Source organism: Netta rufina (genome assembly GCF_964035555.1).
Source record: "Netta rufina genome assembly, chromosome: 2".
Lineage (NCBI taxonomy): Eukaryota > Metazoa > Chordata > Aves > Anseriformes > Anatidae > Netta > Netta rufina.
The window spans coordinates 23,746,395-23,818,483 of record NC_140124.1 but is presented as its reverse complement, the minus strand read 5'-3'; the positions used below and the strand labels follow the sequence as shown (position 1 = coordinate 23,818,483).

At 40.1% G+C, this 72,089-nt stretch overlaps 1 protein-coding gene across 2 annotated transcripts; it reads right to left on the bottom strand.

Moving 5' to 3' along the window:
* Nucleotides 1-34,702: 34,702 nt before the first annotated feature.
* Nucleotides 34,703-63,192, bottom strand: LOC311206193 (pituitary tumor-transforming gene 1 protein-interacting protein-like). 2 transcript variants are annotated; one of them, XM_084281433.1, is made up of 7 exons: nt 62,930-63,192; nt 60,392-60,444; nt 57,093-57,201; nt 53,014-53,122; nt 49,330-49,395; nt 42,671-42,717; nt 34,703-36,345 (listed from the first exon to the last, which is right to left on the bottom strand). In XM_084281433.1, the coding sequence occupies exons 1-7, from the start codon at nt 63,027-63,029 to the stop codon at nt 36,296-36,298; spliced, it is 534 nt and encodes a 177-aa protein (XP_084137559.1). In that variant the 5' UTR covers nt 63,030-63,192; the 3' UTR covers nt 34,703-36,295. The 2 variants fall into 2 exon arrangements, with proteins under 2 accessions (XP_084137559.1, XP_084137558.1); XM_084281432.1 differs by having other exon boundaries at nt 49,330-49,398; nt 62,930-63,188.
* Between the last annotated feature and the right edge of the window lie 8,897 nt (nt 63,193-72,089).

Below are 72,089 nucleotides of genomic sequence, written 5' to 3'. Positions count from 1 at the left end.
AAACTTTGCTGGAAGAGGAAAGAGATAAACAAACACTAGAATAAATAGAGAAAGAGGCGTAGGGCAATGACAATTTCTTTAGGCCTTAATATCATCATCGAAATGGCATTGCATCTTGCACATAAAATATATTTTGCTTAAATAAACAAGCATAACCTGCAATCTCCCTTCTTCTTTCTTCCACATAAATAAGCAAGAGATGTCAACTGACTCACAACCTTCATTACTGTGGATGGGATCCTGCAAATACGCAGTTATCGATGACACTGTAACACATCAGATGAGGCATCATACACACAGAATTTCTTAGGAAAGAAAAAAAAGACAGAAGCCATTTATTTTCATTTAGATTCTTTCAAGAGAAGAACATTTAAATATAGTCATGTTTGCTAGTACTGTGGCTTGAAGAAATAATAAAAAAGCAATAAAGTCTAAGTACAAGGAAAGTAGGAAAGAGAACCATCAAGAAGGACACACAATTATTCCTTCTTTTGCAACTCAGACTACCCAGCAAGGTCAAGAACAAGAAGCTACTGATCCCATATGTAATGTACTCTGTTTGGTAGATAAAACAAAGCAGAGTAACAAATAAATTACTATATCCCATCTATCCAAAGAAAATAAACTGCAGGATTTACACATAAGTGCACTTCACCAAAATTTTAGCAGCTTACATTCAGACTCCACATCTCTCGAATGCATATACCCACTTGTCTGATTCACAGAAACATCCCCCACACAAATACATGTGCCCAAGTGAGAGAAGTAGACCTGGAAACTCATCTCATTTTATAATGTTTCTGATATCTAAAACATTTCCAAACTGGCCAGAACATAGGTTAAAATTCTTATATGCCAGCATTTTGGCCAGATCCTCACAGGTCACTGCCATAGGCATGGATTCAGATCACGTTCTGATCTTTTGCCTCGTCTTTTTCCAAAGAAGAATTAAGCAAAAGACACATACACATTAACTGTTGACATGAACACTTCTTCCATCCGATACCCATAGGAGAAGGGAAAGCAGAGAAGGGGAGTAAGCAGTTTCATGGTTGACTTAGCCTTCTTTTTTTTTTTTTTTTTTAAACAAAATGTAAATAACGTACACTTTCTGAAAGGCAACTGGATGTGCTGTCAACAAACACGCCAGGCAGAAGAATGCACAATTCAACATGTGGCTTGCCAATCAACAGGTTTAGTGTTGCTCCCGGATGAAAATCCTCCCCTGAACACAACAGAAAAGTTCTCAAATTTTGACTTCTTCAAACTCAGGTTTCCCACCAAGGTCAACTCCTGTTCTAAGTAAAAAGTCACCATGAAGTAAAACTGTAAACCTTCCAAACAGTCTCGGATTTTGCTTCAAAGTCTTGAAACTGAATGCAAGGGAGCAGCCATGCTCCAGTCAGTTTTACTCAGCTGCTTCTCTGCCATCTGCCAATTACTTATTAGTTTGCACTGTGGTTACGTAGGCCTGCTTCTGAGGCATCTCATGTTTTCCAGAACCCTCCTTTCTTCCACATGCAACACAGCACAGGGAAGTGACAGGAATCTCAAATAGTCATATAGAACAAGGAGTTTTGGTAGTTCTCTGAGAAGTTATGTGAGGCTTTCCAAAGTTTGCTTGTTTGTTTGTTTTTTAAGCCATGGGAAGTTTCACAAACAAGCATTTTTATAAATGATGAAAGGGACATCTCTCACAGCCAATTGAGTAAGAAGCTGCCATACTCCAGTAGAAAGTTTGCTGTCTTACATCTATTCTCTTCATCCTCAGGCTCACCTGAAGCACATTTGTTAAATTATATTATCAGCATATGGCAACAACAATGAGAAAATCTGCAGGGCAAGCTGCTCTTCGAGCCCTCTCTCTCTAGAGAGCCACTGAACCAACACCAGGTCATCAGCAGTGTACACAAACAGTACTGAAGGTAAGAAGTTGAGCTATGAGAGGTAAGAACACAAACCCAACCAAATCACTTCCCAGGAAATCTCCTTTGTAAAGGAAAGGCCCTGGAGACATCATCCCCACCCATTCTCTCTCGCAAAGGTGGCAGACTGGAAAAATCTCTATCAACAACACAAAGACCTTGTTGTGAATCCAAGCATTACATAAACGAAGACAGGCCTCCTGCAGGAACCATCAGATTGTTGAGCTTTTACCTCCCTCTTCCCCCAAAAAAATTTTTGTCTATGTTATGTCCCAAGTGATAATTCAATCCTGGAAGTTACTGCTAGTGAATCTTCTGCCTGGAATTATATTTCCTCTCATTTACTTTGTGACGTATGTCTGAGCAGACATCTCTCAGGATGTTTCAATCAACTCCGTACATCTTTGGCAAGCTAATGTGAACCACCAGACAAAGATTTCTGACCCAGCTCCCTAGTTATTATTTAGAAACTGCTTCGACACCTATACTTCCATTTGCTTTTCAGATTTGTTTATATAGTTGTTTCTTTTTCCTAGCACTTCTTTCCAAATCTCTTTTCCCTCAGCCTTCATTCACATATCGTAACTGTTATCCATATTATTACCTGCTTGCCTCTGCTCCATGCAGACGTGAGCTGCCACCGGGAGTCATCATACACCCTATGCCAAACCTCAGCTCTCAGTGCTGATAACGCCCTCCCTCCACCCTCCCCAAAGATCTGCAGGCTAATCTTAAACATTATGCACAAAACACTTCTTTTAACCGCTCCTCTAGAACTTTCCACTACACAAATCAGTTCAGTAGTCACCAGTCCACTGATTCTTAAGTGTGAACAGTCACCAAGAAGCAGACAACCAGGCCATGGCTGTAATGATTTTGCAGTACCTTGAGCAATAAAGAACTACCCCACCCAAGACAGAGGAATAACAAGCAGCTTTCCAGAATCCTTTGTATCACATGCTCTTCCCTATGGCTGTCACACACCAACCTCACACTTTTAAGTCTCCCAGGTGTGAAACTATTAATGCTTATTCCAAGATACCACAAAAAGTAACATTAAGTCTCAAGAAGGCTAAATTTCTTTTTCCTCCACTTCTGTTGAAGACTCCCTGCTGCAGGAGGAGAAGGCAAAGGTATCATTCCATATCTATACTTTCCAATATCCACTGCTTTCTCAAGCTACTTACTATAAAGAAAACATTGAAAAAATGGCACAAATATTAGGTATTGTATTATGTTACGTATTGTATTATGTGCTTCCTGCATTACTGCATTCATATTCCTCTTGTTTATTCTTTACAGACCTCTACTTTTTTTCCTACTTACTTTTCTACTTTTTTTTTTCCTGCTGTATCCTTCCTTTTAAATCTTTTAATTCAAAAAGTTCTCTACACAAGATTTCTGGTTCAAGCATAGATGTCTTTTAAACTAAGACTCTCAATGGCAACATCACACAGAAGGAATAGCCTTTTTGTTTTTGTTTTATTGAAAGAGAGGTTGCAAGAGCAAACGTATTGCAGAACCAAGAAGCAATTTGGCAAAACTCCTTCCCCTTTCACAGACTTCCACTTCAAAAACACAGAAGTTGTTCCATGAATGAAACAATTAAATAAATGAAGTTCAGTTTCCTCATGCCTGGAGACTACAAATGAAGTAAGGAGTGGAGGAGTATTAAGGATTTTACTGAGGTCCAAGTATTCATAACCCTTCCACACAGATTCTCTTATATTTACATGACCTTGCATTCCAGCCTTTCATTCAGAGGAGATTCTTATCTCTGTCCCTCAGCCAACTCACATGCTTTTTCGTCAAGTATCTGGAAGGCCACTGCTGGCCAACTTCAAAATTACTGGGAGGAGTCAGAAAGGATTATGTATGTGGCAGGCACAATCACAGTATTTCATAAGAGACCCTACAGTTACTTTTCTGATATGCTCTTGAAACTGAACAAGATATAGCTAAACAACAGCAATACAACTCAATACATAAAAAAATAATCCCATAAATGATTCTGAGATTTTAGATTATTTCACTTTGATTTCATTATGACATTGATGTTAAATCAGCCAGTGTGCATACATATGACTAAAGGTCTTAAATTACAATTTAAGGGCTCAGAGAAACTCCTAACAAACAGAAGAACAAGAATGAACAGCTCAAGACTAACAATAATTTAGAAATAAATCATAAATGCAAGTAGCTAAGCAAAGGAACAGGTTACGAGCGTTGTGATGGGCTTAGTCACAATATCAACACTGGGTGTCACTCCAACAAATATGCTGCAATTCAGCTACACGCAATTGGCCTCAATCACATTCAAGTGAAAAAGAAAGTAGTTGCACCTTTATAAGACACAGTGGCCAAACTCCACAGTTCTTGTTATACTAAAAGTCCACAAGCATCAAAATAATCCTGCAGAGTTGGAAGTTATTACTTGTAACAGAGAAAACTACTGGAACACACACAAAAAAGGTTCACTCAAAGGCCAAACATTTGTTTATAGACGGCTCTTTACATGTAGCACTACACCTTGTAGGTGTTTACCTCATATCTTCCTATCCAGAGTAGATAATGAGGCAGCGCATTGCACATAATCCCATCTCAATGTTTTGCCTGAAAGAATGAAACAGATGCTTTCTGTACCAAAATCTACACTCAGAGAGAAGGGAAGATCCTTGGATTTAGGTTAGGTTGCTCCAAGAAATAGGACAACTATCTTTTGCACTTGGCCTTCTTCAGAGAGCAGGTAACAGTATTTCAGAACACAAGAAGATGGAAAAACTCTGCTTACTTCCTGTTGTTCAAAGTAACCCTGAAAACAGGCAAGAACGTGCCGCACACCCCACCCCCAAATTGTGATATTTCATTCTGCAAGAATCTGATCCATAAACAACTGAAAACAATGAGAACTTCTCACTGACTTCAGTAGGTATTGGATCAAGCCTATGTTCCAGTTGTCAAAAGGTGATTAGTAAGCACTGGTATGATAAAAAGGAAAAGTCAAACTTTAAAGACAACATAAAAAGTGGCCTGTATCTCACTCATTTATTCACAGGAGTCTCTGGAAGATGCCATAAATTCTTATGAAGGCAAATAGGATATAAATGGATTTGAAGTTCCATATCAATTAAACCGTTTACACAGACTGAAGTAAAGGCTAGCAGTATATATATTCTTTTTTCTTATCATTTGAAATTTAATCAAAGCAACATAAAAGCAGGTACAAAAGAGTGACAAATCCTACACTACTCCTTTGTGCTACTGCTGTGCTCTAAGCTTATGGGCAGGACTAAATGCACTGAAAAGATCACTATAACACTTCAGGAACAACTAAAATTATATCCTGGCATGCATCTTACTCATAGGCTTTGTTGTTCTTGATGATTCTTTTGGTCCTAATTTGCTAGACAGATTAATTTCATAACGCACAGAAAGCAATTATGTGACACACTTACCTGCCATGTTTGATATCTCAATTCTTAGTAGTTTCTCTTCAAAATAAAGACTTCCTGCAGCGTTGTACATTTCTGAACTACTGCATGCAAGTGTAAAGTAGGTATAAAAAGATCCTCTAAACAAGCTCTTTTTTTCCTCCACATATCCCAAAGGATAAACAAGTAAGAGCCTGATGCAACACATAAAACATGCAGAATAATCTGACAACTGACTTACCAGCAAACCCAGACCTTGCAACTCCAGAAAGGTCTTCTTTATGCCATTTTCCCTCTCCCCTCAGAGATTTCAGGTCCCTTATAGTCTGCTTTTGCTACTGGTGCTTTGGTCACAGTTTGAATGGCTAAAACCATGAATTCTCCTTCTCCATTGAGATTGATTGGCCATACCATTTTTCACAATAAAGCCTAAAAAGTTGAGACAAAACACTACCAAAATAACTACTTCCTCTCTCCCCTTTTCATCTGATATTCCCATTTCGTGTCATCATAACTCTGTTCATAACTGCATTCCTGGCAATACCAATACTAGGTATACTAGCCAGAAGACTAGAATTCTTTCCTTTTATATCATGCCATGGTCTGAATAGTGTTTTTCAGGAGAGCCTTCTGAGACCAACAAATGTGCTCACTTCTCTGCTTGTTAAGTGCCCTCTCCCTTAGAAGTATGTAACTACAATCAAGTACACTACGGTCACTAAAGACTGTTTTATTTTCTGATTTGAAGGATGTTTGAAAAGAAAGGAATTAAGTGATACATGGTACAGTCCATTGGATTCGTACTTAAGGCTAGATGATTGCCAAGAACTGCTTCATTTAATTTGAAGAGATTAATGAGGACAATATAAAAACTATGCCCAGGTTTCTTCCTTCCAATAAGTGTCACCTAAAACTATGGAACTGACTGATACTAACATCACACCAAACTCTTCCATACTTACAGGAGATGGAAGAAAATTCTTTTGTGCATTTTTCCCACTAGCATTCTCTTGCAACCACTGCAGTAAGTCACATGAACAATACATCTGATTCCATTAAAAACATATCTGACATTTTTTCCCCCACACACACACCCCTAAATTTAAATAGAAAGCACATTCAAGTTGTCTCCTGTTCAAACAGAAAGCCAAGTTTAAAAAAAAACAAAAACATATACAACCTGTAGATAAACAATCCTGTGGAAGGGGAAGAGACAGAAGAATTGCCATCTTTGTAAAACAGCATTTTTAAATTTTTATAGATCCTTTCAAATTCTGTATCAAATATAATACAAGGTACTTATTGGGTAGGTTATAGCACAGATATAACACTGAAGCATTCAGAATAAAGAAAGCACTGAACAAAAATAGACCAGATTTGTGAAAGAAGGATTCAGAGCCTATCAACCACTTATCAAAACAGTCATAACTTTAAAAAGGCATCAAGTTCTAACAGTGCTGTAGCAGAACTGCAATAGTCAGGACCACTGACATACAAGGGTTTCGGACACGGTCCAACTCCAGGGTCTTCGCTCTAGACATAAGAGGGGCTGAGCTGTATTCAAACTCTGCAACATGCCAGAAAAGTTTAAAACATTTGTATTGCTATTAGTGAATTTCAGTATAAAATTTCAAGTGATCTGTTCAGAAAGAGATGAAGTCTGATTTGATCCAGAATCAAGGGCATTACATCACCATTTATTTCAGAATCTGGCATTACTCACCAGCTATCTCACTGTAATCAGCCAAGATTTAAGCTTACTGCATCCAACAAGGAGGACATGGAATGGCCAGAAGTATAACATCAACACTTGAAAATATTACTGTTTGTTTCCAGCTAAGGTGGTGGAGCGCAGTAGCAGTACAGGGCAAGCACTGACTTCAATACTGACAACTCATCACACTAAGACCTATACCTGTTCCTGCATAAACTCATGTTGCAGGACAACTAACACTAACCTGAACCTCTCAAAGCCTGTCATAAATAAATCGAGCACAAATTGTGTGCAGCATATTTTAAAAATTAACACGTATCATATTGCAGATAGGACAGACCTCAAACACAACTGCAGTGAATAATCAAGTATCAGTTTTACCACTACAGCTAGCTGTTGGTTGTGTGTGTGTGTGTGTGTTTCAATTTCACAAGTAGCACCTATTTCAATTGAGATATTCAATATGAAGACAGTGCAGCAGCGCTTTATATGGCATTCTCTCAAGAATTACATTTTTATGTTGTCTGCATACCTACAAGAACTCCTGTACATAAAGTCCAATAAAGTATTTGCTTGGCATGCACCATTTCTCTGTATGTAACTTTTTTTACATGAACACTATTCATATGACTTTTCAGTTTTATTATATTCAAGGAAACAAGCATTCCATTCAGAGCCCTCAACCAACAAACTCTTCTGGTAGTTATTTGGGAAATGAAAACATGTTCAAGCAATATGCATGTATTAACACATATGCATGTAGTAACACTACTGTCTGTGGGTCTCCAAGCACTAGTGAGAAATAATAAGGCAGATTTGGACTATGTGAGGTACACAGATATTTAACCTACCTCATCAAAGCTGCTATCTTCTTTCTTCAAGGCTTTAAAAATAAAAGGAAAAAAAAGAAATAGTTATCTGTACTGCATTTCAATGAGCACAAAACAACTAACTCCAGGAAAGAGAAAAACAGAGCAACATTTTCCTGTCATACTATGAAAGAACATGCTGGCGTGAATAACAATTTTATACTCAAAATATGAAACTAAATGGAATGTAGGACTGCACAGCATGTTTCCAAGAAACTAAATTTACATATTTATGAAAAATATTATCCTTCCAGGTTATGGAAAGTAAAAGTCCACAAGTTTCTTTAATTCTTACTGAGCATTTTATGGAGAGCCTGACTGAACTTCATAAAGCAAAAGCATAATAAACACCTAAACGCCTATTCAGCTTGTCAAGTACTAAATCTTTATATTGAAGTATGAATTGTAGCAGGCTTTTGGTGTTTTTCTTTAAACCACATGACTTTTGATGAAATATCATCAAAACAGATGATATTTCTGTCTTTCTTACACTATTAACTAGTACAAAATCAACAAAAAAGGAAGCATGAAAACCGTACCAAAATCACATGAACTGGTGAAGCGAGACAGACATGAATAGTTCTAAAGTTGTAGCAAGCATTAATCTGATGAAACTTTTTCTTTTCCTTCAGCATACTGGATATCTTTACTGAAGCGAGAACACAATTTAACTTCTCCAAATCTCCACTGGAACCATATCACTCAGATGGCAGAAGACCTTTCTTTGCTCTGCACACCACAGGGATTGGGCACTGCACCCTTAAATTGCTCTTCGTTGACTTTTCTTGAAGAGTTAAAATATGACAAACCACTGAGCTGATGATTGCACTACTTCTTTTCCATTTATTAATGAATGTCTGCAACTCGACAGAGGTAACCTGAATGACCATAGACCCAGACAGCTGCTAACCATGTAAGCAATATAAAGTTTCTTACACCTAAATTTCACTGATTCCAGCAGTGCCCAGCACCTTTAAGGATCTAGACTTCGGTAGTTTTCCTTTTTCAGGTGCTCCTTCTCCCTTCAAATCACTTGAGTTTCTAATCCACTATCTCTTCCAAACCCTGTCTTCAGAAACAAAAGCTTAAAATAAAATAAAACCCCCAAACCGTAGCAGCTGTACCACAGGGATAACTGAGACAGGTGAGCTCTGCATTGTCACAGGACAGCACTGCAGGAAAGTGTTGCAGCTCTGCAACCTCTGCCCCAGGCAGCAAGCTACAAATCACAGTTTTCCTTGCACAGGAAAGCACAGATGTTCCAGCCTTTGTTTGCTTTCATATTGGCATTTCTTTGGGACATGACAAATGTATTCCTCCATCTCTGAAAAAATCTCTGAAAATTACTGTTTTACAATTACTCATCTAGATTCCAGATTTCATGTTCAGAAACAAAAAATCTTAAAAAAAAAAAAAAATTAAAAAAAATTTGCTGAGAAGATTGAGGTGCACACACTGTATATTTCTATCATGAAATGCATTTTTACAGTCTTAAAGGCCTGACAAAACATCTTCAGACTGTCAGTCCCAAGTACCCAAAAATTATATGAGTTGGGACATAAAGAAAAGAGGAAAAAAAAAAATGAACCAGTTTTTAAGAACACATTTTTAATCTTTTTATTTACTTCTCAGGTCACAAGGACATACAAGCTATAAATATGGAATATGATACACCTGGGTCATGCTGACAAGCTTTTGTCCCTCACGAAAACTCCCGATTTTCACAAGGCCAAAACATTCCAGGAATAACCAAACAACAGATAACCAACATAATTCACAACATAACAGAACAAGAAATGGGAATCTGTGATCCACTGCATATTTCTGGCTTGTCTGTACTTTCACTTCTAACTTTGACTAAAACAGCTTTTCTAAATGAACCTTCAAAAATAAGAAAATGAGAGTCCTAGCCCCTCATTTAATCAGATTCTGCTTAACAGCACAATTATTAAATTCACATAGCATCTTAAAAAAAAAAAAAAAAAAATCAAGCCAGCATATTTTACACTCCTAACAACTAATGACATTATGAGCATGTTTTCTCATTAATGCAATCCTTTTTTGTAAGTTAAAAAAGCCTCTCAATTAAAAAAAATAAACTGTTTAGAAATGCACTTCTCATTATCTCAGGTATGCCAGCTATGCAAGTGTACATTAGGGGAGATTAGTGGAGATAACCTTTGTATCAGTGAGGAGCTAGTAACAGCACATAGATGCTCAGAGCTGCCACAGAATACTTTTAGTGCACTGTGAACAACCTTCAGCAATGCTTCCTTTTTCTCAACCCTGGTGTTAGTTTTTGACTAAACAGATTGCATAAGAAAAAAAAAATAACAACAAAACAAACAAACAAAAAGGTTAAATGCCACGAACTGAAAAAATCTCAAAATATGATTTTGGTACTATATTAACTTCTACAAATGCATAGCTACGAACTCTTTACATAACTAGCTACAAGATGATGATAATTTTATAAAATTACTCATTATTGATTTTCATTCCATAATTATCAAAGAGTAAAACTAAGAACCAAACCTAATAAAGGTTTAAATGCTAAAAGAAACAGGGAGTCAAATGAATCTCAGAAAGTTGGTTGACGTTTAGTATAATATGTTTGTGTACACATACAACAGTGTGTAAGCAAGGAAAGTAGAATTTATAAAGTAATTTGGCTGTTTGTGTTAGGGAAACGTATCAATAAAAAGAATTCTGTACATTTTTGGATTCTTAGCACTGCAAGTTCTTCATGACGTGCTGAATTTTAAGAGATAACTCCTTGTAACACCAGAAAACTTCTGCCAGCAGAAATGGTGCATTAGCTGCAAAGAAGGTTAATTCTTCTGGAACTGTCAGCATGTAATTTCTGCAATAAAAGGCTATCCTGTCTATTTTAGAATATAGACTTCAGTTTAGCACCACAGGCCACATGCATTTTTTCCAACTCACCACGGTGTCATATTGTGCTTTACCAGACTTGCAAATAGGACTGACAAGGCAATTGTCTAACTTTGAGCCTTGGGATGAAGGCTCAAAGGTAGACAATTTCACACATCACATTTTTTTAGCTCATAAACAGCAAAATGAACAGTCTTCATGCTAGGAACTCTGACAGCTATGGTCTGGATCAGTCAGCCTGCGTCATTGTGCAGGATGAGGATATACAATACAGACAAATTCATGACCCTCTGCCAGTTTCTGGATGCAGTGACTGAACTGTATCAGATCACAGTTAGGAAAACGGGCCAAGTCTGCTTGAGGCTACAGTTGGTACAAAATAATGGCTCCTTTCTGTGCCCCAGGGATAACTAAGCTGGTTTTAAATCTGCCTCCTCTTTTATCTAGAGATGCTGGGGGAAATACCCAGAACATCCATACCACATTTCATTTTTTTCTTCTTTTGGGAAATAGCTTCAAACGTTACTTAACTTACATACCATTGCACACTGGGAAAAGAAAAAAAAAAAATCAAGTTTTGAATTCCTTGCTGATACAGCCTCTCAAATAGAGTACTTTGAGTACTTTCTGAGGAGAAAGTGGTCTTGAAAGTAGTTCAGTGAGTATTAACTTACAAGCCCTTGCAAAAACACACTGCAAATGACATCTTGGATGCATTTCCACTCCTCTTATCAAAGAAGCTAACAGTAACATCAGGATCAAAATTAAGGGGTCTTGTAGCAGTAGAGGAATTGTATTTGGCAGTTCAGACACTGCTAACACTGGGGGATGCCTGGTGCTGCTGCACTAGGGGAAGGTCCAGCTCACAATTTGACTTGAATACCATGTTACTCTGGTATCACTTACGTGACTGTGTTCATAATGCTATTGTGTACTTGAACCTATGAAAAGATATCAATTGCAGCAGAAAGGGAAAAGTTTAAAGATCATCATAGATTCAAAATTGATTGTAACTGAACAGAAGACTGACAAGACTCAAGATTAAACACAGTAACTTGCTGATCTCACCAGGGAACACCTTATTGCCAAAAAGAGGTGTAAAATTAGAGCAACAAAAAGCCAGAAGACCTTTCCTAATGAGGCTTTGGTTTTCTCTCCTTCATTTCAAAACACAAGTGGAGCATGTGTTTTACCTGAGCATTTCCTGATACGCAAGTTAAGAGTGTTTTAAACAAAGTCTGGCTTTGCTTGGGCTTATCTGTGGCTGTGGGTATCAGGGAGTGGACTAGGTCCAAACCTCACACTGATAAATTAGAGTTTTTGCTCACAATGCAATCCCTGGTGTGATGGCCCAGCTATTAGAGCATCTGAGGATGGAGCAGTCATGCTGGTAGCAGCTGAGTTTAATGACAAAACAGCCACAACAAACAAACAAGGCAGCCTCCCCTGCTCCTGTGCTGCACAAAGAGCCAGGGTAAAGGGAAGATGTAACAGCATGTGTACCTCCAGCAGGCCAAAGCTCCCAAGGAAACTAAAATGTTTCATTTGTGAAAATGACAAGAGAGACAATGACCCAACAAAGCCACTAAAATGTGCAGAAACTAACACACAGAGAGGTTTTGATGCTAAGAAGGCATTAAGGGGACTGTCACTGCTATGATAAAGTAGCACTCAAAATCCTTCCTTTGTTAATGACTTCCCCTGGCTAAAACCTGCCCACAGCCCTGTACAGGAGTGTCTGTGTGTGCGTACAGGCACACGAGCATGTGAGAGACCAAACACCCGACTCCTCTCTTTTAAATCAAACTTGCAAAATGTGTTTAAATGACATAAGATTGATTAGAGGTGAAAGCTATTTTCATATGGGCACAGAGAGATACGGAACTGCAACTTAATATTCACTTCAGAATTGAAACTTGACATTTACCCTTGAAATTCTTTTTTTACAAACATGAACTTTCAGTCATTACCATCTTTCAATCAGACAGAAAAAGACAGATAGCTGATTTCAAATGCTCCTCTACACTCCAGGTGTGCAGTCCCTAAAAGTTAGAGGCTGAGCAGCACACACACAACATGTGCCAAGCTGCAGTGCCCACATACTTTAACGAACCTCCTCGATGAGGCTGTTGAGGGAGGACTGAATGCCACAGCTCTGGGCACATCCTTCTCTCTCTCTGGGACAACGCAGCTCTGAAAGTAGAGCCATGCCCGACAGCCTGACCGACTGCAAGAGAAGGTGCCCTGATGGGACAGCCAAGGGGTGAGGGCTGCAGACAGCCCCTCTTCTGGTGGGACTACAAGGACAGCGGCTGCTGCATCCCCTCATCTGTTTTGGCCCCTGCCCTGCCTCCCAGCACAGCTCTCCCGCTACCTCAGCCCACAGCCCCCTCACACCTCACCCAGGTTACCCTCTCTCCCTGCCCAGCTGCACGGTGATGCTGGCGGCCGGTGTTAATGCTTTGAATGCTGAATGAAGCCCAGCATCATGCTGGGAACGAAGAGAAACACCGGCCCAAGCCCACCAGAGCAACTCTTTGGCATTGTTCTCAGGAACAGACCCTGGAGCAAAACGACCTGCTGTCAAAGCCAAGCGTGAGGCGGTGACACTGGGAGGTACCACGCTCGGCAGCGGCGCTCAGATAACGCTACCTCACGATGCTTTGCGCCGGCAAAAGCGCGACGAGATTCAGCACCAGCCGACAGACAGACTTCTTTTGTCTGGCCTCCCAAATCCCTGCTCCAGCATTATCTGCCTCAGCATCTCATGCCTCAACTTAAAAGAATGCGCAGCCTGAACCAAAAATAAATGACCAGACCTGCAACAACACCACAAAAACAACTCCCTTTCCCACGTTTTTTCTCAAGGTTTCCCTTTGGCAACGGAGCCTACCCTCTGCCGGGCCAACTCAGCTCCAGCTCCACACTGTCCAGGGACCGTCCGGTGTTCCCCGGGCCTTACTTGTAGGAAACGTTTCCTGGGGGGGCTGTGACGGCCCTAAAGCCCCCCACTCCACACTGAGCCCCCCGCGGGTGGAGTGGTGTGCACGGGGGAGCCCCTCAGCACCGTGGGCACCCCAGGACCTCCCCCAACACCCCAACATCACCCCACCACCATCCCACCACCACCACCACCCCATCACCCCATCCTCCCACCACCACCCCACACCCATCCCACCACCACCACCACCACCCCCCGTTCCCCCGCCCGGCCCCGGTCCCTCTCCCCCCTCCGGGCCCTCACCTATGCGGCTGAAGCTCTCCGACAAAGTTCTCCGCAACTTTTTCATCCTGCCGAGCTTCTCGGCGGACTGCGAGCCGATCATGGCACGCACGGCGGGCACCCCCCTCCTCGCCAACCCCCGTCCCGGCTCCGGCACAGCCGGCACGACCCCTGCCCACTCTCCCCCCGGGAGCCCCCTAGCCCGGGGAGCTCCCTACCCGGTCCCGGTCCCCCCGGGGACGGAGCCCTAGGGAGCAGCAGCAGCGGCCGCGGGGCTCATAGCGCGGTGCCGGCCCCGCTCCCCGGGCTGCCCCGGCACGGCTCGAGGGGGGAGCCGGGGGCAGGCGGAGTGAGCGGAGGGGAGCGGGGAGCGGGGAGTGCGGCCGGGTGCGGGCACGGAGGGAGGCAGCAGGGAGGGAGGGGTGCGCCGGGAGAGAAAGGAGGAGGAGGAGGAGGAGGTGGAGGAGGAGGAGGAGGAGGAGGAGAAAGGCGGAGCCTGGCGGGGCAGGGGCGCCCCGCTCCGGGGCCGGGAGGAGGCGGCCGAGCCGGGCTGCAGCCAGCCCCGCCGGGATGAGCCGGGCTGCGGGGCGGTGTCCTCGGGCCGGGCTGGCCGGGAGGGGAAGCGGGAGCTGAAAGGGGAGAGACGGGGAGACAGCGGGCCGGCCCCGGGCCCCGTCCATCCCTCCAGCCATCCCCAACCCTCCCTCTATCCATCCATCCGATCCCTCCATCCATCCCCATCCCTCCCTCTCTCCCTCCCTCCTTCCGTCTATCCATCCATCTCCATCCATCCCTCCATCCATCCCCATCCCCATCCATCCCTCCCTCCCTCCACCAACAGCCCCGAGGCTCTGGCCCGAGGCATCGCCCTGAGCCACTGCAGCAGGGGGACAAGGGTGCCTTGCCCCCCCAGGACGCACCCCAGCTCTCAAGTGGAAAGCTAGGCTTCTCCCCACGTGCGCCCCAAAACACAGCTGGCCAACACGCCTGCATATGCGTTAGCCTGCAGCTTAATGAGCGTTGAGAGCGTTTGATCTTGTTAACTCCACTGAACCAACGTTGCTGAAAAATAAATCAGTTTAACCCATCAAGATGGATGGCCGTGTCTAGTCCAAAACAGAAAGAAGGTACTTCTGGAGAACACCACAGGCTAGGTAACACGTTTTAAACCTAGGTTTACCTGTTTCAAATTGTATTTTGATCCGTGTTATCTGGTTAAAATGAACTTGGGTTTTAATGAGGCTAGCTAACGCAATTTACTGGGATTAGACGCTGTCCAAGCTAAGAGCTGTTAACTCAATTTTAAAAGCACATTTGTCTAGACAAGTGTTTAGGTGAGTTGGGTTCAAGCCATCTGCAATTCTGAGCTCTTTGGGATCGGACCTGTCTATTTCAATGCAGCAGGGATGGCAAATATGGAGCCTCTCGAGGTGGAAATCTGCTCTCCGCTTATGTGTGTGGCTCTTGTGAGGTACCAGATTATGGGAATTGTCCTGCTATATAGCAGTACAGTAACACTGGCAAAATGTCCTGTGCGTAACCCCTGAATGTACAGCCTGTTTGATAAAAAAGCTTTCAGGGGTGTGAATCCTAATGACCCTGGTAGCGTCTTTGAAATAGGAGCTAAAATGCCACATTAATGTCAGATATGTCATATTACGGAAAGCACTGGAGACAGGGTGGAAACTGAAACCTTACAGATGGGCACAGGAAAAAAAAATAAATAAATAAAAGAAGAAGAAACAGACAAGGAGGCTGGAAGAAGAAAAAAAGGAGGACACAAGCACTTCAGCATATTTTACTCAGTTCAAAAAATGACATTTAAGTCCTTAATAATAGTTAAATGGTTTGATCTTTGTTTACATCTGATGCTAATATTTGTGAATGCTCCTACTCCAAGTGAAGAGGAAAACGCCATCAACATAAATAATATTTTCTGGTCCAGAAGCAAAAGCTGAGCATTTGAGCCCTTTTCACTTTCTGTGCATACCATTCACGCCAGGCAGCCTCGCTGCCTGGCTGAGACTTGTACGAACACTGCTGTAATTCAGTCTGTGGCTTTCTCTTGGCACTTAGGGATATAGTTTCTGAGGAACCTGTAATTAACCATGCTTAACTGATGCTGTCTTACTAATGTAAACCAATGTTTCTAGCACCTAGAGAATTTGGAACAACATTCCCATTTTTGCCCCTATTTTCTAGGTAAACTCTAACTTTATCAGGCGTGGAGGACAAGCCTCTGCCAGATGACTGCAGTGTGTTCTGCTTTCTGTGACGGTACAGGCAACTTCAAATTTTTGACAAGTGTCTGGCTTTGCAGCTGCTTGGGAGCAATCTACAGGCACATGTCAGGCTCTTTTAAATCAAGGAAAATTTTGCCTAAATTAGACGGCAGTGTGGTGCCAGTGAGAGAAACACATCCCTTGTCTCCTGAAAATTGTACAATCTCAGTCTGCAGAGATGTTACACAGACATGCTTCACCAGAGGAAGGAAGAGGTTGAAGCTGTGCAGAAACCTTCAAACTGCGTGTTGCAGGTTTTGTTATTCTTCCCTGTGTGGTTTTCTCTTGACAGAAACATGTATGTTAAAGTCCTTCTTTGTTCTCTCCCCCACCCAACCCTTTTCTGTTTCCAGGGGCATGAGCGTTGAAAACTCATTGAATTCAGGAATGTGAAATCACTTTTGTAGCTTTGATCAAGTTCATAAGTTGGTGGTTATTTTTCTTCTTCTGTATTTCCACCACCCATCTCAGGAAACCAGTAAGGCAGAAATACACAATTTGCAAACCACAGAGATAGCAGCTATTATAATGATGACATTTTGCTTCCTTGTAGGGGCAAGCTTTTGGCTCTGCTTTTTATGTTTTAGTCTTGCAATTTGTGGCATAAGAAAATTAACATGAACAAAATGCTAAAGAATATTGCTGTTTGCTGCCTTCTTCCACAAGCGTCTTACAGAGTTAAAGCTCGTTTGCATTTAATGGGACAGCTGCATTATAAAAAGCCAGGCACTTTATTTAAAACATCCTTTTTCACATCAACTCCCCAAAGATACACCCTACATAAAAAGCAGCTTGCAGTTACTTTATGACTCCTGCATCTCCTTGCCTGGCTTTGGTAAGAATTCATTACAAATCTTGACCTCTGCCACAGCCACTGAGTCAAGCTGAATCAGCCTGCAAATGTAAGGATTATCAAGTCCAATAAAAATATTTGCCAAGATATCAATTGCAAGTTGGACAACAGGAAACATTTGCCTCCATGCATCACACAGACCAGTGAGCCTAATCATGTAAATGTTTTGCACTGAGGTACGGGGTTGGGTTTGTTATTTCTGGAGGAGAGGAGACAGCAGGGTTGGCAGTTGTTTATTATTGTGTAAACTGACATATTGTTTAAAGCTGTAAACAGTGCAGTAATGGGCCTGGAGCACTCGGTATGGCAGAAATCTCCTTTCTGTAGATAGAACGGCCACAGTTGCCCTGTTTGTTGCTTGCAGGGTAAGATGAGATAACAAAAACCAAATCTGTGATGTGTGACACAGGTGGTGGCTCACAGAGTAATACAGAGTTGTGCATTTTCCAGATCTCAGGGCGTTCTCTTTTTGGATTCACACAGTAACTTCATGTGGTCTGAGCTCTCCCATCACCCCCAACCCCCAGCATTTTTCCTTAGGGACACCACAAAGGCTGCATGCTTGAGTTACATTCCTGCTCTATTTGAACTCGTGTGAGGCCAAGGTTTTGAATTTCCAAAACCCTAAGAGCACATAGCCAGGCAGCGTGTGTGTGTGGAAGAGGCAGCTAATGCCACGGCTTTGGGGTGCTGGGCAAGCCAGCCCTCACCTCAAGTGTCTTCCCTCCCTCAGGAGTGAAATAGAGAGCAAGGTTTTCAGCTGTAATTCCTGCGGGAGGGCACAGCCCCATCAGGCCTTCACTGCCAATGTAAAGCAGATCTTCATAAATCTCCCCAGCCGAAGACATCCTCCATTAGCCCAGTCTGCTCACCTTGAAAAGCTCTCTCCCTGCTGCGTGGCCTGTGGGACTGAGTGCTCAGAGCTGGGTTACTTGTTAACACAGCAATTCCTTAGTGACCCTCTTTTGATGAAGATGGATGTAAAGTCACAAAACACCCCTCCACTCTCTTCCCCCCACCCCTGCAGTCTCACTTTCACTTGTCCTCTAGTAATACTCAATCCATGATGACTGTTATCCAAAGAGAATGGCAGGCTCTGCTAACACAAACGGTGCCATATCCTTAGGGATGTGACCTTTAAGCTCTGCTAGCAAAATGCATTAGCGAAAAAAATTAAACTTCAGCAGTAACGGAAGAACAGTACCTGTGTAATCTGCGTCCACATCATAAGCTGTTCCCCCAAAAGCTCTCAGAGTTGACATGTCGTGTTTTGCCTTTTTGGTGATTGTTATTAAATCCCATTTTTTTATGAACCTGTGGAAATTTACCTTGTTTGTATTTGGTGCCTTCCTGAAGATAAATTGGGAGCAAACAGGCTCAGATGTTACATCTCAGGCCTGACTACTGCTGTCAGATCCCACTCCCTGGGTTAGGAAGTGATGAGTTACAGCTCACATAGCTCCAAAGACACAGTGTAAAGGGTTTGGTTTTCCTTGCACCTGATGGTCGGCTGCTGGTTAGGAATGACCCTTTGAACCACCCGTGATTTACCTCTCAAGTACCCTCTAGTGGTCAATTTATTTCATGTACTGATATGTGGGGTCACTTTCTATTTTCTTCTTACCTTACACTCACCTTAGTGGTGAAATGGCTGTAGGTGTAACACAGCATCTTCAGCTTTGATGCTTACAGTTCCTGTACCTGCTAGGCAACTCCCTCCTGGCATAAGCAAGTACACTTTAATTCATTGGTAAGTGTGAGCTTTTTCTAGTTTGCCTAAGGCAGAGTGTTGTAGGTTAACCCCAGTAGGCAGCCAAGCACCACACAGCTGCTCATCCTCTTCACCACCACCACCTGCAGTGGGAAAAGGAAGAGCAAAAGCAAGACAAGTCCTGAGTCCAGACAAAATAGTTTTATATGCAAAGAAAGTGGAAAATGAAAGAAGGAAGGAAGGAAGGAAGGAAGGAAGGAAGGAAGGAAGGAAGGAAGGAAGGAAGGAAGGAAGGAAGGAAGGAAGGAAGGAAGGAAGGAAGGAAGGAAGGAAGGAAGGAAGGAAGGAAGGAAGGAAGGAAGGAAGGAAGGAAGGAAGGAAGGAAGGATATAGCAGGTGATGTAAGGACAATCACTCGCTACTTCCCACAGGTAGACTGATACCCAGCCAATTCCCAATCAAAATGTGTCTCATCCCAACCTTTTGCCCAACCACAATCTATTCACTGGCAGGGGGAGAAGGGGAGTCAGAAACAGAGAAGGCCTTGACACTGTGCAATCACTGCTCAGCAATAGCTAAAACATTGGTGTGCTATCAGTGTTATTTTGGTCACAGATCTAAATTACTGCACCATAGGAGCTGCTGGGAAGAAGATTAACCCCATCCCAACCAGTCCCAGTACACACAGATGGAGGGAAATCACACTGGGGATGTAGAGTAGAGAGGAAAAAATCATGAATGACTATGCATCACAAACCTACATGCTTCACACTAATAAAGAAATGTAAGTACCAAATATAAACATAAAGCTTTTACAATTCAAGCTGCTGTAAAAATTGTGCAATCTCAGAGATAGTGCTAAGCAGGCATGTGTACAGTAGATATGCAGAGATTTGTATGCTGAGATGCTTTTCAGTTTAAGTTCACCTGGCTACCTAGCAACATAGCATTAAAGCTGAATGTTGTTCCTGTGAAATAAGTAGAACAAAACTTTTAATGAGCTCATTTTCTTGTGACATCTTGATAAAGGTCTTTCTTTCTAGAAAATGGGATTTCAAATGTAATGGCCTCAGCCATTGTGAGATCAGATCCCAAAGCTTTGAAGTCACTGAAGTGTTCAACAAACACTTTCATAATGAAGATGATGCAAAATGAAACAGCAGGAGGACTGAGGATGATCCGTTTAGATGCACTCAAAAAGCATGTGTGAATCATGTCATTTTATCGCAAATATTGGGTGAAGGGTGTTTACTGTAACATCACTACTTTTCATTGCAGCAAAGTCCCTGGCTATCAGAGCTATAGCTCTGTTTGTACAACTTGAAGATCATGCCTGTATGCATACAAAACCCAGGTGACTGGCTGGGAAAATAGAATACACAGGCAGAGAACATTTCTCATGGGCAAGGATCTGCTCATAAGTAATCCCTGTTTTTGAGAAGGCACACAAACCTAATTGATCCTGGATGTGAATATTTAAGCATTACATGTGAAATTAGAAACACATATATCTCCTGATAACTTGGACAAACAAGTTTAAAAGGTAAACCCTACTTTATTTATAAGATCTATTCAACTTCTTGTTGGTTTGCTTTTGTATTTTTCCCCGTTTCTGATATATTTTAGTCATTTGCAATGGCTATCATTTAGACCAGATGTGCTAAAGAAGCAGCATATTGGATAGAGTCTGTTTATTCAATGATCTCTGCCTTTTTGGACTGCTCAGATCTTTAGGAGAGACCATAATGGGAATATCAACTCCCCTTGGGGAGATAACCTCCTACCCAGCCCCCCTCCCCAATAATGCAAAACATTTGCAAGGGTTATACATGAAAGGCTGCTGTGTCAAATGGAAATCTGCCTTCTTAACATTAAAATGTAGGTGGATTTCAGGCATGTATTCAAACATCATTTGTTCTTTCCTCAGGTTTGCTGCTTACACTCAGCCCTATCCCAAAATCAGCACCTTAACCACTGAAAAACAGTTCAGCCCACATGCCACTCTCTTCTCAGGAAAGGTTTTGGAAACTATCTCACAGTTTTATTTAGTTCCTATCACTGTGGTAACAAAGCAGCACACACCATTAAGTACTGAGTACAAAATAAGTGCTGTCCTTCACTGCTAGCTTGCAATGTATTTTGGTCTTCGTAGAGGCAGCACAAAGCAGTGCTCCAAGATCTCTCAGCCCCAGTCTTTCTTACATTGCAGCAGCAGTTTGAGGCTCCTGTTGCTGTTTAGTGACCTTTGTGGACTAAGTGATGTCCATGCAAGTAATGCAGATACGGACTGTGTCGCAAAAACACTGCAGTTGAAATTTACAATGGAAGGCAGCCAGTAGATGTGATAGATGGAGAATGGTAGTACACATCATCTGCAAAATGAGTCAGAAGCACAAGGCACAGCAAATTGGCCACTATGGAATATATTTCCCAGTAAAAAATGAGGTTTGAGAAAGATTAAAGAGAGGCTTTGTGCTTGTTTTTTAAAAGACCTACTTCCAGGATTTAGAGATAGCATAAAGACATTCTAAGGAAAATTCAACTGAAGAGGAGCTGGCGACACTAATTAGAGGTAGGGGTTGGGGCAAGAAGAGAATTACATGGAATTAAGTAATAAAAAGTTTTAGAAGGGAAAAAAAAAAAAAAGAAAAAAAAAGAAAAAAAGAAAAAAAAAAAAGAGGGTGTGTGTAATGAAGCAAGAGATGCAGCAGAAAAAGATGGAAGATATACTCTGGACCATAAGCTGGAAATATGGTCTTTAAAACAGGTTTTGGGGGCCTTATAAAGAACCCTTGTCAAAAGTGAAGAGTAGGAACTTGTGGTAGCCAGCCTGTGAGAAGCAGAAGACTTTAGCTGCATGGAGAAAGAGGAAAAGCTGTGCTAAAAAAAAAAAAAAAAAAAAAAAAAAAGTGCTGCCAGATTTAGGGAGTCTGGATGGCTGTGAATATAAGACAATTTCCTTGGTCTTTTGTTAAAATTAAAAAAAAAAAAAAAAAAGAAAGCAACACACTGAGTAAATGCTAAGACATGAGACCTTCTGCAAAATTAGGAGGGAGAAAAGTCCAGGTTATTTTATTAAATTTGTGATGAACTCCAGGCATACCAACTAATTACAGGACTTGTGACAGCCTTGTCAGTACAGTGCTGTGAAACCTCAAGTTAGCTGACCTATAAGTCAGGTGACAACACAAGTTATTTTAATGAATTTCAAAACAAACTAGCAAGAAACAAATTGCAGCAGAGAAAATCTGCATTAGAATTAATGGTATCTTAGTTCATTTCACTCCTGGCAGCCTGTGTTGCCTGGAGTCCATTTTATCCATTACCTGAACACCCTGGCTCACCAATCCTGCACTGCAATGGTCTCAGCTGGGATCCTGCTGCCTCTTGGAAGAATCATTTAAAGTGTACAGCCATGCATGGGTGATGGAAATGATCGGATCCTTAAAGAATTTCGTGGGGAGATGTTGGGTGAAGGGAATGCTTTCAAACAGGAGAGGCTGACCAGCATGTTCAAAACAGTTTTGAGGTACCACAGCTGGAGGCAAGGAGGCAAACTGGAGAGAGGTGGGTGAGATGATGACAAACAAGAGAAAAGCAGTGGGGTGGAACCATTAGGCTAGAATTAACAGAGAAGCAGGTTGAGATCTAAGTAGGTGGAAGTCAGTCTGATAGAAAGAAAGTCATCCCTGTAAAGCTGCTAGCCAGAGCTGCATGGCAACTCCAGAGCTTAATACAGAGGTCTTAGTACTTCAGTGAGCAAATCCATTAGTGTTGTTGGTCTATATGTAAACAAGGATTACAAGATATGTCTGCTTACATCATATGAACTGATCCCAAAACACCTGTGCTATTGCAACTAAATCTAACCTTATTCAAAGTTTACAACTTTTCATTATTTATTTTACCAAGATTGTAATGATTATATTTCAAAACAAATTTCAAGCCTAGTATACATTCATGTCAACCAACCTCAAGCTTTAAATTAAGTACCCAAACTCTCTACCTAGGATCAGAAGAAGTATGAAATTCAGGACTAATTAGCATTTTTATTACTGAGTTCATATAAGAAAAGTTTGCCAATCACAAAGTACTCTAACAGGGCTCTATTTATTTCTATATAATTTTCCAGATTTCATATTATGTTTCTCATTTATAAGTAGCCATCTCTAAAATTTAATAAAATGAACAGGACTTTCACAGTGATTCAGTTAGTATAGTAAGAGTTTAGACAGTAAGTAGTCCCAAATTACTTGCTGAAGTATTTAAAATATTTCTGAAATTCCCCTGGCACTCACAATCATCCAGGATGGACATAGCTCTAAGATTTATAAAAAGTGATACACAACATAAATAAATGCACACATCCACAGAAAGATATCCTTGGGGAGTGATTCCCAAGACAAATTCCATATATATATATATATATATGTATATATATATATATATATATATATATATATCTTCTTTTTGGTGAAAGCTTTCCTTGACAGAGTGCTGCTAAGAAAAATGTCTTTCAGAAAAAATGTCTGTGGGTTATACAGTTCTACGGAAAGCCCCTGATAATTTCATCTCCCAGAGTTAACAAAACAAGGCCCTTATAATTGCATGTCGTGCTCCAAGGATCCCAAAGGAGGTGAACTTAAGCCCTCATTACTCCATCCTAGTCAAATGATACAAAATCTCTATTGCCTTCAACCCACCTTTTCACCTAGTTCCTCCAGTTCATAGATAGCTATTTTGCCATGGAAGAACCTTGCACTGTATGAAACTTTAATGCTTTGTTTCTCATTTTTTACTGAGAACAAGGGGAAACACTGAAAACCAGTAAATCAGAATAACCCATGTCCTCAGAAAGAGTTCCTTGGTACTATAGCAACAGCAGAGAAAAAGACTCAAGCAGAAGAGAAGGGAGTATATACAGGACGTTCTTCAGGAGAAAACAGATTGGAGGTAAAGGAAACAGTCCATTGAGGAACAGAAAGATGTCCTCAGCTTGTCTTTGTCAGTGAAAAAATAAACTCCCCAGCAGTGGCTCTTGGATAGCATCTCGCCATTTACTTACTGAATAATAAGGCTGGGAACAGACAGAAATACTCCTGGTACTGGTTCTACAGACTGTTGGGTGTATCAGACTCTCAAAGCAGCAGTGTTGTAGTGTCCAATCACAGTTTCCCCAGCATGCTCCATCGCACAGCAGCCCCACTCTAAAAGAGTTCATCAGATTCTGCAATTCTGGGTATGATACATGGGTGGACATTTTCTTCCTCTAACTGAAGTTTTGTCATTCTGTTTAGTGTATAAATGTGCTGGGTTTTTGCTGTTTATTAATAAAAGCATTGGTAGTGCAGCATCACTGTATGTTTTTTAATTTCTATACTGAGGATTAGAGGTTGGCCTTAGAAGGTTACAGTCAGTGACCTCGCAGGGCTTCGGTGGTGCATTGTTGTCCAAAGATCATCTGTCTTTTCAGACACAGAACTCAGATGTTGTAATACATGGTCTGTGTTTGATGTCAGCAAGAACATTGGTCTCAGTAACGACAAACAGCTCAGTCTGCATCTATCCTTCCATCCATCTGAGCAGCTTTCACATTAAGTAAATGAGCAGTTTTGTTTCATAGTTCTTCCCAGGATAACTTGAAGAGGTTTGCTTTACTGTGTTCAAAACTAATTAAACAAATGCTCGGTTTTGTTCCTTGTTGCAAGTCCCAATTCAAGATATGCTTCAATGTACTCCAATAAGTATAGTTTTGTCTTTCTTAATTTGACTGATGTCATGTATCTGTATTTTAAAATGGGAGTTCATCATGTGATGCAACTAGAAGATACAAAGGAAAAAAAAATATTTTTTTTAATCTATGTGATGTACTGAAAAGAATGTCAGGAAGGAAAATTGCAACAAAGGACACAGATTTTATGTCTCCTTTTTTTGCTTCACATCCTAATCTAATTATGTATTCCTTCAAATGACAGTTCCCTTGTGATACTCATTTAAGAAAAGTAATAACCAGTGCAATGATTAAAACCAACATCGTAGAACTACTCCATCATATCCAAGATCCAAATCCATCATAGAATTGTCTGATCAGATTTGGTGGTGCCTAGCCCCAGGGCATTAAATACCTTCCCCGGCTGATATAATTCTGTATAGTTGCAGAATTTAAGTATTTGTATTAAAAAAAAAAAAATAGTTTTTATTTGAAAAAAAAAATATTTCAACACAAATTAAAATTAAACCAGCATAATGCTTTTCTTCAAATGGCATTGCTCCACAGCTATTTGTGCCAAGCCACTTGCAGGCAGCTGCAACTCCCTGCTCCATGGCTGCATGCTCCAGTCCCCTCCCTGTGAACTGGCGCTGACGCTTGGATGGCTGCTCAATGAGCCAGTTCAGGGACCTGATTCAGCTGAAAATGAACACCCTCCATAGGCCCCCCCCTCCAAAAGTGATTAATTTTCAGCCAGATGAAGTCTCTACACTAACACACCACATTGCCTTCCCCAGTTCTGCTGCTGACATTGGAAACAGAGGCATATTTATAATAAGCATGGTAATAAAGTTGGAAGACTTTAAGACAAAACAAAATAGAAAGTGGCAAAAAGAGAATGCTGTCTCAAGGTAGAACACTGTCTCATGGTCTCAATGCTGTCTCATGGTAGAACTTTCCTTGCTGTGTAGGTAAGTGAAAGGAGTCTAAAGCTTTCCTTTGTTTACACCCTCCTCCCTCAAATAGTTTTCAAACTCATTATTTATTCTCTGAGGAAGAAAAATTTAGCATTTAAATTGCCAAATCCAGGCATATATGCCTGAAAACATTACTGAATTCATGTATCCTTTCAAATGAAAGCAAAGAGACTCCTATCTCCGATCTAAATCTGATTGTAACACAACTTAACAAAGGATCTGCAAGTATTTTGAATGTCATGCCAACATGCCTAAATTCTTGTAATTCTTAGTGTTCTTTTTAATTCTAATCTGAGAATTAGACTGATAACATACTGTACAGATAACATTTTAAATTTACTCATTATATTCTGATAATTTTGTCATAAAAGTAATTACGTTAATGAAGTTTGTATCGTCCTTTGAAGTTATTTTAGAAAGTACCATGTTATCAGCATGTAATAAACCTCATGTATCTATCCTTCCTCTTTACTATCATGTCTGGTGACTACTATTAAAAAGGTTTTTTTTAATACTCCTTTGCTCAGTTAATTTTTATTTTTTTTTTTACAATATCATTACACATTCTAATTGGGTGATTAGTTTGTATGCCATTTATAGAAATACAGGGTGAATAACTGGAACTATTGCAAGTTGCATAACAAAAAATGAGCTAAAAGAACAATAACATTTTAAAGGATCACACAGAGTGGTGAAACCCAGGGTTAAGAATTAAGCACAGTTGGCAGAGTGCATTGCGAAGCGGAGCTGGTCTCAGGAGCTGCTCTCAGGAAATCAACCCACTGAAAAGAGGATTCTCCAAAGCCCATCTAGAAAACAGGTTTTATACCATGCCTTGCACTCTTCTTCTCAATTTTGAGCAGGAAAAAAAATCTTTCTACTAGAGGATTTTTTGCACGCAGCAATTTTATTGTCAATTTTGAAATAACATCAGACTTGGTAGCTTTGTCCAGCCATCATATGCTATTTTTGTTGAGAAGACTAACTCAGCACCAAGATGGCCTTGAATACCCTACTTTCACAGTTTCATGGCCTTAATGTTTCACAGTTTCATGGCCTTTTGAGCCTTAAATGCTCTTAATATGACAAGGATGCCAATTTGTATGGATGAGAAGCTGTAGGGGACAATTTTTTAACATATTTGCACAACACCAAGCGTGTTACTGTCTGATGAAGTTGGTGTTTCTGATACTCCTAGAATGTGGGTCTTTGATAAAGACAACAGTGGCCATGTCTGAGGAGTTCCCATATGTTGATAGATTTGATTTTATAAGCATGTTTTGTTTTTTCTTTTTTAATATGATTTTCCTTACAGACGGGAATGGCAGTTACAAACCAGTTCTAATAAAAAGGAAAATTGGAAATGACCTTAGCATAATTTGCGTGTATGGATGGCATCTCCTCCCCTAGAGGCCTAGTCCACCTGATCCCACTGCCTCAAAAGACATTCATGATATCAGCCTGCCTCGAGTTCTGGTCTCTTGTGGATTTACAGTACAGGGCTGAGCACTAAAATGAAGTGTGTGTTTCAGCAGAAGCAGAAACTGATCAGAGCATGCAGCTAGTCATGACATTTGCACCCCGGAATAGATGTTTAATGTCTTTAAAAATATCTCCCTAAATGTTTTTATTCTGTGTTATTCACACTTCACCTACCAAATGTATAACAGCACACCAAGACGTAAGAAATTATTCCTGATAAGGAACTTCTGAAAGTTTTTATAATGCTGTTAATGAATAAAGAGGAAAAAGTACAAAGTGAAACCGAAATCTCCAAAAATAGTGAGATATTTTATTTTGGCTAAAACCTCTGCTAAAACTCTTTGTTCCCATCCTGGGAGAGCTCCTCACATGCATTTTCTCTTTTGGCACTGGTCTCCACCGGTTCATCTCCTACGAGCTCAGGGATTTCCAGCATTGCCTGCAGCTGGCCTCACCACTGAGCTTCCTGCTCCCACGCGCTGTGCTTTTTAAGCGTCCCCAGAAGCAGGACCTCAAATGTCAAACCAACAGAGCACGTGGGAGCAGCACTGACTCCCAGTAATTTAAAAGCAATGTCAGCCTCTTTACATGCTTTAGAGAAATGTAGTAGCAGCAGAGTTTACTGGATGTTAAACCCAACCACTCTTTGCTTCAGGTAGCTCTAAACTAGATCTCTGTACAGTGCTCTGCCTCTTTTCTCCCCATCTGTACATCAAATCACTTGATGAAATCAAACATATCCATACAATTTACACTGTCTAGATAGAGTACTATGAATCTCAAGACCATAAATGATATAGAGGGGCAGGAAAAAAAAAGTAAGCTGCATGCTTTGTTATATAGAGTGCTGAAATATGCATGAGTAAATGTGGCTTAGTTTTAAAAGAGGGCTCACATCACAGACATTCAGTTATGAAACATCATGCAAAACGCTGAGATGGAAGACCACAGCTTGTAGAAATTAATGGCATATGTATAAAGAGATTAAATTCTTGAACATACATGGCAGAAAATTCAAGTTCAGCACAACTGAAAGGATTACTTATGTCTTAAAATGTAAAAGCTGTAAAGATATCATGGTGCACCATGGCAGGGCAGATTGCTGAAGATCTGAAGCAGACTTTGAGAATAAATGGAAGCGATCCTTGCAGCAGCAGGAAGGACTTCCAGGCTCTTAATGTTAGATAAACAAGCAAATAAATAGATGCAGCAACAGCCAAACAGGGAATGGAAAAGATGATGTAGGAAAAAAAGTAGAAGCTCCAGCAGATTATGAAGTGGTTTATGTTTTGCAGAATGCTTCCTGCTCCCAGGCACTGACTTCTGCTCCCTGACTTTGAAGACTTCTCACCAGTTAGTGTTATCCTAATGTGTAGGCTAAGATTAACTCTGGATGTCTGCACACTGCAAGGGATCATCTCCAACTCTTAACACAAATAGCTTCAGACACGAGGAGTGGGATGTAGCCTTGAAAATAAAAGAAATTCTCTCGTATCAGACCAATGGTGCCTTTAGCCACCATTCTCCTGCCTGTTAAGGAGGCTGACTGCCGTGCTGACATCTGGATCTTTGCAAAAACTCCAGAAGACAATGACCCATGAGGTAAAGTCCAGTGACATAATTAAGACTGTGAAGTCTAAAATCAAAGTTACCCCTCCTAACCCACAGCAACCGATCTCTGCTGCTGAGTATGGAAGGATGGGAATACTTCTTCAGCTCCATCAGGAGCATGCTCTGCTCTTGGTACCGTGTCTGTGTGGAGGCATGAATGAGCCTTCTCTCCACCAGCTTGTCCCAAAATGCAGCCATGACAACATGATGCCATGCAAATGCTTACCTGCTTCTTGCTTGTAACTGCAAGGAAAGTAGCATAGCTGTACCAGCAACCGGCATGCACAAAATGAGCTGAGGCAGAGAGAAAGAAGTCTTTGTTATTCTGGCTCTCGCTGTGAGCTGGTCAAATAAAGCATCAAAGCACTTCACTAGTCTGTTGCAACAGTGTCAGTCCTGCCACAAAACTTTTTGTTTTGTTTTGTTTGTTTGCTTGCTTGCTTGTTTAATTCATATCTTGCAAATAAAAATAATAAGGAAAGAGTCACAAATAGAATTGCTGTTTAAGAGACCACAGACTATAGACCATTCCCCTCATACTGTCCCTTATTCACACTTTCATTAACAAAGTCATAGGGTCTATCTACCTTTTAGGATTCCCATCACTAAAGAAGACTAGCTGTCCATGAGTTTGCATTTTTGAACCTGCTGATACTGTCTGTCTCCACCGCCCCATGACAGCTTGCTCCAGAAGTACTTGGTCTGTGTTAAATTGATCTCCCGCTTGTTTCACCATGGGTGTCCTGGTTCTGGTGATGTGAAATTGCAGTTCAGATCTCACCTTATCCACAGCCTTGATTACTCTAAACCTCAATCACATCACTCTCTTCTGTTTTTTTCCCTCTGGTCTGAAGAGGTCCAGCTTTTTGGTCTCTCCTCATAAAGCAGAAAATTCCATGTAACAAAATGACACCCCATTGCCCCCTTCCTGATGCTCAGTAATCCAGTAGCTGCTATATGATTTCATAGCGATTTGAAATTCTGCAATTAGCGATTTTTTTTTTTTTGGCTGCTATATGATTTCAGAGAATTGTCAGTAACGACTCATATCTTTCTCTGGAGCTGCAGATGCCAATTGCAATTTCGGCATTGTGTAGGCTTAGTCTTTTTCCTCAGTTGCATTACTTCACTTTTTTCTGCACTAAAGCCCATGTGCCCACATACTCACTTTTGTGAGGTCTTTCCATGAACAGCTTCACCAATAGTCCAGCATTATTGTCAGCAAACTTGGAGATTTGACTGCACACCCCCTTCTCTAGTTCACCAGGATGCTGAGTCCTAGCATCTATCCCTGTGGCTCACTCTTCTCCATTCTTAAAAATTATTTCCATCTTCGTTTTGACATGCTTTCAGTTTGTGAAAGAACCTTTCCTCCAATTCTGAGTCAAGTTCATTTTTTCAGTAACCTCTGGTTAAAAGTTTTTTGTAATTCCAGCTGTGTCATAGTCACTAGATTGATGTTATCTGTGCACTCACTGACACGTTCCTAGAACTCCAGCAGGTGAGAGAGGCAGGATTTCTCATTGTAAATGACATGCTGAATCTTTTCCATGCTGATCTAATCTATCCAGCACTTCACTGCTCTGAATTTACTCTGTAGATTAGTGGAACTTCAAGAACAAGCAGGAAGAAGACTGTAGCACTAAAGAAAACTTTGGTACATTTGAAATATGTAAAATTGTCACCTTGCAGATTCCCACAACACCCTGAAAAGGTGTAAGCCCTGTTTTGCCAGGGCTGAGGACTTAAGAGGTCATTGGGTTATAAGAAATTAAGTGCCATATGGATAAAAAGGAAAAGTAAGGAAAAAAAGTAATAGGAGCCTTGAGCAACCTGGTCTAGTGAAACACGTCCCTGCCCATGGCAGGAGGGTTGGAACTGGATGATCCTGAAGGGTCCTTTCCAACCAAAACCATTCCATGATTCGATGTAGGCTTGATGGCCTTTTTTCTTGAGGTCAAGTGTTGTGTATGTACCATACCTGAACTGCTGCTTGGGAAATCAGTAACTAGGGCTGGTCTGAGAACACCAAGTGCCTGACTCCATTTCAAGCCAGGTGACAGCCAGGGTGCAGAAAAGGTTGCCCTTGAGATGCAGGTCAGAGATACAGTTAGCTCAGGAACTGTGACAGAAACAGTGCTATGAAAATCCACCTAAACTTGAGATAATTAAACATTTCCTAATCATTTTAGTTGTATTTCCAGTTGAAGCTCCTTGCACAGACTGGGCTGAAGGTCAAAATTTAAAAAAAGGAAAAATATGTCTCTGGACAGGCTGCAAATAACTTTATCTTCATCCTGCATCTTACTTTATCATGTTAATACACACAGAGATTCAAGCTTACATGGTTCTCAAAGTGACTTTGCTTACTCCTACTCATTTGTCTGCCAAGCAAGCATTTGACTCAAAGTGACAGCTCAAAAACTCTGCCCTCTATTACTTTTTCATGTTGAGAAACAATTGCTTTGTCAGCAAGAGAAAAGCCACTCCAACATTTGATTTACAGTATATACCAATGGTCAAGCTACCCGGTCAGAAGACTGATAAACTTGTTAAACTGCTGAAACCCATTGGCAGTTTTCTCTAGGTCTAGACTTAGTTTCTGCCCCTCCTGCTTTGTGGAAGCTCACATAAGACACCACCAAAGAGTTGCTTTGTAAACTGTTAAGATAGGTCAGGAAAGTTTGGCATTTTCAGCCACCCTTTCTATACACAGTAAGCCTGGTTGTTGATACAGCAAATAAATTGATGTGAAAGTGCTTGATAAGGCAACTCAATGGAGCTGAGTATTTTGATACATAAGACCACCACTCTACCATTTTCCCACTTAGTGCTGTGATTTCCATTTTGCCCCCCCTTCACAGCCTTTCCCTTTCACGGAGAGTTTGGTCCATCCGCTGCTTGCATATTGCCCAGCCTTCACCACATCACTTTAACTTAAAGAAGCATGAAGAACCAGAGAGGAACAAAGACTTTTGTTCTCATTCTGGCATTTAATACCTGTTGTAAGGAACTCAGCATCAGAAGATAAAGCAGTAACTTTTTTTTTCTTTAATTATTAAAATGTGTTGGTGAGGACAAATGCACTTGAACTCGCACACGCAGTGATACATGGCAAGAAGACCTAGACATGAAGATACCATGAAGCTGAAAAAAAGGAGTGTGCTGGGTTTGGGAGCCAGCACACATTTCTAAGTGTTCAGTCATATGATCCTCTCATGCTGCATCCAAACCATTAATGATGCCACAAGAAAGACTGAATGCATTTCCCCAGCCAGAGCATAAACCACATGAAGACATTAAATAAATAAAGGTTCTATAGGTTTGGGATTTTGTTTGAAGGTATCACAAGCATAACCCTTCCTTTCAAGTTTTGGACAAAGCAGTATTTGGGGAGTGGTCTCAGCCGGTTCCGTGAAGTGTTACAGTGCCAGCACGAACCTGGCTTCAGGAATATTCTGGAGCGAACCATACTTCAGTCTGGGAAATACTTTGACAAGTATTCCCTCCTCTCTCTCCTTCAAGTGGCTGTTATAGAATGAGGCCAACTCAACACATAAATCAGTCAATTGGCAACAAGTCTGGCACTGCTGTCTTTTGGAGAGACGAGAGCACGTATGTGCCTTCAACAGCCTCCACCCACACAGCCTCTGAGTCATGATTTGCAGCACAGGGCAGTCAGGGCTGCTTGCAGCCCCAAACCCAGAGCTGACCAAGCTCAGAGACAGGCAGGAAGAGTGTGCAACCACTGCCAACATCACTGTCTCTCAGCTACTGACTTCCCCACTCTCCCCAGTCATCTCCTCCAAAAGCTTCTTTTTTTCCTTTATTATTTTCCTGTTTGGTTCCTGGCAGAAAGAAGAGGGGAAGAAAAGCATGCTAGCTAATTCCTGCACTCCTTCCAGGACAAACTGAAAATCTTGAGCACTGCATGTTCAGCAGCCCTTTTGTAGGCACCCTATAACCATAGGACGTGTCAACTCCTTGGATGCTTACTTGGTATATTACTTGGTATAGTAAGAAATAGCAATTTGACACACATTATTTGAAAGGATAGGCAGCAATAACTATGTATGGAAGTCCAACACAATGAAGATACCATAATAAATAAATATCAGACAATTGACCATTTTTCAAAATGAGTTTCATATGCCTGTTTCATAATCAAATAAATAAATAGGACATGGTGCAGAAAATAATTGGACTCATCATCAAGCCCAAGGTTTCAGAAGCAGCAAAAACTATCCTCCTGCACTAACAACAACAACAAAAAAAAAGCTAAAATAGCAGACTTCAATCTACCAAAACTCTCTTTACATAAACAAATTACATCCGTCAACATTAAATTTAACTGAACCTATTTGAGTTTTCAGGACGGGAAGTTCCATTCTGTTGAAAGATAAACGTATATTTAGACTTCTCAGTTTCTTAGTTGCCCTTCTTTTCAGACAGTAACACCTTCACTACTAAAACTAATGAGCAATAACCACTGAAAAAGTCTACAGAGGACAGAGAGAATAGAGCTTGAAGGAAAGGGAGGGAAGCCTGACAAAACCAGGTGATTAGCAGAGGTATTACAGCTTAGGCCATGCTTTTTCCTTACGTAGCTTCACTCTGTTTATACGTTGCATCCCTTCTAATTCTTTTGTTGAAGCATGAAGAAGGGGGAGCTCATTACTGAAAATGATAAATGCCTTTGTTCACCCACCTGGGAACAAAAGATACGTTGTTACTTCTTTTTACTGTATTTTTCCCAATTTCCTGTGGCTGCACTACAATACATAGACTAGCAACCTTGCTACTGATAAGCCAAACCCACTATTTCTGGAAAAGTAAGAAACGTTGATATACAAGAAAGCCCAGAGAAGGCTGCAATTAATATACTGAAATGAGGATATGTTCCATCCAATTAACTCCTCCAATGAACACGCAAATATAGGTTAAATAATCTGAAGTCTGGGAATTGTTTGGGGATTTCTGCACTTTCTGAGCTGTAAGGCTGCTGCCAACAACGGTCTCACTAAATTGAACTTGAGTTGGTCTTGAACTGCATAAGCAAGATCATACATTGCTGGATGTCCAGCTTGACTTGTATAAATTATAGCCTACACTGTCAAGTTAGAATATAACAACAGACAGGTTAAAATAAATTTGACCAATTCTTACTTTTTTAATTCCCACAACCACCAGGTTCACATATTTGTAATTACATTCACTCAACCTTCTCTTTAAATGTAAAAGGCAACTATTCTCCACCCAGTCCATATCCCCGAAGTATTTTGAGTCTTTTCTTAAGAAAGGTTTGCCCTCCTCCCCCTTTTGTTAGGGCACGACAGCCCGCCCTTCATATACTGTAGCAGGTGCTGAAGAAAAATGTGTTTCTATTAAGTCAGGAATGTCACTACTTGGATCAGGAGACAGCAGGCAGACCTTCATCATTTTTGCAGAAGTTCTCTCCAGGGAATACCATCAGCACGTTTTATTTCCACACTATCAACTCACTCTTATCACAGACCATCATTCTCCCAAGACAGCCCTTTGAGTAATACCTCAGACTTGAGAACAGCTGAGTTGAGAAAACATGAAATTAAAAAGTGCTAAATATGAGTTAAGAAAAAAAAAGAAAGAAAACAGCACCATTGTTTCATCAATGCTAATTCTACTACAGATCCAGGAACTGGGAGCCATATTTTTACATAAATTCCCAAGGAACTGTATATTCAGAGAAAAATACAGTGAAAAAAAGTAAACACTGTACCGAAATCAGCAATAGAAGATAGTTACCAAAGCTGAAGTACAGGCAGGTACTCTGGCACTGGAAGGAATGGTAATTCACCTCTGTACCCACAAACAAGATTTAATTCCCACCACATCTACATGCCATCACATTCTCATTCTTTTGTCAGAAAACAGCAAAAAGCGAAACCACATTCTTGCCCTTCTCTAACTCATACTTGATCACTTCTTTTAAACCAGGTTAACATTGTAAAGACCAAAATTAAACAGAACCAAATTAAGGATATTAAAGGATTTATTTTAAGAACATTGATAAAAATAAGATGAATATATTATATACTGTACAATACTGGATAATACACAGAGAGGTTATCTAAACCATACAAGATCCTTGCTTCTTGTATTACATTGGTAAGCTAGTAAAAACGCCCAATGAAACACCTCTAGGAAGAGAGAAAGGAAATAAATCATATTATAGAAAAGAATAAAAGGTTAAAAAACAAATTCTTACTATACAGGACTGTCTGGGATACATTTAGCATTCTTCACAGTATGGCCTGCATGGTGCCATGCTTTGTAGTTGTGGCTAACATGAGTTGCTAACACACCACTTCTTTGGCCTTTGCTGAGCCACGCTTGCATAATGTCAAGGTTTTCATCCTCCCCCCTCTGCCCCCATCAGCAAATAGGCTGGGGCTGTGCAAGAAGCTGGGAGAAGACACAGCTGGGACAGCTGACCCAACCTGACCAAAGGGATTTGCCATGCCACACAACATTATACTCAGCAATAAAAAGGGAAGAGGGTGTTTTGGTGGGAGCTAGTCAGTGCACAGAAACCAGCTGGGCAGAGGTCTGCTTCAGGGAGGTAGTGATCACATCATTTGGTTTTGGCTTTTTTTTTTTTTCCTTCTCCTTTCCCTTCCTCCTCCCCTTTCCTTCACTTACTTGACATACTGTTTTTCTCACCTTTGCTGTTACATTCTCTCCCCCTTTCACTTTAAGCAAGCAAGCGGCTGGGTGGTGGTAGCTGCTGGCTGGGGTCAACCCACCACGCTTACTCTTACAAACTGCAGAATCCTGGCAACATTTGATTTTTATTTTTTAAACACTAAAGTTATAAGAGAACATGTTCACAGGGTTCAAGTTAGGTGTATATTCATCTAGTCAATCATCAGTTTCAGTACATTTTACCAAAAGTAAATCTTGCCCATTTTGCTGTGTAGTTTCTTTTTCAAAATCATTAATATAGCCAAAGTATACATTAGCACTTCTGTTACTGCATTTAATTACTCAAACACATATAAGCTCCCCTCACTCAACCCTTACACATTAGTCTTTCCTCTTTTTCCAGGGGGGAAAAAAATAGAACATTTCTCATTCTATAACAACACTTAAGAATGTGCCCGTTGTAGTTCCTCCTCAGTACAAACACGAGCTATTTCTGCTGTGTGAAGCTATGCTTCCTTGTTGCCTTTTATTTTTATAAAACATACAGTAAGGAAAAAAAATCTTTATTTAGGAACACAGGAACAACTGTTTAAGTGGCAGTTAAGACTGAATTCAAATACATGATCATGACTGTAAACCATCTAAATAAGGTAACAAAAGACAGACTAAGAAAGGTAACGTTTCACACAGATGCCTATATAGGCAGCAAACATTTCAACAACCAAAAGCATTTATAAAAAATCATCCTATATAGGTAAAAGAAGTAAGTATTTCATGCAGTCCTCATCCACGCCTAGTTTTAAAACTGGGAGTGGGGGAGGTAAAAGGAGAACAATCTTTGGAAAAATATATCTCACAGGGCAAATGATAACAAACAAAAAGTCTTCCTGTATTCTGGAGCTATACACTTAATGGAATGTGCTCAGCTTTATTCATTCTCAAATCTGCTGTATGGATTATCAGAGTCCTGAAGAAGACCTGCAAAACAAGAATAAGATAAATGCATTAATCATTTTCTTACCAGTACTGCTTATAAGGCTTGAGTTACTGAGCCCACTGAAATAGGTACTCTATATAACAAAACTAGAAGACAGTTCTTGTCTTGCAATAGATGACCTATCATCACCCAGACACTCAAATGAAATAATAAATTGAAATTGTTCTTAAACACTCTTATTTCTCAGACTATTATCATGAATAGGTATTTCATGGTTTCTCCCTCCAAAATCATTTATATGATAAGTTCTTAAGGAGAAAACATTTCTCATTTGTGAGGTATACTCCACAGAACGCGTTTGTGAGAGACAAGTTTACAAAATCTAAGCAGGGATGGCTCAGGAAGAGCAGATTCAGACTGGCCAGCTTATAAATTAAAGCTATTTTAAGATCACCATCCTTTTAAATGTAAGGCACTGCTATTTTGACTTAGTACTGCTTTGAATACGCACAGCCATTTGTCACTTTCAGCCATTTCCTGCATTTCCAGGACAGGACAACAATCTCTAAGAACAAATGAAGATGACCTCTGCATTCACCAAAAGCTCCAGGGATAGAACAAGTGCATCACTTCAAGCAGATTGCAGTGTGTTTCCATCACAAAGATTCTTGATGTTTTAACCAGAATATTGTCGCAGAAAGCATTGCAAAAGGCATCCAATTCTACTGAGTGACCAGATACGCACACCATCTTCTTTAAGCATTAGTTGAGCAATCACTGTTCCATACAGCAACTATTTCAAAGAGACTTTAAAACCACACACCAGATTTAGGCTAGGCAGAAGCGTGTACTGAAAATAAAGGAGCCCCATAAGAATCCAGAAGCTGACCTTTTGTTGTGAAAGAACAGCACAACTGCCAGTACCTTTTTGCCAACCTTTTTATACTGATGACTGGCAAGCCTGGACTCTTCTCTAGCTCACTCATTTAGGACAGAGAAAGAATATAGCAAAGCCAAACAGCCCCAACTCTTAAGCATTCAGCTTCACAATAGCAGAAAAGACTATACTTGTCTCTACCAAATCTTTTAGGAACTCCCCTCAGATCTTCACACAGCATACTTTTTCCACATGCACCTGCATACAGGTGTTCAAAATTCACTGCTCTATCTGAAACTCAGAAACACCAAATGCAGACTGTAGTCCTGTCTACCTTGTTGCTGCTATGGCATTTCTTTCAAACTACCAGCAAGTTTTAAGATACCAAGGAAGAAGCATGGCTGATTATTGTATCAGCAACTGCAGACTACCTGATAGGGAACAGCAAGTATTCAGGAATACACACAAAAATTCCTGTAATTATTCAAATTGTAAAGATTTCAAGCAGCCAATTTGTAAGAAGTTAAAAATCAAAACCAGCCCTCCTCATACCTAATGGCTGTTACTTGCCAAAGAATAAGTCAGTCACATCAGATCAAGATTTTTGTATCTTTAAACCTGTAGAAAGCAGTTCCACTCAGAACTCCAGGCACCAAATCTCAAAACAATCTTCCACAAAGCTGTAGGAGGGGGTGCCAGATATCCTGACAAAATTAACTTTGGAATAAAAGGATAAAGGGGGTTATCTCTAAATCAAAATTAAGTCTTGTTAAAAAAAATAAATAAATAATAATAATCACTAAGATAATCAAGAAGGTGTCCCCATTGGTTGAGTTGCCTCAACCAGTAAATGTCTGTGACCTGTTAAAGCTACAAAACGTACACTAAAAAAGTCACCTTCTACCTGAAAAAGAACACACACACCTGTAACTCTCCTGATTTTAGTTAGATTGCATACTTCTCTATATATTCTGGCAAGTGTTTACTATGTCTCTCTTATAATTCATTCAAAATATGTACTTGATACTTCATACATCTGAAGGTAATGCAGTAAAGCCTTCAGCATCGCTCTCTCACAACGTAAATTGCTGAGATTCAATGGAATTGGTGCCAATTTCAAATTATTCAGAGGAAGGTATGAAACTTCTATGGTGAAATCTTCATATATCATTCTGAAGAGGGCAAGTAGTCCTAATTGCCCTGCCTCTAACACATAACCAAAAAACATTTCAGACAGCTAGACCCAGTAGTTCAAGTGAAAGTGCCATTTTTACACACTATTCTCAACAGTATTTGCTTTAGTTTTAATGAACTAACAGGCTTGACAGTGAGCAGATATTTTCCACCAATAAGGCATTAACATGCTTTAGGTTAACTTGAAGTTCTCTGATCTGTTTTACTGCACGATACTGGAACCAAACTGCTCAGGCATTAAGAACTGTGGGTGAATCCTGTGTGAGCATCATTGGTCATGACTTCACACATTCTTTTCCCTGGAAAGAAGGTACTCTACGAAAAATGACAAGCCCTCCTCCTGAATGAAGATAGCCACAGAAGTTACATCAGATAACCTCTGCACTCAGTCTTGCTTTCAAAACTGCATCCAAGGTTTGAATTTCTTTTAATCTCAGCATTTTAAATAGATCACTAGATTATATTAAACGAGGAGACAGCAGCTCATCACTTGCACCAATATTCTTACTGAAGAAGTTGTCTCAGGCTCCAGTAAGTGGACAAAAGCAATCTAGAGAGACAGATGAAAAAAGCAGCATGACAAAAAGCTACTGTCAGCTGCCACAGCTGCTCTTAGCCATGACACTTAAAGAGGGGCTGCAAGCCTATGCTAATTGGATTGCATGTCTGGTGCAACTAAAGCTCGCAGACTGCCTTGAACCAGACACGAAGGCTGTCTCTCCTAACTGTTTCCCATTTGACATGGGAGCAACTACCCAACTTGTAATTTACATGTACAGGTTCAAAGACGTTAGCCGTTTGTAGGTTGAAGTGTCCTGTTTGCAATAATGTCCATTTTAGGTTACTGTAAACTTAAAGATCAATATGCAGGACAATTACAAGAGCTTAAGAGCATCTTCTATTTAACTTCATTACAAGATTAGTATTTGACCTACTTACCAGTATTAAACAGCACTGGAAGTTTCAAAAGGCATGATAGTAAAGTACCATTCCTTAGCTTCTATGAAATAATGAGGCTTTCTAATATATATGAAATGACGAGGCAATTGTAGCAATCTAATGCCTCTTTCTAGCATATTCATTTATGTACCATGCCAACTATGCAGCTTCTCAGTCATCAAGACCTGACTGACCCTCACCACATATCAGTACTGCCTAAAAATAGAATTAACAGAATTCTTACAAGAGACTGTATATACTGCAAAAATTGAACTAGTTTGTGATATGCTGCAGATCTTCATCCCTTATTACATTTCTCCTCTTTATTTTTAACCCCCCAATTAACAGGTTTATTCTTAACATACAAACTAAACAGCATTAAGTGCAGCAATACATGATCTCCCTGCTTAGGGGACCTAAAGAAGGTCAACATGAATAAGTATGCATCCTGACCAGAAGGAACATTTACTGAAGCTCCTGAATATAAAAATCAGCATCACGCATAAAATAAAGGAGATAGGATTATGTATCACTAAAGTAACTATTAAAACCTTTGCAGAATTGAAGCAAGTGGTTTGGAAGCCCCAAAACCATGAGAGGCAATCATTTTGTAAAAATGGAGATACAGAAGCCTTCCACTAATACCAGGCAAAATCCTGAAATAAAGAATAAAGCAGCTTCTTACTAATGCTATACTGAACATACAATAGCAGCAAATGCAGCAGCAATTAAATTGTAGTTCCTTTGTATGCTATACAAGCTGCAAAGTACTCTGAATTCTCCTTTAAAATTTTCTAACAGTCAACATATAATTTGTGTAATCATATTGCATTCATATATGTGAGCAAATGAAAAATACTATCAAATTTTGCAACAAAGAAACAATTCAAAGTGTGTATTCCTGGTTGCTAAAGCTCTCTATGGCTTCCAGTGCTCCCAAAGGACTGTGGCTAGAGTGACACCTGCAATGCATTATAAATGTGTAATTACCATTTAAATGGGGTAAGGAAAGCTGGTGGATGAAATGGGAAAAGGCATTCCCTTAAAGCCAACCAAATACTGAAATTTCAGGCATGATCATCTTAATCTACAGAGTCAGGTTAACAAAGTCATTGTCATTCTGCCACTCATCCATGCCTGCTTAACTGAGAATCCTCTCTACCCTGCCTAAGAGTGCTGCAAATAATTATGGAAACCCTAGATTATTTTGCAATTTATTAGATTATGTTTAATATGCTAACATACACATTTACTAGGCAGCAAAAAATTAAGACAAGATTAAAGGTTATAGCAGGACTTATTGCATTGTCCCACTGATTTATTTTGAGAGCCATTTGGCTGCATGCTATCAGAATATAAACTGTACAGATTAGCAATATTTAGGAATTCCATGATTTACATTTTGCCTCATTTTTCCTCAGCTATATAGATCCTTTCAGTACATGCCAAATATTTCTATGAGTTTTTTTTCCTACAGGGCAAACAATGAATTATGGGAATTCAGGCCTCAAACCTATTTGACAGTATAAATTGATCTCTGACTATGCAGTGTCTATAACTAGCAAACAAGGCAACAAATAAACCTCTGAGATTTGCTATTGAAATTTATGTCTGATAGTTAAATTATGATCTTTCGTGGGTAAACTGCATTGCAAAGTATAACTACTCAAAGGGAAGAATGTCTGACTCCTTACGAGAAGGTGCTCCTCCCACCAACACAATGAATGCAGGAACTTGTTCCTAATTAAGTCACTGATGGACTAGCATGCCTCAAGTGGGGGCAAAATGACACACTTGTTCAGCTGTGTACAGTATAACTAGGTTCTGAATTTGCTGCATCTATTCCAGAGGCACAGAATCACACTTAACACTTGTCAGAAAACTCAAGTAGTCCAACAAGATCCAACCAAGCCATCCTGATGTTAAGCACCGAAGAGAAGCTTGTCTTCACAAAGATGTAGGGCCATCCAGAGACAAGTGAATGAGTTTCATGAGCAGAATGCAGCCTTCTGAAATGTCACTTAACCCTTGCGCAGTGCTTTGATATACTGTTATAGCAAAGTCGGAACCTAGTGAGCTTGCTCCTCTTAGCTGCACTGCATTAAAGATACACAAAGTTACTTATCTATACAGCAACACATGGTTATTTTGGAGACATAGCCACTATCTTGAACATGCAGGTTCTTCACCAGATCTATCCCAATGCTTCAAATTTGTCAAGATTAACTCTAGGGTCTCTTCTAAGGAGAAACAAGCAGAAGAAGTGTGTTATTTTGTTTGTCACTTTATTTAATCTGGACTACTCCTGTCAACTGCTTAATTCAAAGAAACTTATTGAAACTGAATTGTGGCGGGGGAAAAGGGTCAACTATCCTATAAAATACCACAGGACTTTAACAAAAACTCTTCTTTCTACAACATTCCTCCTCTTGCAGCTCAAGCATAACACTACATTTTTCCTCCATTCCAGTAAAGAAGTGTATTTTTTGCAAATACTCCCCAGGCAGAGACTTCCCTGCAGAGGCTGTCTGTGTTACTTCTGCATCAGCCAAAGGATATGCTGCAGATTCATGAAGGCACTGCCAGACACTGCCAATCAGTTTAAGAGGAGGATGAAAATTATCAGTTTTGAGCGACTCTTCAGACCCCTTGAATCACCTTCTCTGACATTACTGTAATTTGCATAATAAGTGCAGCATAGTTTTAGCACTGTGTATTCAGAGACAGATATGCTATTAACCCTATGAACAAGTCAAATTGAAAACCAAAAGGACTGACAAGCCTAGATAATAAAAGCCTCCTATACAACACATCTGGTCTGACAGTCTCGCGATAGGAGTCTCCTACTGGACCACAGCTTCACTTAAAAATAAACAAAACCCAACAATCAGGCTGAATCCTCCATCATTTTTTTTTTTTTTTTTTAAATAAATTGATTTTAAAAGTTTGTTATCTGCTAGTCAGTCTGTCCTTCTTCAATAACCACGGGTCTGCTAGCCAATTTCAACCAGATTGTTTTGTCAAGAGTTCAAGAATAAAAATCAGTGCTCTTACTTAGGAAGAGACAGAAAGAACAATTTATTATAATTAATACATTTAAATGCCCACCCCAAGCAAACAACTCATCCAGCACAGTCTCTTGCCAAGCAGGAGAGGCAGCAGAGGAAGAGACAGAGCATAACAGCAACGAGGTCAGGTGTTCAGGTGACAGAAGACACATCAGTAGGAAACTGGGTTTGATTAGTTCTGCTGCTCATAAAGCAGCTTGATTCTTCCATTAATTTTAAAAATAATTAGGAAAAGGGGAAAAAGGAATAAATTTAGACACTGAATATCGAAACAAGATTACCACGTACCATACTTCTTACGTATTTCATCATGCTTCTGTTTTCTTTCATGTTTCCTGCAACAAATAAAAGCATCAGAACATTCAGACTGCTTTAAGCTGTGAGTAAAATATAATTATAGCTGAAAGACATTACAACATTTTTAGTATACAATTACAAACTTCAAAAAAATCACATTTATCCGTTATGTATTTTGTCTTTAATATTCTCTGTAACTTTTTACTAATCAATAGTATCACTAAATAAAATATATTTCCAAGCATAATGAAATGCATCATTTTTCCTATATAGAAGTAATGTGCCCAGATGTATGCACATTAAAAACACACATACATAAAAAGCAAGTAGCAATACTGGAGAATTCTCTGATGCTTTCCAGCTGGGAGTATAATTGTTAATATAGCTGTGAAATCAGTGTGCTTCAGAATCACTATTCAATATAATAATTTTATGAAGATAAAAGCTACTGTACTAACTGTTTTGTTTAAGCAGTACAGCAAGTATAAGTGAAAACTATTAGTTTCTAAAATCCAGAATGGTAACCATGTAGGGAATGAATTAAAATATAGTGCTATTAAAAAAAAGGATGCCTCCAGTTACTTCTTCTAATTATAAGTTTTCAATACTGCATTGCCAAACTTCGATCATTCTCATAAGTTAAGTGTCTGAGAAGTTGATTTCTTCTTCCCCTCCCTTTTGAAAAGGCAAAGGAATGAAGGAATTTTAAATGGAAAAAATTCCATTATTTCTCGGATAAATTATCTTCATTTTAAGGGATCATATACTTTACTAAAAAAAAAAAAAAAACAAAGCTCCTACATAACTGTTTCACTAGGATGATCCAGGTTCTTTTTATTTTGCAGAAAGGACAAAATTTGACAAAAGAATATTCCTCTAACATAAAAAACATCAGCTGTTTGTTGTCCCTATAAAAAAACCATCCCAATTAGACAAGTTGTGACTTTCCCCGATTCTAATTTACACATATTCAGCAAAAAGCTGTTAGGCACTGACAGCTTACTTCACCAAAGATTCCATCTGCCCTATGCATATTCTACCTTCAAACAATTCCTACTGCTAATCAGATTCTGTGCGTCCTCAGAAGCAATTATCCTGTTTCCTGTGGATCTGAAGGGTTGAACTGGCCTTTCCCTGCAACTGCACTTCTGGAAGGCTTGCAGATAAAGTGTGATGAGAAAACCAAACAGAGGAGATTGACCCAAAACCTTCTGCTGTTGTTGCCCTGAGATACCTATCCTATTCCTTTCTATCCCACTCTGCTATTTGGGCTCAGGCACCACGGGGCACAAAACAACCTAGCCACACTGAACGAGGAAGAAAAGCAAGGGTGCTGAGAGGACTGAGAGGTTGAAGAGAACAGGAAGAAGAGAAGTTGGGTTTACCTGCTGATGGTAAGCTTCCTACTTAGGTAGGATTCCTACTTTCTGTACTGCATTAAGACACAACCATGAGGCACAGGATCTCAGGAAGAGAACAGAAGAAATCTGCATAAAGCAGCCTTCTCTTGTATAAAGCCAATCTTTATTTCTGTATGGTTTTCATGTGACATTACGTGACCTCAAACCAAGTTTTTTTCTGGTGGTACTAATGTATTTGACCTTTTCGCATGCTTTAACTCCAATGATGGAGACTCACTACTGCAGTTTCAATTGAAATCTCAGTGCTTCAGCAACTCATCTGAACCCCCCAAACACAGAAAGCAGTAAGTATCTGCAGAAGGGGGTTTGAAATCAGTCTGTATAAGCCTTAAATCTCAAAATACTTTGGGATACCACCCCAAGACTATTAAAAAATAAGATCTAAAAGCCTTAAATTATTACATTGTTTAAGTCTGAAGGGTAAAACCATTAATATTTGGGGAACATTCAAACTTTGCCAGGCAGCCACTACCGTGTAATAGGATCCATGACAAAATCCGTTCACACTAACCCTTAGGTATACATCAACTGAGCAGAGTCAGACAATTCTGAAGAGTGACTGAATGAGCCACCCGAAGGAGCATTACTTTTCACATCTTACACTACGATCAACCAGTGTCATCGTACAGTGCCCCCAACTTGGTTCTGTTTCTTAATACTACTGCTATTATTCCTTCTTTGGCATGCAAGATTCTTGGCTTTTACAATTTGCCCTCAGTGTCATAAGCAAAGAATGTATTTTTCCTGATAATAACAATCCATAGTTTTCTGTAATTGGTTATTTGTAAATTAATTGCAATCCTTTATTTCCCCCCAAACACTGTTCTCCCTTACCACAACCCTACCAAATAAGACTCAGCAGTTTCTCATTCAAGACATCACTGCTGTTCGTTGGTTATCAGCTAGCAAATCATGATTTACAAGTTATACAAATCTAACAAACATACCACATATTTGCAGCTGTAAAACAAGAAAAGGATATACTACTTGATGCCATTTTAAATGATTTTTCTTGTAGATAAAAGTCAAATAAAAGATTAAAGTTACGCAATAAGATAGCAATTTCTCTTCTATACTCATAGCTAAAAACTGAATCCAGATTTCCTTTGCCTCTTGCTCCTCATTAAGTACAAATTCTACATTACAGCAGTGATTTTCAATCTTCATAAAGTATTTTTGTAGAATTCCCATAAACAATATCAAGGGGCTGAGAACATCAAGTGGGTTTTAAAGATTATCAGAACAACTACATTTTTAATTATTTCAAATAACCTCTTAGAAAATTATCTAGATGTCTACACTGCCGGCAGGAGGTAGGTTGGCCAAGAGCCACAAAGACGAGGGATAAAGTGGTAGAAAACAGACTATTAGACACCGGCTGTCAAGCATCCTTACTGACCACCAATGTGTAGTAGCAGCTATTTTAAGATATTTACTTGTGTTTCTCTTCAACAATGTAATAATATATTTACAGATTCTAGAGACTAACACATTCCTGGACAGTATATGACCACATTCCTTCAAATTTTAAGTTCACAGAATCACTTTGGTTAAGTTTCAAAAGGGACCTCTGGAGGTCATCTGTTCCATCCTGCTGCTCAAGCACAGCCACCTAAAGCAGGCCACCCAGGACTGTGTTCAGACAGCTTCTGAAACCTCGAAGGATGAAGACTGCCACAGCCTCTCTGTGCAACCTGTGCCAGTGCTCCGTCAAGTCTTCCAACAATACCAGACATCAGAAATACACGGAGAGAAAGAGGAGTTCCAGTGGGCAAACTGCTGGCAAAGAGCAGGTCCTTAGCAGCTACAGAGAATAGACCACTAACACAATACAGCATTTCCTCTGTAGTTTAATTGTCAAAAAAGGCTTGCAAGACTATGCCCTGCAACCTGCTACAAGTGATTCCTTTCAGAAAGACACACAGGAAGAGAGCAGTGAGTAGGCTGAGGTGTTCTAGCCTGCACCTTGTTTCCCCATGACCCTCCTAATCCATCCCTGGGCATATCGTAAGCATAAGTTCAGACCATGGGAAATACCCAGGGCTGCAGTTATGTTTCCTCCTGCAATTGGAGCAGTTTGTCTGCTTCAGACAGTCCTGACGCAAGCTAGGGAAGACAGCTACTGCTGCAAAGCTGCGGCAGTCGCTCTGGCAGGGCAGCCTGCTCCCAGAGATGCTTGATCCTTAATTCAAGAACAGATTCAACCTCAGCTCTGTGTTGCACATAGCCCAGCACGTGCACAGCAAACCCTACACTCCAGAAGCATGGCATTTCCTACAGATTAACCGTATTAAGAATTTGAAGTTGATGTACACATCACAGTGGAAAGGTTATGGTACACAATTATCCCCTGTGCCCCTGGTCATGAGCCATTGCTTTAGAATGAATGCAGGTTAAGTGCTGATTTCGCTCAACATTACATGTTATTTAGGATGGACATTTCAGCACAAGGCACGTGGTTTTGACATACAACAAAATGTTGATATTGCTCGCAGAATTCCTTTTCTTTAGATTAAAGCTCTCTCTTTCTCATTTGTTGTTCTTTATTTCACCCTCACCAATCCAGTTTTCAAGAAATCTAAACTAGTCAGAATGACTCCTATCTAGGAAGGGTAAATAAATGCGGCTACACATCAGCTACATACTGCTGACATTGAAAATTATGCCTATTTGAGGTATTTTGTAAAGGTCATCTCCTGACATTAGACAGTGTGACAAACATTGATCGAGGGACCCAGCTTGTCAAGGTTCTTGAGGAAAAACTAGTATCCATATTGGTACACCTGAAGAAATGTAGCCAATTAGTCTTAGCAAGCTGTGTTGGGATGACTTGGCATTTAAAGAACATCTCATCATACCAACTCTGGAAGTATTCATAGTGTCAGAAAAGTTATCTTGGAGGATATTTTGCTATGATTTTTTAAAACCTTGCACGTAATAGTTAACGAAGCACAATAACCACCACACAACTAGATGAGATTATCCCTGAAGATATTATAACTAACAAAATCACAATGCAAGCACAGGCGTGCAGAGCACAGGACCTGTACTGAAAAAAAAATCCAAAGAATACCTACAAAGAAACAGTACAAAAAAATGCAATTTTTTATTTTCAGTGAGCTTGAGAGACAGAGCAATCATACAGCATGCTACATTCTAAAATATCAATTGCTTGACTGTTCAAACAAATGCATAACTTACCTTTTTATGTTAGTGTATTCAGGACATTTTGCCATCATGACTTGTTCCATCAAGCCAGGACATTCTTGCACAGAAATTACATTAGATGCTACCTTCTAAGCATACAATATCACTTGCCTTCATTTCTTTCTCTTCTCCCTACATCTTCAAAATCAATTAGTGAACTGCGAGCAGGCATTAAGCAATCCTACAGGATGGCTTCTGTTTTACTATAACCATTTACGTCTTCCCTACGAGACCCATTTGATTCTCTCTTTAAAAAAATTGAATAGAATTTAAGGTTTTAGACAAAAGTGCTGCAACAGCAGCATATCATGCCCAGCTGTTAGCTGCGTAAGACACAACACTGAATTTTTCAGATGACTTGTCCAGAACACAGAATGATTCATTTCATGATACTCTGTACCCCAGCTAGGCTCTGGGAATTCCATATTTTTCCTCCTGGTGCCTTTATGCACATCTTACCCAAAACCAATAGAATTCAAGACCAAGAACCAAGCAAAATCCTCTTTCTTTTCCTACCATCTTGTATTTTGTTGTGTGACGGCACCATTATCAGATGTACAGGTGGAAGCTGCTCAACCACAGGATGTAGCAGATTGCTAATAGACAAAGGCCGTCATAAATGTTTGCAGCAAGGCGGCCCTGGACACCTGTACTCTCACTGTCTCACATATTTAAAGAGTGATATGAGCTAACAACAAAACAAGAATAGATGGCTACCTGTGAATTAACACTTCCTGGAATGTTTCACTTGGTGAATGCCTTTTTTTTGAGGGCAGGAAACTATCAATGACTAATAGGAAGGACTAGTGCTAAGAGAACTGTACGTGGCAGCATTTCAGGAGAACTACGACCACAGATTGACACATCTGTTTCAAAATGAGGCAAAAGATGACACAACAGAAGGAAAGAAGGATATGAATATATGGAAAAAGCCCTTTTTCCATATATTTATGGAAAAGCATGTGACTAGCATCAAATGGGAGCCAGTCCCATGTTACAATAAATTGTTAAGCTAGTCATCGCTGCTAGATCAGCTGTGAGGGCTGGTCCCATGGACATACACCCTGTTACAGCAGTGTCTCAGATGAGCTTGAGAATTCAGAATTTACTAGAGTAATCACACTGCCGTTGCAACATGCTCCACATTAAGGTGTCAAAAGAAAGGAGTATTTCTGCATGAGAAACTTAATGCTTACACGCAAAAGTTCCCTGAGTGGAGTCAACTGGAAGCACACCTTTGCCCCTTGCAGTCCCTACTCACGAAAAATGAATCTGAGTTCAGGAGAAAACAGCAACAGCAGCAAAGGAGCTCACCTGCTATACGGCCACCAAGTATTTAGCAAACATAACCAGGAAGCAGCAACTTAGGATCAATTTCCTTTCCAAGTCTCTAAGGACTTAGACCCACACCTGACAGCTCCAAGCCTAGCATTAGTTGGGTTAGGACTCTCCTCTTAACTTGCTGAAGCTAATCCACTGTCAATCTCCAAAATAAAGACTTCAAAAGAAATTATGATTCAAAATGTACATAGGCTTGGTAGGTACCATGTATCACGATCTTACCTATAAGAACTGTTTATCTAAAAAACAATGTAAAAGCCATGAACAGTCACTTGAGAACTAAAGTAATAAAATCCTACATCTGGAGAGATGCTGTTCTCACTGAGCAGCGCTGTACCAGGGATGACTCTGTAGAACCATTACTCTTGGTTATTTCTACACAGCTTTAACAGAAATGGCAACGCGGGACTAAGTCTAAAACGAGACCTGACGCAAAGTTTTCCATTTCCTGAGCAAAATTCACGATATCTAACTCAGAGGCACCTGTTAAGCCATGGAAATGCAGTCTCCTAACCAGGTTTGCAAATCTCACATTGAGCCCAGTTCTGTAAAAATCCACTATCATGCCAAAGTTCACAATAGCTATTGGACTTTTTGCTTAGTGCTCTGTGTATTCCTTAGAAGGACAGAATACTCCTGTATTACCAAGAAGTGGCTATATATCAAGCTGCCAAAACCTACCTCTGAAGAGACTGTAGTCTTCGCTCCTCTCTCTTTCTAGCTAACTGTTCCTCTTCGTCATCTCGTCTACTAGAAGAATAACAAGAGAAGGAAAATGTAAGAGGAGAAAAAAACAATTTTAGTGCTAGACAGCGTTGACACTTATTTTTGAAAGGTGTTTAGAGTCTGATTTGAGACTTCTTCACAGTGATGTATAATTTCGTTGCTGTATAATTGAAAAAAAAAGTACAATTACCCTTTCACAATTTTCTTATACCCAAACATTTCGCCCACTGTAGAAATGTGCCATTCTAACTCCACAGGACAATTTAAAGCCTTTGAAGGACACATCGCAGACTTCTCCTGCTTGCCATTTTCCCCACGTGTCACACCCCATTTAGAGTAAGCCTACTACACACACAGTTAAGTTCATTGTTGCACCTTCAAAGAAGATTGATGGTTCCTAAGACTTCAGTGCCAGAACTATTTATCTTTCCCAACAACCATCACTATCCAATCTCAAGTTGGCCCCAGGAAAGCGGTCTGCATGAACTGTCTTGGCAGCTGCCTGCCTTGTTATGGAGTAAGCAAGAATTTACCTGAGTGCAACTGCTGCATGACTCTGGGAAATGCTGAATCTACATGGTAGAGCTGAGCTGTGCAGGTGCAGATATGCTCTACTGAATGCATGCTCTTAAGCTACATAGCACAGTAAGAGCTGCAACATACAGCCTTTGCCTGCCTTAAGGAAAGCTTTGTGACTTGCTTTTGAGAAAGCTCAGCTTCACTTATTCATCAGAGGTGCCACATGAGAGTAGCAGAACTCTAAAACACGTGCCAAACAATATTTGTCTGCTATTTGTTTCTGACAGAATTAAATGTCAATTCCTCAGGATTTGTGAATGGACACCTGCCATGATTCTCCAGAAATTGTTAATTTTTCAGAACTAAATACACTCTCTGAAGATGTCTGATTTAAATATTTACACTATTAACACACCTGCTAATAGACAGCTCTAGTACCACACATCTGCAACAACCAGCACACAAGTTAAGCAAGAGTGACATCCAGTGGTTAATTACAGCACATGTAATGTTTTAACAGATAAGAACTGTAAACCAAACTCAAATTTTCCATCTGCTCAATCATGCATTTGAACATGTTAGCTGTTTAAATGCAAGCCAGTAATTCAGAACGCACATAATGTTTCATGTACAAATGTTCTAGTCCCTTCATTTTTGTTTCCACTTGAAGAGTTAAAAAGTCTGGGGGACAAGCGGGTATTAGCAGCAAGAAACAGATGCACCTTTACTAGAAAGGCATCCTTTTGTTTGACTAATTAATTCCCCATTTTTGCATGTCCTGGAAGACCAGCAGCTTTCATTCTTGGGCATCCTTCTGCAAAACTACTTCATTGGAGACGCTGGTATCTTTTAACTATGCAATTGTCTCACTTCATCTTAGTGTTGCAAAATACAAAACCAACAAATCAGCGAAACAATGGTATAGGATTCAAAAAATGTATTTCTTTTCCATAACAAAAAAACACATAAAATTACACCTGATTCTAGATACTGCAAGGGAATTGAGTTTTTCCTCAAAGTCAGAAAGTCTGGAATTAACAACCACTTTTTTTTTTTAATATCCTGAAGTCATCAATGAGAGTCTGTTTATTATAGTTCTGCAATTAATTATATTGCAAGTACACGGAACCAGACTCAAAATCCAAATGAAGGATAAAAAATAATGAACTGAAACAATGCATCAATAGTCCTAGGATTTCTGTGGTAGGGATGGAACCAGGTGAGCCAACTACATCATTAATGTGGGCATTAATGCTTCTAAATATTCCTTGTTCAAGAAAAACAAACGAGTTTGTCATCTGAACGCTAATAAATTCTTACAGCTTGTAAATTCTCCAAAGGAACACTAATGCTTCTGCCAAACAAGGTTATACCTGAGAGATGAGAAGATAGATCAAAAACAATAAAGCAGGTCTAATACTACCCTTTTACAAATTTTCCTTTTTCTAATTTTTAAAAGTATAAAGTTGTTGGTGTTTTGTTTTGGTTTTGTTCTCTGTGGAAGAAGAGTTCCCAGACCTAAGGAATCAGAAAGCAAAAGAATTCCTGCTGGGAATGAGTGGGTTGAGAGCCAGTAATATCTCAGGTTTCAGCGTAATAATACGTTCTGGGTCTTCCTGAAATAATCTGGACCCCACTTTGACAAGACCTTTACAGCTTTTAAGTGTCAGAAGATTAAGCTTGACACCTCTGGAGCCCTGACATAAACCAACTCTCAACTACCCCTCTATATTTAGAATTAGATGTTACAGCAGTGATTGACGACTTAGCTAGTAACACTGAGGTCTGACACAAATCTCTTTTTGTGCAGGAATCAAGCTCTGTTTGTTGGCATGTCAGCCACTGGAACCAATACAGCTCTTCTGAGAGGAAGTTGGCAGATCTTACAAAAAACCTAAAACAGTCTTCGAGGCTTATCAGCACAGGGCTAAAGAGCCACCAATTTTTGCACTAGGATGGATTTGCACTAAGATGAACCAATCCACCAGGAAAACAGGTACATGCATCTTCCTCACGGAAAAGGGAAGGGAATTACAATTTTTTTTTCTTTTTTTTTTTGACAATTTTTTTTTCTTTTCCTTAAAAGCCAGTGTACCATTTTTCAGTGGCTTGAAAAAAGCCACTGCATGACTGCATAAATTATTAAAAAAAAAAAAAAAAAAGAATCCAACAAGAAAAATGAATTAGAAGTACTTGAAATAGTGCCAAAATCATTTCAGACCAAGAAATAAGGTCCGCATTTTGTTCACATGAGAAGTGCTGAAGCATGAAGGGTACAGAGCTAGCTGAAACTACCCTGCCCAAAAACCTAGAACTTCACCAATGCAGAGGAGAACATTGTGCTGTAGCAATAAACATAGCTTTTCAGGTGTTTTGTTATGAAGTAAGCACTGATAACTTCAGATGGCAGCACTGAGCCTGTGTTTAAGCTGCTTATCAACTGTTTCACTCCCACTTTGAGGGACATCAGCCAATCAAATAAGTACACCAGTAGAAAAGTTTTACAAGTCCTCCAAGATCTAAAAGACATTTAATTTTTGCAGTATTACTTTACTTGAAAATAAGTCAGTCCTCCTTAGTATCTTAGAGCAAAGAATTATCATCTTACATTTAGAATATTTCATTGACCAGGCAAACACACTTAGATACTGACAGCGTGCTGACAGACCCTGAAGCGAACTTTGAAGCATGACCACCAAACACTAGGATGTTGCTCTGTTACATGTTCCCCACCTTTTTGCTGTACCATGAGCTTGCCTTAAAAGAAGTCATCCATTCTGTTATCACAAGAATCAAGTATTTATTTAGCCATACAAATATTTCATGTCTGGTCTTAACAAGGAAATATAAAACATAGAATTGTAAAGCAATAGCTTATTTAAAAAACATGTCTGTAATTCTGCCCCTAACATCACTTCACCATCCTTCCAGCATCGTTTTCAGAATCACTCATGTCACTAAACCCCTCCTTTCTGTTGTCTTTTTCAAACAAATACAAAGTTATCATAACTAACTGCCAAATTAAAAGACTTAGTATGTTGGAAAGTAGAATGGCAGGTTGGCAGGTAGGGGAAACCAGCACCCAAAGTTAGTAAAGGAAACAAATAAATACACATTTACCTCTTGGAACGCTTTCTGCAGTAACAGCAGTAACAGCAACAGACGGCTATGGACACCAGAATGAGTCCAGCTATTACAGCTATGGCAATGATCAAAGCCTCAAAGTTTACTGAAAGATATGAATACATTCAACTTGTTAGACTACAGCATTAACATTTACCTTTCCAATAATTATTCCACTCTTTCCCAAACCCCTCCCATTTTTTTATTAGCTTTATGTACAAAAATCCCAAGTCACAACTCTGTGTAATCACCCCGATTAAAACTCAGCATATCATTAGAATTTAGGTACTATGCATGATCTGCACCGAGAAAACATTAAAACAAGCTGCTCTTTACATACAAGAAGTTATTAAACATTCATTCTGTAACACTTTGTATTACATAAATCTTCTGGTGCAGTTCCACAGTTTCATCCCCCAGTTGCTACCTCAGCCTCTGTACAGGGTGAACAAAAAGTCACGTAGGTGCAGCATTACTGTGTATACACTACAGGCAGCAGGGAGAGAAAGAGCAAAATCAAATGATATGACAGTATCAGGCAGGGGATTTGAAGGAGCCCAACAACAAAAAAAAACCACTCCACACTACCTAAGTCATTTCCTACATCCAAAGAGCAATTAACACATGGACAGGAGTTATTATTTTAACAGCATACATGTATGCTCTAACAACTATATCTGGTCTAAATTGAGACAGGACTGCATTCATAAAAGAAGTCAGAAATCTGTAGTTCTGGAGAACACATCCAGAGAAGCAAACAAACACAGAAAACATAAGCAAAGCAATGGACACAGCTCTGGGGAGCTATTTAAAGGGCGTAAAATGAAGTGACTAAGGGAGGTTCTAGCAACAGAGATTAAAAACAGAAATACCTCCACCCCACACTCTCTTGCTATTTCAAAGCATGATGGGGTGGCAGCAAAGCTTCACTTCTCCCCTCTGAATTCTGCCAAAATTCAGCAGCCTTATGCTGCCATAAAAAGCAGCTGCACATGCTACTTCTAGCTTTTACTGCTTTGGGGTACTAGTGATGAGCAACTCAAATTCAGAAAATGACTTTTTCTGAAAGTCTGCCCTCTCTGACCACATGCATAAGCCAGAGTTACTTCTGCTAAGTCTGTTACTTCTCCACTGACCTCACCAACTTGTGTCTAACTGACACGTATCTTTCACAGATCTTGTGAAAGATTAGATCCCAGCCTCGAAGATGGTATGATGGACAACCTACCAGTTTTCTAGTAGTTTCTTTTAACAGTCAAATCACACTGAAGCACAGCATATGACTTGGAGAGTATTCCCCAGTTTGATCCTGCAGTCACTGAATTTGGTTCTGTATCTACCTCTTGCATTCTAAAAACACCTTTAAGGCCTACCTTTTCTCAGTAGTGATACATTAACCAAGTCTCCTCTCAACATTTTTTTTTTGTAGGGAGACTGATTACACCCTATAAGAAACTGTGAATCATTGTTCCAGCTTTTAAATCATGATTTGTCATCCTCACATGAACCCTCTCTTTCTCAACATCCTTTAAAAATACTGACAGAAGAACCATGCAAAGTTTTCAAGTATTATCATAACAGTGCCACACACAAATAAAAGATCAACTCCTATTCACGAGCAGCAATCTGTAGTGTTAGCAACCTTTTTACTGCACCACGTCAACAACTTCACTGTTTATTCCCCTGAACCATGACAGCTCATTCCACAAGCAAGAGACATTCAGATTTAGATACCCCGAATCCCGCTATAGCTTTATGAGCCCACAACTACTTTATGAGCCCTGCCAATAAGACCATCCTCGATAATAAAACTCAAGTCATTTTTATGTGATATATGACAACACGCAGCCAAATCAAGCAGCATGCAATTCTATTAACAATAAAGAATTATTGTATGTATACTCTAAACACTAAAACAGCTTTAAAATTTTATCTCATTTTCTTGTGTACTGCTTACATATAACGTACACAGTTTAAGATAGAAGCCTCAACATATTGAGGGCCCCAAACAATATGAATTTTGATTAAAGAAAAAAGTTCTGCTAGTGTTTTACAAAGATCTTTCAAAATAATTCAATATAAAAAAAATAATCATGGGATGTAAGCATACAGAAAAGGTTGGATGCTCTAACTGTAGATTCCTTTACTTTATATATACAAAATTAAATGCAATCTTAATTTGTTTCATAATCCTTGCCTAGAATCAGTTACAATACTTCCCCGGTAGTTTGTGCTCTTTATTTACATTATGGATTCCTCAGAACAGGATACATAACAATCATTATTTGTCTGGGGTGACAAACATGAACGTGATGAAGTATATTTGCAGTGTCCCAAACCTACTGAACAGGTTAAAGCAGATTAAAGCATCAAAGCAACTATGAAGATGCATAAACTCGAACTTACAACTTCAATTTTGTTCCATAGAAAAATGTTGTAAACATTTCATAGAATCACAGAATGCTTTGGGTTGGAAGCAACCTTAAGGATCAGTGAGTTCCATCCCTCCCCCCGCCACACCTCTCACCAGAGCAGGTTGCTCAAAGCCTCATCCAACCTGGCCTGGAACCCAGGGGTGGGGTATCCACAGCTTCTCTGGGCAAATTTTTGCTTGTGCACTGTAATTTACTGGCTATGGTTTATAATACAGTTTAATATATAGTTCCTGAACCTACACATTTTCATATGAAAACATTTCACCACATGACTTCTCTCATTCTGTTACTCCTCTAAGTTATAAGCAACTAAATTTGTTCAGTGTTCTAAATATGGTTTCATCTCCATTAAGAAAATAAAGTATACTATTTATATTTTTAATTGCCATTTAATTGAAGCAAAAAGTAATTTGAAGTTACTAAGTGCACAATAAAGTTGTCAGTATCCAGTCTGCTTTCCTGTCTCAGCTATTTCTTTGCTTATTGTTTATGAAAAACAAAGCAATTAAGCTAATTTGTATTATTTTGCTTCCATACATTTTTTTTTCTTCACTGCTGGTTAACAATCTTTCAACATGTCTTATTCAATATAAAATTGCAACTGGAAGCCAGTCGTTTGTTTTTGAATTTTGAGAGCTGCAATATTCAACACTATTGCTGCAATAGTTGCAGCAACACTGAGCCAATGCCTGGCTCTTCATTTTATTCACAGAAAGGAAAAAACAAGCCCAGCACTCTCATGGGAAATTAAGTTTCCTACTATACCTGAAGAGGATACTCTCAATAAGACTATATGCTGCTGCATAGGATTTGTAAAAATATATTAAGGAAATGCAAATTTGTCTGTAAATTTTATTGGTTGGTTTATTTATTTACACTCTTTTTCTGCTGAGAATGTCCTTCAATACAACGTTTTCATTCTGTGTTTAAGCTACATTGAATCTAGAAACATAATCCATATCCAAGCCAGAAATCCCTTCTCTAACAAAAGTAAACTGATAAGAGCACCCTTTCTGTCTGTAAAGAAGTGCGATCACTGCTTTGCAAAAGGACACAGCACAAATGTCTTCCTCTACGGGCTAGGATGGAGTTAACTCCCTTCCTAGCAGCCCATATGGCTTTTGGATCTGTGGCTACAGCAGCACTGGTAACACACCAGTGTTTTGGCTACCGATGCACAGTGCTTGCTCAACATCAAGGCTGCTCTTTTTCTGACTTTGCTCCCCCTGCAGTGAATAGGTTGGTGGTGGGCAAAACACCAAGAGCAGGGCACTGCTGGAACATCTGACCTGAAATGACCAAAGGGAGATATTCCATACTGTGCAATGCCACAGTCAGCAATAAAAAAAAAAAAAAAAAAAAAGAGCTAGAGGAAGAAGAAGATGTCAGCAGCAGGTGGGTAGGCAGGAGGTGTTTAGTTTTCCATGGTGTCTACTTTTTAGAGACTGGCTGGGCATCAGTCTGCCTGTGGGAGGTGGTGAGCAATTTACTTTGCTTATCTCCCTGCTAGCCTCCCACCCCAAATCATAACTACTGCTTTCCCCCAACCCTCCAACCAAGTTATCAGTAAGTGGTAGTTGCATTTTAGACTAAACATACTCAAATCTCTCTCTCTACAGCAAAAGTAAAATTAGTACCTACTCCAGCAAACTCCCCATCGAGCATTTGAGAGCGAGCATAATGAAGATGATGGAAGAATGCTTCTTACAGGATAATCAATACAGGTGTTGTTGGTATAACACCAAAGGCACTGTGAAAAAAAAAAAAAAGAAAAATTATTGATCTTCAGAAAACAGTTTACCATCTAGTGCTCCTCTCCACAGAAAATATTTTTAAGTATGTACAATATCATATAGATGCATTGATAGCACTTAGTAACATGAAACCTACAAAAGTTTGGTACAATTCCAACATAAGCCCAATTTGAATTTTGTACCTTTAGGTAATAAATACTAATAAATATATACACTAACCTGAAAATATCTGTGGACAATCCAAGGTACTCAGTGCACAACCCAAACGGCTTTGGGTTTAGAATTACTGAAGTTAACAAAAATTACAATACCCCAAACCCAACCATTCAAAATTTTAAAGCCAGCAGTATCTCTGAGGAATACAAAACACACTTAGAATCTTACTTCAGCCCTATTTGGCTACCAACAGAAAGAAAGCCATAAAGAACTTTTACAGTTCTATAGAAAGTTTTGCAGTAAGATAAAAAAAAAAAAAATACAACCCATTAATAAGTTCTAGATAAGAGTAAAAGGAATCCTTGACAGAACGGGGTTTTGTAGGATTCATTACAGACAAAGCTCATGCAGAAACTGTGCTTTATCTAACCAGACTATCAAGAACATCTCTCACACATCCTCAGTTGCATAAAAACAGTTATCTTGCTCTCAAGAGTTACAAAATGTTAAATACAAAAGAACCGCTTTATAGTGGATTCTGTTCTCTTGCAATGAGCGAGGAAAGGAGCAAAACCAATGTATTCACATGCTGTAGCTGGTAGACTGAGACACAGACATTGGTAAAATGTGTCTAACAACGTTAGCTCAGACCATGCTTATTTTTGTTGGCCTGGCTATTTAATAACAAAAACTAGCAGCTCAAAAATAACAATACTAATAGACTGGAAGTCACTGTTAAACTTGGTTTGAATGCAGTGGTCACCCTGTACCAGATGACCTCACAATATTCACCGTCAGTAGCACCCTGCATAAAAGGCCAGCTGTATCCCTGTAACAGAGACTTCTACAGACAACTCTATTAGAAAGGTCCGTAGCCCTACAGGTAATAGCTGATGCTGCTACTAACCAGTGCAGAGGTTGAAGTAAGGAAATATTTCAGTTGACTTATTCCTGACACTAAAAATTGATCCAATTATCAAAATTGACTTTAAAAAAGCCTAAACACCCAGGGGCAAAACATTTCCTTAACTTTGATTCCTCTCTACACAACCCACAAAGGCAGGCTAAAAATATCTTATTTAAAAGCAAATCAAATGAAGCAGAGTATCACACAAAGCGAAAAATCTCAAGACATTAAGCAATAGCTATTTGCACATTAAAGTAGTATTTCAGGATTCTAAAGCTCTTACCAAAACCTTTATATGTTATTCCTTACAAAACAGTACCTTAAAGATAAAATCAAACACAACAGCATCTCCATAAAAGTACCAAGCGCTCAGAACTTCTTGATAAAAAACACAAGAAAGTTGGTATCAATCAACTCTAAGGACCAACCCAATTATAATTAAAAAAAAAATCTGATCTTTTGAATCACAATTCTATTTAACTGAACTAAATGGTAACATTTTATGGTTTGCTTGGAATTATTTTTATCTATTCACCAAAAGTTCAATTTTCATTTTTATCTGCTGCTACTGTCTACATTATCATCAGTTGGTAATTCCATCTACTGAGGCAGTTAAGGTAATTTCAGCAATCCTTTGTTTTCATATTGCTTACACAAATGCTAATGGCTTTATTTATAGCCTTTTTTTCTTTAAATGTATGCATGAATTGTCTGAATCAAGTCTAAAGTTACCTCCTCAAGGTTAACACTGATGCTATTGCAGCAGTTGCCCTGAGTCATCCGTCATTCAGCCATCAGAACAAGCCTGGACTCTGTAGCTGGTTTGACAGATTCGAGAATAAACTATCTGTAACTCTGTTAGCGTCTTCAGTGCACATCTGAAGGATTTATTCTGCTCACAAGGTGAGCACACAGTTCTCAGGTTAATAAAAGCAGTGCTCATAACGCCAGTCACAGCACCTACAGGCATCAGCTGCAGCACCTATTTGGAGTGACAGGCACACCAGTGGTAGTGAGGAACATTTAACCTTTAATAACACACATTTCATGTTTCCTAGTTTGTGTTTTTGAGGATTAAGAGTTCTTTACGGTATGCCAGGCTTATGATGACAAATAGAGGTCTAGCAGCACATAGTCAATGGCTACATCACAACACAATTTGCATTTTTCCCTTAAAGTCCTGCGGTAACTTACACATAACTTCAAGACTCCTGAAGCATTTCATTTTCAGTGACATCTGAAGTTAGAATTTGAAACACTCTCACTGTAAACATAGTAGTTTTCTTCTGCACTGCAGTGACAGACACATTTGGATACTTATCACAACCCTTATTGTGTAGCTATAAGGTTTTGAGCAAAGGGCATGGCATACGATTCCATTGATTTAAATATCTAGGTTACCACAATCTCATTGGAAATCTGAACACATTGCTACAAAAAGCAGTGATCTAGCACAACAGTCTGAAGCACTCAGTCTCACGTAGTCAGAGAAGCCAGTGTCTGAACAGCTACAAAGCACTGACCAGTCTGCCTCAACTGAACACAGTGCTAGTGCTCAGGGCATCTCTAGAAAACGGCATTTCTAGCTTGCCTACTTGAATTTGTCAGCTCTCATATTCTGGATACAAGAAATTCAAGGCATTTCATCCACAAAGGATTCAGTTCATCCAGCCCTCATAGAGGATGGAAATTTAACCAATGCTGCTTGAAAAATGAGGGTAAGAATCCAAACCAGTAGCAGCGACTTGCTCTGCTGCTCTGCGCAAGTACTGAGCACTCAGGGAAAGGGGAAGCCTAAGTACTGCTTGGTCACTCCTCTCCAGAGAAATACCCTGAGCAACCAAATCATGGGCCACCCTGTAACCCTGGGAGACAGGAAGCACAGTGGCTCCAAGGGGAAGAAGGACATCAGGCAGACAATTTTTACCAACTGAAGGCAGAAAAGAGCCAACTGATCCAGATTTCCTGTTATTAAGGGTAGTTCAACTATCTTCATCATTTTAAGAGAACTAAAAAAAAGAAACAACCAGCCAAATAAAACCCAACAACTCAATATAATATTAAGTGGAAAAAAAATCACCACATTCTTATCAGTCAAAAAAACAAGATATTTAAAATCTTACCGAAACATTTTTTAGACATTCTTCACAGGACCTATGGGACAACTCTGAACAGGCTGGAGAAAAAAAAAAAAAAAAAAAAACACACAGGTATAATTTACTTTTATTCAGTAACGTCAAACATTTAACGAAATATTTAGGGTCCCCCCACTACTAGGTATGTGCAATAATTTTGATTAAGTAATGAAAGCTCAATATTTTCATTCCAGAACTGTAGCAAACAGAGATAAAAAGCAGTCAGGTTTGACCTCTGAAATAGAAAACAATTTATGCTTTTGGAATTGAAGGTACAGGTAAGCCATCTCATCGAGAGAGGATTGTTACTTTAAGGACAACATGGGAAACACAACCCAAGAGCCTCCCGGTATCTCTGCTGAAGTTCTCACAGTTCAACATCACCAGTGATTTAGGTTACATTTTCAGTAACTGAACCACCAAATGAAGTAATGTAACATCCCTTAGATCCTTATCAAAAAGCTTTTCACCTTGTTTATCCTCAACTGCCTTCTTACGGACATATATCACATAGTCTATAAGAGTAATATAACCAAAAGTCTGGGGCTCAAAATATAAAAAGAATAAAATCAGACTTTGATTTACATACTCCGTTACAAAATGTTATATTACCATGAGTAACCAGGAAAAAAGTGTATAATTGTGCTTTATGTATTTCTCCAGGTCCCTTAGCTTACAAGGCACACAAGTCTTCCACCAGTCAGTGTTCTCTTCAAGAGCAGAACATCAGAAAAAAAAAAAAAAAAACACCTCTCAAACTGAGAACACACTCAGGCCCTCCAATGCACCTTGCAAAAGCAATATGGGTACCAGCATATTAAACAAAAGCAACCTGGACATGTTTGGACTCAAACATAGAAAGCTGACAGACTCCCTCTAATATTTCAAGGGGCTACTGTGATGTCTTTATCGGGGGGAAAAAAAAAAAAAAAAAAACATAAGCCACAGCAGCGCTACCAACAATCACTCGCACTATATTTTAGCCAACATTTGTTGAACACTCATTCCTTCTATTTTAACATAACGTCAACATTAAGTATCTAAGATGAATTTTCCCTTTATCCCTTTATTTAATTTTTACATGCCCACCTTGGTTTACCAAGAAGTGTCATAATTATTTCAATAAGCTACATCAGTTTCGCTAAAGCAGCTCCATTAATGTAATGCACCTTGCAGAGTCAGCCACAGCTTCATGAGGATTATATTCTCACAAGGAGATAGGAAAAAGCTAGTACTGTTCCTACATTTTTAGGAAATTACCAGAATCCAGCCCACATGTACAGGAATTGTAGTATGTTAATTATAACTAATTATGTTTTCAGTAACTGGAGCACCCATTGTAAAATGACGACCTGTGTGAGCTCACCTTCTAGGAGGTGTCCTCAAGGACCAGCGTAACACAGCTCCAGCACAAGGCTGGTCTTTCACAAAATACAGGTAAAACCTAGCAGCACAGACAATAAAGCCCTGTTTATAAAACAGCCCCTTTCCAATAGGCATGGAGGTAGCACACAGAGATTTTTTTTTATTGTGTTTTTTATTTATGTAAGGAAGACAGGGCTTTAAACCATCCATTGTACAGTAAGGACTGCCACATAACCTTAGGATCGGTGACCCTTTGGGGAGGGAGCTCCCTACTACGCCTCTAAAACCAGCACAACCACTCAGTCAGAAACCCTTCCACACCTACACCAAGGCTGTTCTTAGGCAGTTTGTGTTAATTTGCTCCCTGCCCACAGTCTCAGCTTAAACCCTTCTTATCTCCCATGGGCAAACTTCCAGGAAGTTTGAAAAAATAAGTTTTTCACTTAATCTCATTGCTCATTTCATTTCTTAAAAGTCCCTTGAATCCTTCCGTACAATATGGATTTGTAATTCTATATAATACGATCCTTTTCCATACCAGCAACAAACTTTGTGTCACGAGCAACCTCCCAACCTCACACAGAAATAAAAACGCACAAGAAGTTCAATCCTAGCGCACCCCTAAGCAGACTGACTGCCAAGGCAACCCGATTTTTGGCTCAAACCAAACTCCTCAGCTTGGCTGATGTCCCACACAGCTATTAGAAAGAAACTGATTAGCTTACAGTTGCCAGCAGGTCCCTTCCTCTCCAATAGCTGAGAGAGGCTGACTGCTCCCTTTCTCTTCTGCCTCAAGTCAGCTGTCCCAAAACCTGGAGATTTCTTATCACTCGTAAGCCTTACCCTCAAAGAACGGAGCCCCCGCAAGCTGGGCTCTAAGAGTACAGGTCAAGGTCCATCTGCAATACCCTAATGTAATGCAAGTACTGTACCTTTCTGGTCACATCTATCAAAGGCAAACAAACTGAAGATCCCCACACACACACCCCGAGCAGCAGGGCAGCGCCGAGCACCCCCGACCCCCTCGGGGAGGGCTGCCCGACCCGAGGCGGCGGAGGGGAGCAGCCTGGGGGGCTCCTGCTTGGGCTGGGAGCCCCCGGATGGAGAAAAGAGAAAAACCCCGAGCCCCGCGGCTCCCCCATGCCTTGCGGCCGTCCTTACCCTGCACCGGAGGGGTGGCGGTGGTGAAGGCGGCGGCCGCCATCCCGGCGCAGCCCCACACCAGCGCCAAGGCCGGCAGCCAGCAGCGCCCCGCCGCCATGGCGCGGCCCCGCGCCCACCGGGAGCCGCCGGTGATGGCGGGGAAGGGGCGGCCCTGAGGGCGGCGCTGAGGCGGCCGGGCTGAGCCGGAGAAGGAAGGGGAGAGGCCGGGGGAAGGGTGTCGCCTTCCGTGAGGCGTGGTGCCTTCCGCCGGGGGGCTCCTTGTCTTCCTCCCGGCAGCTCCTCGATCGTGCTGCTGGCGATGAGCCGCGCACCTGGCGCCTCTGTGGGCTGCGGCTTGAAAGGCTCACAGCATTCGTTGATGCGTATTTCTGATACGCCAGGCTTTGGGTTTAATTAATTAATTAAGTTGTTTTTTCCGGAAGGACCCGTTGCTGCTTCCTGCTGTCACGTTGCTGCGAGGAGCCAACGAGAACAGGCGTTGCCCCGAGTCAGGGTTGGCCGGAGAAGGGAATAAAGATGTTGAGGGAAATACGAAAATTTGCTGTGGCCTTCTCGTTTTAAGCTATTAACGAGTTGTTAGTTTTCACTGGTGACTCCTGGGGTCTTACAGATGCTTGTAGTGCTCATTAAAGTGTCTTAGGGTCCAGAAAATACCCAGATGGGGCTGTGAGATAGGAGATGGGGATGAAGGAGATGAAGCCCAAACTCTCTGAGGCAGCTGGGTACTAAGGGTGCACCTGAGATTTAAGGCGTCCAGATGGCAGTAAGACTGGTAAGGTGCCTGTCGGGTCCTTAATGGCCTAGAGTAAGAAGAACATTCTTCACAGTGTTTTGAGTATCTAACTTTAGACATCTGGTTCACATTACTGCAGAGATTATTCTCCCTAAAATCCCACACAGGAAGAGATAAGGAGCTCCAGAAACCCATTCAGGTCCTGGGAAATAGGGTAACTGCTAGTACCTCAGGTGAGTTAGGGAACAAACCTGAGTCTTGTTCCTTGGTTCTAACCTGGGCTGTTGGCCTTCGAAGCTGACGAGGTGGTATATTGCACCAGGATGGCTTTATGAGAGATCTGTCAGTTTCAGATTGGAAGGTGTCTTTACCTTGAATGAAATTCCAACCAATGCATTCAAAAATTATTTACATTTCATCTAGTGTATGTCATCTTTGGATTTTTGCCAGCAGCACTAGTATTTCTGCTTCTCTGTCTGCAGGGAGTGTTGGAAAGCCAAAGTGTGGGCTGAGGCACCATATGCAAATCAAGATGCTTTTACCTGAGCTTAATATATATATATAGCAATACTCATTCATGAGTTCTTCAGCCTTCTTGAGCTGGTTGAAGACAAAGTCTTGCCATGTGTTAAGGTCCATAAATCTTTATGCTCTGAAATGCTTTTTTTTTTTTTTTTTTTCATGTTTCCATACACTTGGAGCATGATGTTGGAATAGTAGAGGCACTCGGATGAGTGACAAACATTACCAAAGGCATGAACCTGCTCACATATATAGGAATAATTCAATAGACTACAGCTAAGAATGCATATGACAGAGATATGGAAACTCATGTCTATCTTTTCCAATGCAAAACATAAAGGGCAGTGAATACAACTATCAAGTAGAAAATGGAAAAGAAAAGTACTCAGAAGGAAATAAGATGCTTCAAGTATAGCTAGGCTGTGAAACTGTCTTTGGATGTTAAGGACGCTAAAATTTAGATTAGTCCAAAAACGCTGGATTTTTTTTTCTCCCCATGAATATGTCTGTTTGAAAGTATTAAACACCAAGATACCACCTCTGGTTCAGAAAGTAACTGAACCACGCTGCCAGAAGCTGCATGTGATTTCCAAGGCAGATGCATCATATGCTTGCCTTATTCTGATGTTGTTCCTTAGGCATTTGTTGTTGACTGCCTTTTCAGGCTAGATACTGAGCTAAAGTGCCCTTTAAATGACTTTATATGGCTGTTCTCATTATTTTTTTTTCTCAAAACCCTTTTTTATAATCCATATGTTTTTGATTAAATGTACTGAATTACGTTTGAGGCAGCATGGAAGTTCTCTAGCCATTTTTTCGTATCTTAGTTTCAGATAGTTTTAAGTATGCAGTGAAGAATGACTTCTCATAAAACAGCTCAAATACCAAGCCAAAGCTTGTAATTTTTCCTTGAATTGCTTCTAGCATGGTAATTGTAAAGGAAGTGTCTTTCAGCTGGAGCGAAGAGCTACGGGAGAAGGGGAAATAAAAGAATTTGCTGAGGGCTCTTTGGAAGAATGGCTGTATCCATCTTCTCTGATCTAGCTTTGCTATTCCTTTGGGGGACAAAAACTTTAACATATTTTATGAACAGCTCTGGTAATTCTCTCACAACAGACGAACCAGCTTTTTTTCTTGATTAGGTACCCACTTCCTTGGTAGATATAAATTCCCAGGAAATGGAGTGTAGAAGACATGAAAACATGATATACCAGGAGCCTGGGTTTGGAACAAGCACTATGTATTAAGACTACAAACAAACAGTCTCAAAATTTAAACAAAATTTGGTGTGGGTTTTTCTGTTTGTTTGTTTGTTTTCTTCCTATCATAACTCCATTTCAAATGGTAACTAGAACTTTTCTGTCAGCTCCATAAACTCTGCATGGGATTTTGAACAGGGTTCGTCCACGTGCATTTTCAGCAGCAGCTCTGGCCAGGGCACCTTTTCCTCACCTCTGTTCCAGTTCCTCCCCTGTGAGAGAAGAGCTGAAGGAGCCATTCACTTGGTAGCTGAACAAAGGACTGACTTGGCTGTTTTTCAGCTGGTTTGCTTTTTCATTATTACCCCTGGTAACAACCACATAGGTGAAATAGCAGTTATAAAGCCTGTGTGTTTGGTTGATACCCTTAATGACAGTATTGCTTCATCACCAAGTTTATCCAGCTTGTCTGATTACAATGTGCATAAATAATTCAGCTGATAGATCATGTAAGTGATTAGAATGCCTCTCTCTGTCTCTTTTTTTTTTTTTTTTTTTCCTTTTCTGTTTTCTTTGCTGTATTGGGCTTATGGGTATATGCTTTGGTAAAAGGTACCAGTAACACACCATTTAATAGCGTTGTTTTAGTTTGTGCTGACTGGAGCACAAACATTTCTAGGTTTCAGTTTGACATACACTTAGATCAGCGTTGTTCCCACAAAAAGTAGTCTGTGTTCCCTCTCTCTGCATGCTTGGTTTTGCATATGAACAAATACATTTCTGCTGTCCCGTAGTGAGCTGATGCTATTGAAAATCTGTTTTTCAGCTACGTTAGTGGTACCCTGTCTGGGTCACTGAGCAGGTGACCAAATGCTTGTGTTGGCACATCAGAGGAGGAATTGAGGGGATATAACTAATACCCTGTGGAGAAAGAAGGACCTCTTTTGTTTTCAGTTGCAGGACCAGCTTAATTGCATGTTGGCGTCATATTAAGGCTTCATTGAAGTCATGCAGGAAGGTACATGTGAAGCCTAGAATTTTGTTAAAGTAGGGTACTAACTATGATTAAATACCTACAGGGAGCAGACCTGCTGCATGTATGCCTTTATATAGTCATCCTTCAGAGGGTATTCAAATTCTAATAAATTAGCTTTTACAACTCTCTTCTTCAAATATGAATTATTAAAATATCATTTTATAGAGGAAAAGCTCCCGCCACAAGTTGAGGCTATTTCTTAAGGTCAAATAAAAGAACATTAGATCTTCCAGATAAAAATCTTTCTTCTGCCTTAACCAAATAACCACCATTTTATAAACAATCTTAATTGAAACAGAACTCATAGAGATCTTAATGATTAGAAGTAACATCATAAACAGATTAGCTCCAATCCTGAAAATGAATATTTGAGATGTTTTCAGGGATTAGAACAATGCAGTATAGAGAGGAATTGATGTGTGTGTGTGTGTATTTTAGGTTTTGCAATTTTGTTATAAATACGATGGCACAAATTCATCTTTCAGGCAAACCCTGTAATTAAAACAGAGATTAAATCAACTGTTAACGGTCTTAATAAATTCAGACATGATCAGCTGAACACTACTGGGACAGTTAAAATAAGTCCGCCTTCTCAGTTGATGGGGGGCCCTTCTCTCATGCAAGTAAGATTTGCACCTACAGTGCAAAGACAGAGCCTAGGGGTATGTATAGGATCAGTTCAATATCTTTGCTACGGGAGGTGGTAAGAAGCGTCTGATTTTTCTTTGTGTGTCATTGTCATACTCATGTGATCACACACTTAATATCTAGGTAGTAAATCATACTTTTTAAAGAGTATCTACATAATTACTCCATTATCTTGTGGCTCTAACTGAGAGATAGAAATGTTAGTCTCATCAAAAAAGGCGTATCGTGATTTTTTCCCCCTCTGATTCCCACAGCTCATATTACATATAAGGCTTTTCTGGCAGGGGAATATTTGTGAATATCACTGCTAAACTTGGCAGAATGGTTAATGGTACTGAATTGCAATCTAATTGAATTATAGTCTACCGTTAGATTTATGGTAATACCTCTGCCCAAAATGACAAGCCAAGTGTTTCAAAGATTGTATTTCAGTAAAATCTGGCAATGCATAGACAGCTGTTAACATTTAGTCCTCTCAGATATTTCAAACAAGGGAGAGCATTGAACTTTCTGTTATAACTTTTACTGAACAGAACAGTTCTAGCAGGATGGACTAGTTTATTTTGAAAACCATGGACAAAAGCTAATTGGTAAATGCAACTTTTCTGGATGGAAAAAATGATTTTTATTTATTTATTTGTTTGTTTGTTTTGTTGTTGTTGTTTTTTTTTTTGACTGAGAAGTGTTGCACCAATGGATAGTATTTAAAAAAAAAAAAAAAAAGTTGGGGACCTTGGCACAGGGTATTATTCAGACCTCCCAAAAAGGTTGTTGCAGTCTTGGTAGGAAAAGGAGTCTTCATTGTAGGAGTCCTTCCTTGCACAAGTGTTTTCAGGTGGATCAGGTAAGATCAGCTGGATCAGACTCCCCTAACTGCTTCTCTGCTCAGTTCTCACAACCCTGGTTGTGCTGGGTGATCCTGTGTGACTATTTCAGTAGTGCATTGTTGAGAGGAATGGGTTAAAAACAGGAGGTTGGTGAGGAGGATGGCATCAAAACAGAAGGCTGGTGAGGAGGACTGTAAATATGCTCAGGTGACCTTGCAGCTGGGAGTGCGTAAAGTCTGGGGAGCAGCAATGTAGAAAAACATATAAATTATGCCTGCTGCTGTTTGTGCTCTGGGTTTGGTGAGTGGCACATCTGTGCAGAGATAACATGGGTGTTTGGTGAACTCAGAGGCACCCTATGAGAAGCGCTTGAGCTCCTGGCCTTGGTACAGAGGAGATCAAAGAAAGGTACAGCACCCCTGTCACTGAAAACTGTGCTGACCAGCATTCAGTCAGCTGTGAAATAAGATCAGCAACTCATGATTTCTCGTGGCTTGCTTTCTGTGTTGTGGTTTAACGAGGCCCCGGCTTTCCCTGGGAATGTGGCTACAGAGCCACACGGATCACGGCGCTCTGCTTTCTGCTGCTTAAAATTGCTGTTGCTCTCTACAGAAACCTATTTCCAAGATTGTGTTTTCCCCCAGAATAAATAGAATTCTCTATTATTTTATATGTTATATAAGTATTTGTGGACCTAATTGTATGTTTTGCATTGATCATTGGTTTTGCCTTATTAAATTTCCTTAACCATAGCTGGAACAAGAGAGACATTGTAGAACTGCGGTCAGCTGGGGGTAGGGTAAACAGGAGCATCACAAGATAGGGCAGCCCAACGAAAGCAGGGCTTTTCTGTTGCATTTCAGCAATGACTGACTCCACTCAATTTAAGCTATTGGCTTAGCAAACTGACAGAAAATACCCTTTGGCTGCCATTTCCCAGGCCTTACCTAACTTCTGAAGGATTTATTTTGTTAAAACTGATAAAGATCAGCTAACAATTTAGTGCCAAAGTATGGGAGAAGTACTTACCCCATGGCTGCTCTTATTTAGCCCATTTTCTACACCGTGAGGGATCCAGATTTTCCCTTGACATTTCACAATCTATAAAGTAGGACTTAACAAGTTTTAAGTTGGTTACTGGATCTTATTCTCAATACAGCACATTTACCGGCTTGTCAGCGCTTCAGCTTTGCTTTCCCCCTGCAGCACACTTGGATTTGGTTCAGAATGCTGTACCTATCTCACACAGCTCTGTCCTGACTACTTTTGATATAAAGTAGTTATACAATTTCCTCCTGGAATCAACTGGAGTAACTCGAGAATTGAATGCCAAAACATCTTGCTGTAGCTTCGATCTGTCTTCCTCTGTTCATCCCCTTAATTCAGGAGACTTAAGAAGCAGTTGTATTTCTACCTAATTATTTGCCAAGAGTTTAATGCAATACTAGTTCCACACCACTGAAGAAATCCTTTCTGTTCTTTCATTTGCAGTATAAAATCCTCATATTTAAAAGCAGGAATTGTAGCACACACACCCCACAGTATTGCTTAACCTGGAGTCTTAACTGGAGCAATTACTTGGATCTTGCTCCTTTGGAGGAGTTGAGATAGAGTTGTGTTGATTACTTTGTTACTACAATTCACAATACAGAGTCACCTGTATTATCCAAAGCAGCGAGTTACTGTTTCAAAAATAATAGCATTACAAGTGTTCCAGTGGACAAGCTCCCTGCTCAAATCTCCAGGCGTGGATAGGTGATGTGTGGTGGTTGGACACACATTTTAAGAAGACATTACTGCCCCTTGAAGCCATATAGGAAAGGTTAAGAGCTCATAAAATCAAACTAATAGCTTTTGTCCACTAGGAACTTGTGTTTATTCTTGTTAGGAAAAAGATGTGGCAGCTGAGCCCAGGAATAAACCCAAGCAAATGGGGTAAGTTGCTACAGTAGAGGATTATCTGTAACAAAATGAAATGCAAACCACTGTAAAAATAGCTCTGAAAAAAAAAAATAAAATTCCAGGGCCAGTCCAAGCAACACAATCAATCCTGGTTTGCTAATTTACAGTAGTATTCTAGCAAATCCAGATGTGTGCTATGTCATCTATGACAGATCGTGCCGAAGCACTACAGACCCTTCTGCCTTCTCTGGTGCCCTGCAGAAATACAAAGGTGTCACCTAAGACACCATCTTGCAAGAGGTGACTCCTGGAGGGCTGCTGTGGAAACCTGGCCCCAGAGAACTGGCTTGTCCATTTAGGAAAGCAGGGAAAAGGGCCTGGAATTCCTTCATCAATAAGGCTGCCCATGAAAAGGCATAGATAGGGTCTTAGAAGAAAAGGAGAGTCTTCTAGGGACAGAAACTATGAAAAGCAACCTTTCTTCTGAGAAAACAGTAATTTAGTTAGCTGACTTGAAAATCAAGCTCAGAAGGCTGCAGGGTTTTTATACTTTGGTATAAATACACAAGCAGCTCAGGGGCATTTTTCATCAAATTTATCATTTTCATGTTATCTAAAAGACCTGAGTTCTTTTTCTGTGGTATAAACCAAAAAAAAAAAAAAAAAAAAAATCTCTGCAATGTGTTTGAATCTTGCTGTAAGTAGGGAAATCCAACCCAAGCAAATTCTGTTCTACCCAGCGTTCAGAATCTCTGACAGGAGCTTTAAGGAGATTAGTGCTGAGAGCCTGAGAGAATTACAGCTCTCAGATGGCTCCTCAAGTGAGGCAGAGAGGCATCAGCCGCCACGATGAGTGGTTCTCAGGGTTCTCATAACTCCTTGGCTAATTAAGATGCAGCCACATGGCATTTGAAAGCATACATGCAAACTAAGTGGAACTGACGTACTGCAATGAATTAGGAATTCCACAGAAGAACTGCTGAAAGCCCAGCAGCACCTCGGGATTCACCGAGCAGCAATGCCAGCAGCCTTGTGCTGTGGCTGCCCACGCACTGCCCAACTCACCCTCCTGATGCCTCTCAAGGGAAATACCTCACCTTGCTGCTGCTTCTCTACCTTGCCCTTCTACTCACATACTTCTGCTGCCTCTGTTGCCAGTACAGCTCTTGTGACCAGGAGGGAAACCAGCTTAGCTGTTTGAGAAGATGAAAACTAAGTAGGCAGAGGAGAAAATAAATTACAAAAGGAGAAAAATGATGGGATTTCATCTTCTGTTTGAAGATTATATTTACATCTGCTTAAAGTGCTTAAAGCCCATCAAGAAACTGCATTGCTGAAGCCTTTTGAAGAGTAGGTCAAAAAGCATCTGCAGTAAGTTAAGACATATCTGGGGCCCATTTTAGGAAATGCTTTATTAATTTTTGATGTAACTGCTAATGTTCATGTAAACTGCAATGTGAATTTGTAAATGATCTTGCCTATTGGTTTATTTATTTGTTTATCAATACATCGTGGATTTGGGAAGAAACCTAGTGTGGTGTCAATGGTTACAGACCCTCTGCTGGTGGAAATAGTGTGCTCTAATACCAGGTAGTCTGTCCAGTAGACAGACTGGAGGGAGCCAGGCTTTGGTGCTAAAGCACCTCCCTTGGCAGCTGCAGCTACACAGCAGCTCCTGGCACAGCCCCTTGCAAGGAAGCAGCGTGCACCACTTGGGTCAGGATCTGTGGCTGCTGAGGTCACGTACTGCTTGGGTACTACGCATACCTTGTGCTTCCAAAGTGTGGTTGTGTTTGGGAAGTCTGGTACTGAGCAAAGCTTATTCACTCTGGTAGTCTAGGCACCTGAAAGATAACCCATTATGAAGGCTTCGAGTGTTTTCAATGAATGCTGAGCTTCAATTATGTATTTTTTGCTTTGTTAGAGCCCAAACTAGGAGAACAACCCTGCCCTTCAGGTCCAACTCTCTCATCTCACTCCTCAAAACAGCTTTAACCACTAACACAGTCCAGCACACTGCAATTTCTACTGCCCTGTGCTCAACCTTTACGTCTCCTTCAAGCTGATAGGCCCAAAAGACAAAGTCCCCATCCCTAACAGCCTAATACCTGTATGAGCAAATTGAGCCAAACAGATAAAAAGCAGTTTTGAAATCAGAAACCACATGCTCACTTACAGATGAGGCCTCTGTGCATCCAGCTTGAGTGCTGATGCAGCAGTGGAACAAAAATGTGACAAAAAAAAAAAAAAAAGCACATGCTGCTTCTAAGGTGTGTTACCTGCCTGCTCT

What these genes read in the sequence shown, in the direction of transcription:
- LOC311206193 (XM_084281432.1), bottom strand. Translation starts at nt 63,029, where the DNA reads ATGGCGGCGGGGCGCTGCTGGCTGCCGGCCTTGGCGCTGGTGTGGGGC. An exon ending in AGACTACAGTCTCTTCAGAG is followed by an intron (nt 42,718 to 49,329) that starts GTAGGTTTTGGC and finishes TATTTGTTGCAG; the next exon opens with GAAACATGAAAGAAAACAGA. An exon ending in TGAAATACGTAAGAAGTATG is followed by an intron (nt 36,346 to 42,670) that starts GTACGTGGTAAT and finishes CTTGTTTTGCAG; the next exon opens with GTCTTCTTCAGGACTCTGAT.